At 47.2% G+C, this 72089-nt stretch overlaps 1 protein-coding gene across 1 annotated transcript; it reads right to left on the bottom strand.

Moving 5' to 3' along the window:
- Positions 1 to 34333: 34333 nt before the first annotated feature.
- Positions 34334 to 68487, bottom strand: LOC140724029 (zinc-binding protein A33-like). Its single transcript, XM_073038516.1, has 6 exons — positions 68227 to 68487; positions 46257 to 46352; positions 45606 to 45839; positions 45255 to 45277; positions 45049 to 45167; positions 34334 to 35709 (listed from the first exon to the last, which is right to left on the bottom strand). The coding sequence occupies exons 1-6, from the start codon at positions 68485 to 68487 to the stop codon at positions 35156 to 35158; spliced, it is 1287 nt and encodes a 428-aa protein (XP_072894617.1). The 3' UTR covers positions 34334 to 35155.
- Positions 68488 to 72089: the final 3602 nt, after the last annotated feature.

Genomic DNA, 72089 nt, shown 5'->3' with positions numbered 1-72089 from the left:
GCTCTGCATTCCTGTCTCTCCCTCGACCAGGGCTCTGCGTTCCTATCTCTCCCTCGATCCAGGCTCTGCGTTCCTGTCTCTCCCTCGAGCAAGGCTCTGCGTTCCTGTCTCTCCCTCGATCCAGGCTCTGCGTTCCTGTCTCTCCCTCGACAAGGCTCTGCGTCCCTGTCTCTCCCTCGACCAAGGCTCTGCGTTCCGGTTCTCCCTCGACCAAGGCTCTGCGTTCCTGTCTGTCCCACGATCCAGGCTCTGCATTCCTGTCTCTCCCTCGATCCAGGCTCTGCATTCCTGTCTCTCCCTCGACCAAGGCTCTGCGTTCCTGTCTGTCCCTCGATCCAGGCTCTGCGTTCCTGTCTCTCCCTCGACCAGGGCTCTGCGTTCCTATCTCTCCCTCGATCCAGGCTCTGCGTTCCTGTCTCTCCCTCGACCAAGGCTCTGCGTTCCTGTCTCTCACTCGATCCAGGCTCTGCGTTCCTGTCTCTCCCTCGAGCAAGGCTCTGCGTTCCTGTCTCTCCCTCGATCCAGGCTCTGCGTTCCTGTCTCTCCCTCGACAAGGCTCTGCGTCCCTGTCTCTCCCTCGACCAAGGCTCTGCGTTCCTGTCTCTCCCTCGACAACGCTCTGCGTCCCTGTCTCTCCCTCGACCAAGGCTCTGCGTTCCGGTTCTCCCTCGACCAAGGCTCTGCGTTCCTGTCTGTCCCACGATCCAGGCTCTGCATTCCTGTCTCTCCCTCGATCCAGGCTCTGCATTCCTGTCTCTCCCTCGACCAAGGCTCTGCGTTCCTGTCTGTCCCTCGATCCAGGCTCTGCGTTCCTGTCTCTCCCTCGACCAAGGCTCTGCGTTCCTATCTCTCCCTCGATCCAGGATCTGCGTTCCTGTCTCTCCCTCGAGCAAGGCTCTGCGTTCCTGTCTCTCCCTCGAGCAAGGCTCTGCGTTCCTATCTCTCCCTCGACCAAGGCTCTGCGTTCCTGTCTCTCACTCGATCCAGGCTCTGCATTCCTGTCTCTCCCTCGACCAGGGCTCTGCGTTCCTATCTCTCCCTCGATCCAGGCTCTGCGTTCCTGTCTCTCCCTCGAGCAAGGCTCTGCGTTCCTGTCTCTCCCTCGATCCAGGCTCTGCGTTCCTGTCTCTCCCTCGACAAGGCTCTGCGTCCCTGTCTCTCCCTCGACCAAGGCTCTGCGTTCCGGTTCTCCCTCGACCAAGGCTCTGCGTTCCTGTCTGTCCCACGATCCAGGCTCTGCATTCCTGTCTCTCCCTCGATCCAGGCTCTGCATTCCTGTCTCTCCCTCGACCAAGGCTCTGCGTTCCTGTCTGTCCCTCGATCCAGGCTCTGCGTTCCTGTCTCTCCCTCGACCAGGGCTCTGCGTTCCTATCTCTCCCTCGATCCAGGCTCTGCGTTCCTGTCTCTCCCTCGAGCAAGGCTCTGCGTTCCTGTGTCTCCCTCGATCCAGGCTCTGCGTTCCTGTCTCTCCCTCGACAAGGCTCTGCGTCCCTGTCTCTCCCTCGACCAAGTCTCTGCGTTCCTATCTCTCCCTCGACAAAGGCTCTGCGTTCCTGTCTGTCCCTCGATCCAGGCTCTGCATTCCTGTCTCTCCCTCGACCAGGGCTCTGCGTTCCTATCTCTCCCTCGATCCAGGCTCTGCGTTCCTGTCTCTCCCTCGAGCAAGGCTCTGCGTTCCTGTGTCTCCCTCGATCCAGGCTCTGCGTTCCTGTCTCTCCCTCGACAAGGCTCTGCGTCCCTGTCTCTCCCTCGACCAAGGCTCTGCGTTCCTATCTCTCCCTCGACCAAGGCTCTGCGTTCCGGTTCTCCCTCGACCAAGGCTCTGCGTTCCTGTCCCTCCCTCTACCAAGGCACTGCGTTCCTGTCTCTCCCTCGACCAGGGCTCTGCGTTCCTGTCTCTCTCTCGACCAAGGCTCTGCGTTCCTGTCTGTCCCTCGATCCAGGCTCTGCATTCCTGTCTCTCCCTCGACCAGGGCTCTGCGTTCCTATCTCTCCCTCGATCCAGGCTCTGCGTTCCTGTCTCTCCCTCGAGCAAGGCTCTGCGTTCCTGTCTCTCCCTCGATCCAGGCTCTGCGTTCCTGTCTCTCCCTCGACAAGGCTCTGCGTCCCTGTCTCTCCCTCGACCAAGGCTCTGCGTTCCTATCTCTCCCTCGACCAAGGCTCTGCGTTCCGGTTCTCCCTCGACCAAGGCTCTGCGTTCCTGTCTCTCCCTCGACCAAGGCTTTGCGTTCCTGTCCCTCCCTCTACCAAGGCACTGCGTTCCTGTCTGTCCCTCGATCCAGGCTCTGCATTCCTGTCTCTCCCTCGACCAAGGCTCTGCGTTCCTGTCTGTCCCTCGATCCAGGCTCTTCATTCCAGTCTCTGCCTCGACCAAGGTTCTGCGTTCCTGTCTCTCCCTCGACCAAGTCAAGGCTTCTGAGTCTCGTCCTGTACTAGTCACGTCCAAGGTCCTTGTCCTGTCTTAGCCACGGCTTTGTGTTCTCGTCTTGTCACGTGCCTCGCCCAGCCCAGGAGTACTTTGCCCAGCCCGGTGCTGGGATTACCTTGTCTTGTGCTGGTGTTCCCTTGTCCTGTCCATAAGTCTCACGACCAGTACTATTGCCTCTCCTCGTCCTGTAGCCACGTCTTGTCCTCGCCTAGGTCTGGAATCCGAGCCCGACTTATGACCTAGGTTCTGTGTCCTTTTCCAGTCTCTGGCTTGGAGTCCAAGCCCAGGCTCCTAGTTCCCAGTTCCATGTCCTGGTTCTGCTATCCTTGTCAGGTCCTAGCCCAGGACCGGAATCCTTGTCTCGTCCGGGGCCTCTGTCATGTCCAGCGTCCTTTCTTCCTCAGTTTCCTTGCTTCCTTTTCACGCCTCGTCCTGTTCCTTGTAGTTCAGTGTCTGTGTCTTGCATTTGTGTCCACTCCCAACGCTCCCTCTTATGACAGATTGCTGCAGATGAATCAAAAGATAACTTAACCGGGATGACGGTGTGGCTGTTTTTTGTGTCTGGATTACAGGTAACGATAAAGAAACAATTTACCAACCATTTATCAGTATATATAGTAGAATTTGTTTCCATCATTTTAGGTTTACAGTGGGTGTTGGAAATTTGTTCATGTAAAGTTGTCATTTGTTCAGATGCCTTTTCGGTTTTGATGAGTCTTAAAACAGCTATTTCTCACAGTAGGACAGATTTACTGTTGGAAACTCATCAAACATTATTTCATACGCAGAGTAGTGGTTTATATTTCCACTTCTTATGGGTCCCTACACACAGCGGATCAGTTACAAAAGCTGTTAAAATTCCAACTAGCACATCAGAAATTTAGGGGTTGGTGGGTTAATAATTATATCGAGACTGGTGGGATAAAGGGCATCAAAGGAGACACCTGTACAGAATACTTACCTGTTGGGTTTATGGGAGATTGGAGGTGAAACAAGAAGATAAAGAATTACATTGACACGATTTAGAATTTTGCACACTGTGCTTCATTATTCCTTCGTTCGTGTTGGAAAACATTGCTCTGGGTTGTGTAGTTTTCATATAAAAGCTTTCTTAAGTAATAGCAGTAACTTTAATTTAATTCACGGAATTGTATTTTGTTACGTATAATCTATAGGACTTTGGTGGGGGGGGGGGTTAATTTAGGTTTCATTTGAAAAAGGAAGCAGTGAGGGTTTTACGTCCCAAATCTCTACATCACACTCCACTACAGTTGGGGGCCGGAATGAAGCTTCAAGTTGGAGTGTGCACCGCCGTTTATACAAACCCCACCCTCGTGCTTCATGTTAGCCAATCATTCCAGTGGAAGGCGAAGACTGGTATGATTGACAGAGGATTAACCATACAGCATCCAGCTAGACCATCGCCATTTTGTGAGAATGTCGAGAAGTAAGCTCGATGCGGCCGCATCTGCCGTGTGCTCAGGACGCGGCTTTATTAATGAACTGAAGCCCCGAGGTGACCGGATATTTCACCGCGCTCATCACCTGATAACGTCTGACCGGCGCAATCCCCACGGTGACAGATTGTGATTACATTAATGAGTTAATATTTAGACCACAACACACACAAAATGCTGGTGGAACACAGCAGGCCAGGCAGCAGCTATAGGGAGAAGCACTGTCGACGTTTCAGGCTGAGACGCTTCGTCAGGACTAACCGAAAGGAAAGATAGTAAGAGATAGAAGGATAATACCTCCTTATAGATGTTGGCTGGCCTGCCGTGTTCCATCAGCATTTTGTGTGTGTTGTTGTTTGAATTTCCAGCATCTGCAGATTTCCTCGTGTTTGCTCTTATTATTTAGACCATATTTGGGAGTTAGTTTGTCTCAACAAAGGTGACTGATCAATTGATTATGATTCCACTGTAAATCTGCCTTGAGAATCGTCACAGCTCCAAATTAACAGACACTCCCACATGTACATTAGATCATCTCCAGAGCAAGAATCATTCATTTCAACCAGTTCTCAAAATATCTGCCTCCAACTCTTAAAAAAATAGCAAGAACAGAGGTCGAAGTTTAGGTTGCATTTAATATTATGGTTGCATTTATTATTAAGCTGTATAAACATATTTAATATAAACAAACTCGAGATTCAAAACACTTCATAATTCAACGGGATTCCCATATCTGCAAATCTGTGTGCACTCCCAAATCTGTGCAAGTCTGCAAACCCCAATTCAGTTTTATCCCCAAATAAGTGTGCATCACCAAATCCATGCGCACCCAAAACCTTCCGACACCCCGAAATCCACCGACATACCAAGATCTGTGCGCAACCCAAACCCGCTGACATCCCACATGCACATGAGATTATCACAGAGCAAGAAAAATTTCAAACACTTCACAGAATAGCCGCCTCCAACTCAAATCAAATAGCAAGAACAAAGTTCAAATTTCTAAGTGCATTTGTTCTTGAAGTATCTATAAATGAAACAGCCTTGAGATTCATTACACCCCTAAATCGAAGGACTCCCCAAATCCGTGTGTCACCCCAAATCCGCTGAGACACCCAAATCTGTGCGCAGCCCTAAATACTCCCAAATCCCTGTGTACCCTCAAATGCCCAAAGCAGTGTACACCCCCAAATTCACCGACTCTCCAAAATCCATATTCACCAACATACCCTGAAACCTTCGCACACCCGCAAATCAATGTGCAGACCCATTTCCATGTGAACCCCCAAACCCGCTGACATCCCCACAAGCACACAAGATTATCCCAGAGCAAGAATCATTTCCAACAGTTCACAAAATAGCTGCCTCCATCTTAAAACGTTCAAAATGCAAACTGCACTCATTTTAAAAGTATTTCTGTATGTCTGAATCTCTGTGAGTTCCTATGTGTCCTCGTATGTGTCTGTCCGTCTTTTCATGTGTCTGTGTCGGTCTGTGTCAGAGACCAGCTCGCAGACGGCGCTCGGTCTTTGTCGTGACGGCGTAGCTACTGAGAACACACGGCTATCCCGTCTACTCCACATCCCCTCCCCCGCCTATTCTGTAGCGCACAGAAAGGGAACAAACTGGCCTCTCCCGGAAACCACAAGCCTTTATCTTCTGAGAGAACATTGCTGCTTTCCAAACAATAAAGAATGACACAACATCTATAATTCACTGTGCAAGTCAACCGTCATCACAGTGCGGGGTGGGGGATGTGGGGACGGGAGGGTGGCCGGGGAAACGAGCTGCAGTAATGGAGGAATTGGGGAAAAGGCGAGAGGCAAGTGAAGCATTGGGTACAAAGGGAGAAAGAGACAATACGGGAAAGAAGGGGGAGGGGAGTGAGTGGATAGGGTAGGGTATAATGTGTGGAGGAAAGAGTGTGGCACTGGGGAACGGAACGGATGAAGAGAGGAGAGAGAGAAAGAGAGACTGTGGAAGAGAAAGGATGTGGGAGTGGAAGACAAGAGATGGAGAGAAAGGGACGGTGAGGGATCAGGGAAGAGGAGGTGGAGAGAGTGGGAAGGGGTGAATAGGGGCAGGAGAGTGGGGTTAGTTTGAGGCAAAGAGAAGAAAAGAGCAATATTTGGGAAGCGGGGTGAAGAGCAATGGGAATATGGAGGGAGTGTGTGTGTGTGTGTGTGTGTGTGTGTGTGTGTGTGTGTGTGTGTGTGTGTGTGTGTGTGTGTGTGTGTGTGTGTGTGTGTGTGTGTGTGTGTGTGTGTGTGTGTGTGTGTGATCTGATCGCCACACTTTGACCATGGATGTCTGGTATCAATTCACTTCTATCCCCAGCAGGAAATCCTTAAAGCACATCGCTTTCTTCCCAAGAACAGGCACAACCAATTTCCCTTCATCGACACTTTATTGGGGGTCAGAGGGCACTATAACCAACAAACAAACAAACCCTTTTGCCCATTTAGTCCGTACCGAATTGTTATTCTGCCGAGTCCCATAACCGCAGCTGGACCATGGCCCTCAATACCCCTCCCATCCATGTACTGATCCGAACTTCTCTGCAGTGAAATCCATAATTTCCACTGACAGCTCTTCCCACACCCTCACCACCCTCTGAGTGAAGGAATTCCCACTCAGGTTCCTCTTAAATATTCCACCTTTCACCCTTAAACTGCGACCTGCAGTTCCCATCTCACCCAACCTCAGAGGAAAAATCCTGCCTGCATTTACCCTGTCAACAGGAGCCTCGCCTCGCCCGGCCTCTGCCTGGAACCTCGCCTCGCCCGGCCTCTGCCTGGAGCCTCGCCTCGACTCACCTCTGCCTGGAGCCTGGCCTCGCCCGGCCTCTGCCTGGAGCCTGGCCTCGACTCACCTCTGCCTGGAGCCTGGCCTCGCCCGGCCTCTGCCTGGAGCCTCGTCTCGCCCGGCCTCTACCTGGAGCCTCATCTTGCCCGGCCTCTGCCTGGAGCCTCGCCTCGCCCGGCCTCTGCCTGGTGCCGAGCCTCGCCCGCCCTCTACCTGGAGCCTCGTCTCGCCCGGCCTCTGCCTGGTGCCGCGCCTCGCCCGGCTTCTACCTGGAGCCTCGTCTCGCCCGGCCTCTACCTGGAGCCTCACCTCGCCCGGCCTCTGCCTGGAGCCTCGCCTCGCCCGGCCTCTGCCTGGTGCCGCGCCTCGCCCGGCTTCTACCTGGAGCCTCGTCTTGCCCGGCCTCTGCCTGGTGCCGCGCCTCGCCCGGCTTCTACCTGGAGCCTCGTCTCGCCCGGCCTCTACCTGGAGCCTCACCTCGCCCGGCCTCTGCCTGGAGCCTCGCCTCGCCCGGCCTCTGCCTGGTGCCGCGCCTCGCCCGGCTTCTACCTGGAGCCTCGTCTCGCCCGGCCTCTACCTGGAGCCTCACCTCGCCCGGCCTCTGCCTGGAGCCTCTCCTCGCCCGGCCTCTACCTGGTGCCTCGCCTCGCCCGGCCTCTGCCTGGAGCCTCGCCTCGCCCGGCCTCTGCCTGGTGCCGCGCCTCGTCCGAACTCTGCCTGGAGCCTGGCCCCGCCCGGCCTCTGCCTTGAGTCTCGCCTCGCCCGGCCTCTGCCTGGTGCCGCGCCTCGTCCGAACTCTGCCTGGAGCCTGGCCTCGCCCGGCTTCTACCTGGAGCCTCGTCTCGCCCGGCCTCTGCCTGGAGCCTCTCCTCGCCCGGCCTCTGTCTGGTGCCGCGCCTCGTCCGGCCTCTGCCTGGAGCCTCTCCTCGCCCGGCCTCTGTCTGGAGCCTCGCCTCGCCCGGCCTCTGTCTGGAGCCTCTCCTCGCCCGGCTTCTACCTGGAGCCTCGCCTCGCCCGGCCTCTGCCTGGAGCCTCTCCTCTCCCGGCCTCTGCCTGGAGCCTCTCCTCGCTCGGCCTCTGCCTGGAGCCTCGCCTCCCCCAGCCTCTGCCTGGAGCCTCGACTCGCCGCGGGTTTGCCTCGTTCTGGATTCTCGCCCTGTTTAGAAGTGACTGTGTCTCCGCCTTCGCTAGGTAGGTCCAACCGTTTTGCCGCTACCTAGTGTTGTGAACGGTCTCGTCGTGTTCTGCGTTCTGTGTTCTGAATCCCAGCCCTACATTCTGTACCCAAAGAGGGGTCTGGCTCTGTGTTTCATGTTCCTGTCTCCACGTCGGCTCGGTGTTCTACGTTCCTGACCTCTCTCGACCAAGGCTCTGCATTCCTGTCTCTCCCTCGACCAAGGCGCTGCGTTCCAGTTTCTCCCTCGATCCAGGCTCTGCGTTCCTGTCTCTCCGTCGACCAAGGCTCTGCATTCCTGTATCTCCCTCGATCCAGGCTCTGCATTCCTGTCTCTCCCTCGATCCAGGCTCTGCGTTCCTGTCTCTCCCCCGACCAAGGCTCTGCGTTCCTGTCTCTCCCTCAACCAAGGCTCTGCGTTCCTGTCTCTCCCTCCACCAAGGCTCTGCGTTCCTGTCTCTCCCTCGATCCAGGCTCTGCATTCCTGTCTCTCCCTCGAACAAGGCTCTGCCTTCCTGTCTCTCCCTCGATCCAGGCTCGGCGTTCCTGTCTCTCCCTCGACCAAGGCTCTGCGTTCCTGTCTCTCCCACGATCCAGGCTCTGCATTCCTGTCTCTCCCTCGATCCAGGCTCTGCATTCCTGTCTCTCCCTCGACCAAGGCTCTGCGTTCCTGTCTCTCACTCGATTAAGGCTCTGCGTTCCTGTCTCTCCCTCGATCCAGGCTCTGCATTCCTGTCTCTCCCTCGACCAAGGCTCTGCCTTCCTGTCTCTCCCTCGATCCAGGCTCTGCACTCCTGTCTCTCCCTCGACCCAGGCTCTGCGTTCCTGTCTCTCCCTCGAACAAGGCTCTGCGTTCCTGTCTCTCCCTCGACCAAGGCTCTGCATTCCTGTCTCTCCCTCGACCAAGGCTCTGCGTTCCTGTCTCTCCCACGATCCAGGCTCTGCATTCCTGTCTCTCCCTCGATCCAGGCTCTGCATTCCTGTCTCTCCCTCGACCAAGGCTCTGCGTTCCTGTCTCTCACTCGATCAAGGCTCTGCCTTCCTGTCTCTCCCTCGATCCAGGCTCTGCACTCCTGTCTCTCCCTCGACCCAGGCTCTGCGTTCCTGTCTCTCCCTCGACCAAGGCTCTGCGTTCCTGTCTCTCCCTCGACCAAGGCTCTGCATTCCTGTCTCTCCCTCGACCAAGGCTCTGCGTTCCTGTCTCTCCCTCAATCCAGGCTGTACACTCCTGTCTCTCCCTCGATCCAGGCTCTGCATTCCTGTCTCTCCCTCGACCAAGGCTCTGCCTTCCTGTCTCTCCCTCGATCCAGGCTCTGCACTCCTGTCTCTCCCTCGACCCAGGCTCTGCGTTCCTGTCTCTCCCTCGACCCAGGCTCTGCGTTCCTGTCTCTCCCTCGAACAAGGTTCTGCGTTCCTGTCTCTCCCTCGACCAAGGCTCTGCATTCCTGTCTCTCCCTCGACCAAGGCTCTGCGTTCCTGTCTCTCCCTCGACCAAGCCAAGGCTTCTGGGTCTCGTCCTGTACTCGTCACGTCCAAGGTCCTTGTCCTGTCTTAGCCACAGCTTTGTGTTCTCGTCTTGTCACGTGCCTCGCCCAGCGCAGGAGTACTTTGCCCAGCCCGGTGCTGGGATTACCTTGTCTTGTGCTGGGGTTCCCTTGTCCTGTCCATAAGTCTCACGACCAGTCCTATTGTCTCTCCTCGTCCTGTAGCCACGTCCTATCCTCGCCTAGGTCTGGAATCCGAGCCCGAGTCAAGACCCAGGTTCTGGTTCCTTGTCCAGTCTCTGGCTCGGAGTCCAAGCCCAGGCTCCTAGTTCCCAGTTTCGTCCTGGTTCCGCTATCCTTGTCAGGTCCCAGCCCAGGCCCGGAATCCTTGCCTCGTCCTTGGCCTGTGTTGATTCCAGCGTCCTTTCTTCCTCACTTCCCCTGCTTCCTTCTCACGCCTCGACCTGTTCCTGGTAGTTCAGTGTCTGTGTCTTGCATTTGTGTCCCCTCCCAACGCTCCCTCTTATGACAGATTGCTTCAGAAGAATTAAAAGATAACTTAACCATGATGACGGTGTGGCTGTTTTTTGTGTATGAATTACAGGTAACGATAAAGAAACAATTTACCAACCATTTATCAGTACATATAGTAGAATTTGTTTCCATCATTTGAGGCTTACTGTGGGTGCTGGACATTTGTTCATGTAAAGTTATCATTTGTTCAGATGCCTGTTCGGTTTTGATGAGTCTTAAAACAGGTAATTCTCTCAGTAGGACAGATTTACTGTTGGAAACTCATCAAACAGTATTTCATACGGAGAGTAGTGGTTTATATTTCCAATTCTTATGGGTCCCTGCACACAGCGGTTCAGTTACAAAAGCTGTTAAAATTTCAACCAGCACATCAGAAGTTAAGGGTTTGGTGGGTTAATAATTATATCGAGACTGGTGGGATAAAGGAGACACCTGTACAGAATACGTACCTGTTGGGTTTATGGGAGATTGGGGGTGAAACAGGAAGATAAGGAATCACATTGACACGGTTTTGAATTTGGCACACTATGCTTAATTATTCCTTCGTTCGTGCTGGAAAACATTACGCTGGGTTGTGTAGTTTTCATTTAAAATCTTTCTTAAATAATAGCATTAACTATAATTTAATTCACGGAATTGTATTTTGTTACGTACAATCTATAGGACTTTGGGGGGGGGGGGGGTTAATTTAGGTTTCATTTGAAAAAGGAAGCAGTGAGGGTTTTATATCCCAATTCTCTACACCACACTCCACTACAGTTGATGGCCGGAATGAAGCTTCGAGTTTGGAGCGTGCACCGCCGTTTATACAAACCCCGCCCTCGTTCTTCACATTAGCCATTCATTCAAATAGAAGGCGGAGATTGGTGTGATTGACAGAGTATTAACCAACCAGCATCCAACTAAACCGTCGCCATTTTGTGAGAAGGTCGAGAGGTAAACTCGGTGGGCGGGAATATGAAAAGAATGGACATATCCACGGACCAATGGGCGGGGGCATCAGGCGTAGTACTTTGACTGACATCTGACGCGTCCAGTGAGGTATCGACTCTTCAGGACGGGGCATTTACACTCAGACCCCCACGCCCTCCTTTCTCACCCCCGCCCCCCCCCCCCCCCCCACACACTATCCCAATGTCCCGCCGCTGCTGGTCAAAGGGACAATCCGCCCGGGAATAACACCTGGGAGATGAGGCGGTGAATGTGAGGAGCTGGAGCCCGGACCGGAGACACTGCGGCCGCCTCTGCCGTGTGCTCAGGTCGCGGCTTTATTAATGAACTGAAGCCCCGAGGTGACCGGATATTTCACCGGCTCATCACCTGATAACGTCTGACCGGCGCAATCCCCACAGTGACAGATTGTGATTACATTAATGAGTTAATATTTAGACCACAACACACACAAAATGCTGGTGGAACACAGCAGGTCAGCCAGCATCTATACGGAGAAGCGCTGTCGACGTTTCGGGACGAGACCCTTCGTCAGGACTCCTACTATCTCTTACTATCTTTCCTTTCGGTTAATCCTGACGAAGAGTCTCAGCCCGAAACGTCGACAGCGCTTCTCCCTATAGATGCTGGCTGACCTGTTGTGTTCCACCAGCATTTTGTGTGTGTTGTTGTTTGAATTTCCACCATCTGCAGATTTCCTCGTGTTTCCTCTGAATATTTAGACTATATGTGGGAGCTGGTCTGTCCCAACAAAGGTGACTGATCAATTGAATATGCTGCCACTGTAAATCTGCCTTGAGACTCGTCACAGCTCCAAATCAACAGACTCTCCCACATGCACATTAGATTATCCCAGAGCAAGAATCATTAATCTCAACCAGTTCTCAAAATATCTGCCTCCAACTTTAAAAAAAAATAGCAAGAACAGAGGTCGAAGTTTAGGTTGCATTTAATGTTATGGTTGCATTTAACCTCAACATTAACCTTAATCTGCGTGCACTCCCAAATCTTCCAAATCTGTGCATGTCTGCAAACCCCAACTCAGTGGTCACCCCCAAATCAGTGTGCATCGCGAAATCAGTGTGCATCGACAAATCCATGCGCACCGCAAACCTACTGACACCCCCAAATTCACCCTCATACCCAGATCTGTGCGCACCCCACATTAGATTATCACACATTAGATTATCACAGAGCAAGAATGATTTCAAACACTTCATAGAATAGCTGCCTCCAACTCAGATCAAATAACAAGAACAAAGTTCAAATTTCAAAGTGCATTTGTTCTTGAAGTATCTATAAATGAAACAACCTTGAGATTCATTACAACCCTAAATCGAAGGATTCCCCAAATCCATGTGTAACCCCAAATCCGCTGAGACACCCAAATCTGTGCGCAGCCCTAAATACTCCCAAATCCCCGTGCACCCTCAAATGCCCAAAGCAGTGTGCACCCCCAAATTCACCGACACTCCAAAATCCATATTCACCAACATACCCTGAAACCTTCGCACATCCGCAAATCAATGTGCAGACCCATTTCCATGTGAACCCCCAAACCCGCTGACATCCCCACAAGCACACTAGATTATCCCAGAGAAAGAATCATTTCCAACAGTTCACAAAATAGCTGCCTCCATCTTAAAACGTTCAAAATGCAAACTGCACTCATTTTAAAAGTATTTCTGTATGTCTGAATCTCTGTGAGTTCCTATGTGTCCTCGTATGTGTCTGTCCGTCTTTTCATGTGTCTGTGTGTGTTTGTATCAGAGACCAGCTCGCAGACGGCGCTCGGTCTTTGTCGTGACGGCGTAGCTACTGAGAACACACGGCTGTCTCGTCTACTCCACATCCCCTCCCCCGCCTATTCTGTAGCGCACAGAAAGGGAACAAACTGGCCTCTCCCGGAAACCACAAGCCTTTATCTTCTGAGAGAACATTGCTGCTTTCCAAACAATAAAGAATGACACAACATCTATAATTCACTGTGCAAGTCAACCGTCATCACAGTGCGGGGTGGGGGATGTGGGGACGGGAGGGTGGCCGGGGAAACGAGCTGCAGTAATGGAGGAATTGGGGAAAAGGCGAGAGGCAAGTGAAGCATTGGGTACAAAGGGAGAAAGAGACAATACGGGAAAGAAGGGGGAGGGGAGTGAGTGGATAGGGTAGGGTATAATGTGTGGAGGAAAGAGTGTGGCACTGGGGAACGGAACGGATGAAGAGAGGAGAGAGAGAAAGAGAGACTGTGGAAGAGAAAGGATGTGGGAGTGGAAGACAAGAGATGGAGAGAAAGGGACGGTGAGGGATCAGGGAAGAGGAGGTGGAGAGAGTGGGAAGGGGTGAATAGGGGCAGGAGAGTGGGGTTAGTTTGAGGCAAAGAGAAGAAAAGAGCAATATTTGGGAAGCGGGGTGAAGAGCAATGGGAATATGGAGGGAGTGTGTGTGTGTGTGTGTGTGTGTGTGTGTGTGTGTGTGTGTGTGTGTGTGTGTGTGTGTGTGTGTGTGTGTGTGTGTGTGTGTGTGTGTGTGTGTGTGTGTGTGTGTGTGTGTGTGATCTGATCGCCACACTTTGACCATGGATGTCTGGTATCAATTCACTTCTATCCCCAGCAGGAAATCCTTAAAGCACATCGCTTTCTTCCCAAGAACAGGCACAACCAATTTCCCTTCATCGACACTTTATTGGGGGTCAGAGGGCACTATAACCAACAAACAAACAAACCCTTTTGCCCATTTAGTCCGTACCGAATTGTTATTCTGCCGAGTCCCATAACCGCAGCTGGACCATGGCCCTCAATACCCCTCCCATCCATGTACTGATCCGAACTTCTCTGCAGTGAAATCCATAATTTCCACTGACAGCTCTTCCCACACCCTCACCACCCTCTGAGTGAAGGAATTCCCACTCAGGTTCCTCTTAAATATTCCACCTTTCACCCTTAAACTGCGACCTGCAGTTCCCATCTCACCCAACCTCAGAGGAAAAATCCTGCCTGCATTTACCCTGTCAACAGGAGCCTCGCCTCGCCCGGCCTCTGCCTGGAACCTCGCCTCGCCCGGCCTCTGCCTGGAGCCTCGCCTCGACTCAACTCTGCCTGGAGCCTGGCCTCGCCCGGCCTCTGCCTGGAGCCTGGCCTCGACTCACCTCTGCCTGGAGCCTGGCCTCGCCCGGCCTCTGCCTGGAGCCTCGTCTCGCCCGGCCTCTACCTGGAGCCTCGTCTCGCCCGGCCTCTACCTGGAGCCTCATCTTGCCCGGCCTCTGCCTGGAGCCTCGCCTCGCCCGGCCTCTGCCTGGTGCCGAGCCTCGCCCGCCCTCTACCTGGAGCCTCGTCTCGCCCGGCCTCTGCCTGGTGCCGCGCCTCGCCCGGCTTCTACCTGGAGCCTCGTCTCGCCCGGCCTCTACCTGGAGCCTCACCTCGCCCGGCCTCTGCCTGGAGCCTCGCCTCGCCCGGCCTCTGCCTGGTGCCGCGCCTCGCCCGGCTTCTACCTGGAGCCTCGTCTCGCCCGGCCTCTACCTGGAGCCTCACCTCGCCCGGCCTCTGCCTGGAGCCTCTCCTCGCCCGGCCTCTACCTGGTGCCTCGCCTCGCCCGGCCTCTGCCTGGAGCCTTGCCTCGCCCGGCCTCTGCCTGGTGCCGCGCCTCGTCCGAACTCTGCCTGGAGCCTGGCCTCGCCCGGCCTCTGCCTTGAGTCTCGCCTCGCCCGGCCTCTGCCTGGTGCCGCGCCTCGTCCGAACTCTGCCTGGAGCCTGGCCTCGCCCGGCCTCTGCCTGGAGTCTCTCCTCGCCCGGCCTATGTCTGGAGCCTCGCCTCGCCCGGCCTCTGCCTGGAGCCTCTCCTCGCCCGGCTTCTACCTGGAGCCTCGTCTCGCCCGGCCTCTGCCTGGAGCCTCTCCTCGCCCGGCCTCTGTCTGGTGCCGCGCCTCGTCCGGCCTCTGCCTGGAGCCTCTCCTCGCCCGGCCTCTGTCTGGAGCCTCGCCTCGCCCGGCCTCTGTCTGGAGCCTCTCCTCGCCCGGCTTCTACCTGGAGCCTCGCCTCGCCCGGCCTCTGCCTGGAGCCTCTCCTCTCCCGGCCTCTGCCTGGAGCCTCTCCTCGCTCGGCCTCTGCCTGGAGCCTCGCCTCCCCCAGCCTCTGCCTGGAGCCTCGACTCGCCGCGGGTTTGCCTCGTTCTGGATTCTCGCCCTGTTTAGAAGTGACTGTGTCTCCGCCTTCGCTAGGTAGGTCCAACCGTTTTGCCGCTACCTAGTGTTGTGAACGGTCTCGTCGTGTTCTGCGTTCTGTGTTCTGAATCCCAGCCCTACATTCTGTACCCAAAGAGGGGTCTGGCTCTGTGTTTCATGTTCCTGTCTCCACGTCGGCTCGGTGTTCTACGTTCCTGACCTCTCTCGACCAAGGCTCTGCATTCCTGTCTCTCCCTCGACCAAGGCGCTGCGTTCCAGTTTCTCCCTCGATCCAGGCTCTGCGTTCCTGTCTCTCCGTCGACCAAGGCTCTGCATTCCTGTATCTCCCTCGATCCAGGCTCTGCATTCCTGTCTCTCCCTCGATCCAGGCTCTGCGTTCCTGTCTCTCCCCCGACCAAGGCTCTGCGTTCCTGTCTCTCCCTCAACCAAGGCTCTGCGTTCCTGTCTCTCCCTCCACCAAGGCTCTGCGTTCCTGTCTCTCCCTCGATCCAGGCTCTGCATTCCTGTCTCTCCCTCGAACAAGGCTCTGCCTTCCTGTCTCTCCCTCGATCCAGGCTCGGCGTTCCTGTCTCTCCCTCGACCAAGGCTCTGCGTTCCTGTCTCTCCCACGATCCAGGCTCTGCATTCCTGTCTCTCCCTCGATCCAGGCTCTGCATTCCTGTCTCTCCCTCGACCAAGGCTCTGCGTTCCTGTCTCTCACTCGATTAAGGCTCTGCGTTCCTGTCTCTCCCTCGATCCAGGCTCTGCATTCCTGTCTCTCCCTCGACCAAGGCTCTGCCTTCCTGTCTCTCCCTCGATCCAGGCTCTGCACTCCTGTCTCTCCCTCGACCCAGGCTCTGCGTTCCTGTCACTCCCTCGAACAAGGCTCTGCGTTCCTGTCTCTCCCTCGACCAAGGCTCTGCATTCCTGTCTCTCCCTCGACCAAGGCTCTGCGTTCCTGTCTCTCCCACGATCCAGGCTCTGCATTCCTGTCTCTCCCTCGATCCAGGCTCTGCATTCCTGTCTCTCCCTCGACCAAGGCTCTGCGTTCCTGTCTCTCACTCGATCAAGGCTCTGCCTTCCTGTCTCTCCCTCGATCCAGGCTCTGCACTCCTGTCTCTCCCTCGACCCAGGCTCTGCGTTCCTGTCTCTCCCTCGACCAAGGCTCTGCGTTCCTGTCTCTCCCTCGACCAAGGCTCTGCATTCCTGTCTCTCCCTCGACCAAGGCTCTGCGTTCCTGTCTCTCCCTCAATCCAGGCTGTACACTCCTGTCTCTCCCTCGATCCAGGCTCTGCATTCCTGTCTCTCCCTCGACCAAGGCTCTGCCTTCCTGTCTCTCCCTCAATCCAGGCTGTACACTCCTGTCTCTCCCTCGATCCAGGCTCTGCGTTCCTGTCTCACCCTCGACCAAGGCTCTGCGTTCCTGTCTCTCCCTCGACCAAGCCAAGGCTTCTGGGTCTCGTCCTGTACTCGTCACGTCCAAGGTCCTTGTCCTGTCTTAGCCACAGCTTTGTGTTCTCGTCTTGTCACGTGCCTCGCCCAGCGCAGGAGTACTTTGCCCAGCCCGGTGCTGGGATTACCTTGTCTTGTGCTGGGGTTCCCTTGTCCTGTCCATAAGTCTCACGACCAGTCCTATTGTCTCTCCTCGTCCTGTAGCCACGTCCTATCCTCGCCTAGGTCTGGAATCCGAGCCCGAGTCAAGACCCAGGTTCTGGTTCCTTGTCCAGTCTCTGGCTCGGAGTCCAAGCCCAGGCTCCTAGTTCCCAGTTTCGTCCTGGTTCCGCTATCCTTGTCAGGTCCCAGCCCAGGCCCGGAATCCTTGCCTCGTCCTTGGCCTGTGTTGATTCCAGCGTCCTTTCTTCCTCACTTCCCCTGCTTCCTTCTCACGCCTCGACCTGTTCCTGGTAGTTCAGTGTCTGTGTCTTGCATTTGTGTCCCCTCCCAACGCTCCCTCTTATGACAGATTGCTTCAGAAGAATTAAAAGATAACTTAACCATGATGACGGTGTGGCTGTTTTTTGTGTATGAATTACAGGTAACGATAAAGAAACAATTTACCAACCATTTATCAGTACATATAGTAGAATTTGTTTCCATCATTTGAGGCTTACTGTGGGTGCTGGACATTTGTTCATGTAAAGTTATCATTTGTTCAGATGCCTGTTCGGTTTTGATGAGTCTTAAAACAGGTAATTCTCTCAGTAGGACAGATTTACTGTTGGAAACTCATCAAACAGTATTTCATACGGAGAGTAGTGGTTTATATTTCCAATTCTTATGGGTCCCTGCACACAGCGGTTCAGTTACAAAAGCTGTTAAAATTTCAACCAGCACATCAGAAGGTAAGGGTTTGGTGGGTTAATAATTATATCGAGACTGGTGGGATAAAGGAGACACCTGTACAGAATACGTACCTGTTGGGTTTATGGGAGATTGGGGGTGAAACAGGAAGATAAGGAATCACATTGACACGGTTTTGAATTTGGCACACTATGCTTAATTATTCCTTCGTTCGTGCTGGAAAACATTACGCTGGGTTGTGTAGTTTTCATTTAAAATCTTTCTTAAATAATAGCATTAACTATAATTTAATTCACGGAATTGTATTTTGTTACGTACAATCTATAGGACTTTGGGGGGGGGGGTTAATTTAGGTTTCATTTGAAAAAGGAAGCAGTGAGGGTTTTATATCCCAATTCTCTACACCACACTCCACTACAGTTGATGGCCGGAATGAAGCTTCGAGTTTGGAGCGTGCACCGCCGTTTATACAAACCCCGCCCTCGTTCTTCACATTAGCCATTCATTCAAATAGAAGGCGGAGATTGGTGTGATTGACAGAGTATTAACCAACCAGCATCCAACTAAACCGTCGCCATTTTGTGAGAAGGTCGAGAGGTAAACTCGGTGGGCGGGAATATGAAAAGAATGGACATATCCACGGACCAATGGGCGGGGGCATCAGGCGTAGTACTTTGACTGACATCTGACGCGTCCAGTGAGGTATCGACTCTTCAGGACGGGGTATTTACACTCAGACCCCCACGCCCTCCTTTCCCACCCCCGCCCCCCCCCACACACACACTATCCCAATGTCCCGCCGCTGCTGGTCAAAGGGACAATCCGCCCGGGAATAACACCTGGGAGATGAGGCGGTGAATGTGAGGAGCTGGAGCCCGGACCGGAGACACTGCGGCCGCCTCTGCCGTGTGCTCAGGTCGCGGCTTTATTAATGAACTGAAGCCCCGAGGTGACCGGATATTTCACCGGCTCATCACCTGATAACGTCTGACCGGCGCAATCCCCACGGAGACAGATTGTGATTACATTAATGAGTTAATATTTAGACCACAACACACACAAAATGCTGGTGGAACACAGCAGGTCAGCCAGCATCTATACGGAGAAGCGCTGTCGACGTTTCGGGACGAGACCCTTCGTCAGGACTCCTACTATCTCTTACTATCTTTCCTTTCGGTTAATCCTGACGAAGAGTCTCAGCCCGAAACGTCGACAGCGCTTCTCCCTATAGATGCTGGCTGACCTGTTGTGTTCCACCAGCATTTTGTGTGTGTTGTTGTTTGAATTTCCACCATCTGCAGATTTCCTCGTGTTTCCTCTGAATATTTAGACTATATGTGGGAGCTGGTCTGTCCCAACAAAGGTGACTGATCAATTGAATATGCTGCCACTGTAAATCTGCCTTGAGACTCGTCACAGCTCCAAATCAACAGACTCTCCCACATGCACATTAGATTATCCCAGAGCAAGAATCATTAATCTCAACCAGTTCTCAAAATATCTGCCTCCAACTTTAAAAAAAAAATAGCAAGAACAGAGGTCGAAGTTTAGGTTGCATTTAATGTTATGGTTGCATTTAACCTCAACATTAACCTTAATCTGCGTGCACTCCCAAATCTTCCAAATCTGTGCATGTCTGCAAACCCCAACTCAGTGGTCACCCCCAAATCAGTGTGCATCGCGAAATCAGTGTGCATCGACAAATCCATGCGCACCGCAAACCTACTGACACCCCCAAATTCACCCTCATACCCAGATCTGTGCGCACCCCACATTAGATTATCACACATTAGATTATCACAGAGCAAGAATGATTTCAAACACTTCATAGAATAGCTGCCTCCAACTCAGATCAAATAACAAGAACAAAGTTCAAATTTCAAAGTGCATTTGTTCTTGAAGTATCTATAAATGAAACAACCTTGAGATTCATTACAACCCTAAATCGAAGGATTCCCCAAATCCATGTGTAACCCCAAATCCGCTGAGACACCCAAATCTGTGCGCAGCCCTAAATACCCCCAAATCCCTGTGTACCCTCAAATGCCCAAAGCAGTGTGCACCCCCAAATTCACCGACACTCCAAAATCCATATTCACCAACATACCCTGAAACCTTCGCACATCCGCAAATCAATGTGCAGACCCATTTCCATGTGAACCCCCAAACCCGCTGACATCCCCACAAGCACACTAGATTATCCCAGAGAAAGAATCATTTCCAACAGTTCACAAAATAGCTGCCTCCATCTTAAAACGTTCAAAATGCAAACTGCACTCATTTTAAAAGTATTTCTGTATGTCTGAATCTCTGTGAGTTCCTATGTGTCCTCGTATGTGTCTGTCCGTCTTTTCATGTGTCTGTGTGTGTTTGTATCAGAGACCAGCTCGCAGACGGCGCTCGGTCTTTGTCGTGACGGCGTAGCTACTGAGAACACACGGCTGTCTCGTCTACTCCACATCCCCTCCCCCGCCTATTCTGTAGCACACAGAAAGGGAACAAACTGGCCTCTCCCGGAAGCCACAAGCCTTCATCTTCCGAGAGAACATTGCTGCTTTCCAAACTATGAAGAATTACACAACATCTATAATTCACTGTGCGAGTCAACCGTCATCACAGTGCGGGGTGGGGGATGTGGGGACGGGAGGGTGGCGGGGAAACAGGCGACAGAAAAGTGGGAAGGTTAGGGAGGAATGTGTGGAGGAAAGAGTGGGGCAGTGTGGATGAGAACGGATGAAGAGAGGAGGACAGGGAGAAAGAGATTGAGGCTATATATATTTAGTCTATCTCTCTCTCTTTCTCTCCTCTCTCCTCCACACTCCCTTCCCCTGCCTATTCTGTAGCACATAAAAAGGGAACAAACAGGCCTCTCCCGGAAACCACAAGCCTTCATCTTCCGAGAAAACATTGTCACTGTCCAAACAATGAAGAATTACACAGCATCAGACAATTCACTGTGCGAGTCAACCGTCATCACAGTGCGGGGAGGGGGATGTGGGGACGGGAGGGTGGCGGGGGAAACGAGCTGCAGTAAAGGAGAAATTGGGGTGAAGGCGAGAGGCAGGGGAAGCGTTGGGTAGAAAGGGAGAAAGAGACAATAGGGAGGGTAGAAGGGGAGTGAGTGAGTGAGTGAGTGGGTAGGGTAGGGAGGAATGTGCGGAGAACAAGGGTGTGTCAGTGGGGAAGGGAACGGATGAAGAGAGGAGAGAGAGTGTGTGGAAGAAGTGAGGTGAGGTGAGAGGAGGAAGAGAAAGAATGAGGGAGTGGGAGACAAGAGATGGAGAGAAAGAGACGGTGAGGGAACGGGGAAGCAGAGGTGGCAAAAGTGGGAAGGGGTGAAAATGGGGGCAGGAGAGTGGGGAGAGTTTGAGCCAAAGAGGAGGAAAGTGATTTTTTACAACTTTACAATCCCTGGCTTTGATCGCCACACTTTGACCATGGATATCCAGTATCAATTCGCTTCTGTCCCCAGCAGGAAATCCTGAAAGCACATCGTTTGCTTCCTGACAACAGCCCCAACCAATTCCCCTTCATCGACACTTTAATTGGAGTCAGAAAGCACTATAACAAACAACAACACACACAATGCTGGTAGAACAGAGCAGGCCAGGCAGCATCTATGGGGAGAAGCGCTGTCGACGTTTCGGGCCGAGACGTCAGGATGAAGGGTCTCGGCCTGAAACGTCGACAGCGCTTCTCCTTATAGATGCTGCCTGGCCTGCTGTGTTCTACCAGCATTTTGTGTGTGTTGTTTGAATTTCCAGCATCTGCAGATTTCCTCGTGTTTGCACTACAACAAACAAACACTTTTGCCCATTTTAGTCCGTACCAAATTGTTATTCTGCCGAGTCCCATAACCGCAGCTGGACCATGGCCCTCAATACCTCTCCCGTCCATGTACCGATCCAAACTTCTCTGCAGTGAAATCCATAACTTCCACTGACAGCTCTTCCCACACCCTCACCACCCTCTGAGTGAAGGAATTCCCACTCAGGTTCCTCATAAATATTTCACCTTTCACCCTTAAACTGCGACCTCCAGTTCCCATCTCACCCAACCTCAGAGGAAAAATCCTGCCTGCATTTACCCTGTCAACAACACTCATAATTTTATATAAATCTGCGAAATCCCCCTTCATTTTCCAACACTAAAGGCAATAAAGTCCTTACCTTTTCCTAAAGCTCGAGTCCTCAAGTCCCAGCAAACGTATTGTAAATGTTCTCTGCACTCTTTCAATTTTGTTGATAATTTTCCATCAGGCCGGTAACAAAAACTACACACAATACTCCAGATTAGGCCTGACCAACGTCTTATACAACTTCAACGTAACATCCCATCTCCTGTACTCAATACCTTGATTTATGAAGTCCAATATGCCAAAAGCTCTCATTTCGACGCTGTCTACCTGTGACGCCACTTTCAAGAAATTATGAATCTGTTTTCCCAGATCCCTCTGGTCCACCAACTCCTCAGGACCCGACTGCTCACCGTGTCTTCATGCACCCCAAATCAGTGCCCACCCCGAATCCAATCCTTTGAATATGAAACAACGTTTGATGAGTTTCCAACAGTAATCTGACCTGCTGTGAGAATGACAGACTCTTCAAGACTCTTCAAACCGAAAGGGAATCTGAACAAATTACAACTTCACATGGACAAATTTCCACCACCCACTGTAAGCACGAAATGATGGAAAGTGATTCTGATGGAAATCCTGATAAATGATTGGTAGGTCGTTTTTTTATTGTTAACAATAATTCACGCATAACACAGCAACACCACCATTCCAAGTTAAATTATATTTTGATCCTTCTAGGAAAACGGTTAAACTATCTCAATAAATTTCCTTAATATATACTGAACCAACAAATTCTCAGGCAGAACAGAATCATTAGACTTCATTAAATCGTGTATCCTATCATCTAATAAAGGCATTGAAAGAAACAAAGTGGGGTTACCGAGAATGTGACTGTGGGACATTTTGCATAACCCAATTGTTACGTACCCATGGGTATTTTGTACTTGTCACGTGACAGTGATATTGAAGCCATACTGGACCTAAGGTAGTGGTCTTGTGATGGTGGAGTGTCGTCATTTTCCTGCCAGTAGAGGTCACGTGACAGTTTTTCAACAGGGTATAAAAGGAGGACCCCTCCCTGTGAGGAGGGGCAGTTCGTGGCTGGATTTTCCATTTCTGACTCCATGCTACTGCGTGGTCCAATATTATGACGCAGTTCCGTTGAAAGATGGAGTTTTATTTAATGTCTAAAGTTTAAAAGGTCATTGCCGGCAGTTTGTTTATAATACTGCCAGTTAAAAATCAGTGGAGAGTGAAGATCAGAGTTCGGGAGCTAAAAGATCAAGGAAAGTCGATTTCGACGGTGAAACAGGTTCGACCTTGTTTGATCCTCATTCGGAAGGAATTCGTTGGCTGTGCCCGTGTTAGCCCCTGCGATAAGAGCAGAAAGAGTTTGGTGTACAGTTTCGTCAAGGAAAGGTCTGTGCCTTTAAGCCGTTTCATTTTCATTTTCGTAAATTCTCCGGGAAAAGTATAGTTCGACTGGGAACCGCAACAACACGACGTGAAAGAGAATTTAAATTGTCTAAAAAAGTCTCTCCTTTAATGGACTGTAAGCATTTTGAACTTTCGCAGTACTACTTTGAAAAACTGTTTTTGCAACATCGCTTTAAGAACTGTTTTCGCTTTATCCCTTTAAGAACTGATCAAGCTGCTGTGCGAGCAGCTTATTTCCGGTTGGGTTAGTCGTTTGTTTACTTTTGGGATTTGTTTTTCAGTGTTTAATAAATGTTTTATTTGTTATAAAAAACACTGTCTCACTTATACATTTGTTGTTGCTGAACCCGTAACACCAACAAACACATATTTCAAGCGTGATAAGAACCCAGGTACCCAAAACTAAAAATACTCTTCTTGTGAAGTTCCCAACAGTCCTCCAACACACCTTTAACAGGATGATCATTTCTTCCCCCTTGAATTAATCCAGTATGTTAACATTAAATTCAAGCTGCATAATTTCAACCAGTAAAGCTGAAACAGGGGACGACCTGACTACACCACAACACAATCTCAAAGCCTGTGCTTGTATCACACCCAAACATAATAAAGTTGAGGATGAAGCTGATCGATAAACCACAACTATAATCAAGAACAATGAAATTAAACAAATGAAATTGGTTAACAAATATTTTCATGTAACACCCTAGAATACCCACAGGGATAACTGAGAATATTTAATGTTTCTTTATATTTATCAATTATTTTCAGATCCGGTGCTTCCATGTCAGCTTATTATCTGTCCACATGCCTGGAAATCTTACCACTGACACCTTTTAAGCAGTTTGACCATATCATTTCCAATCAAGTGCGGGTCCATTAATCCTGTTTGTAAAACACATAACTTGACCCATCTATTTGCTGAATGTTCGAACTTACTAATTGCTAATGCATCATATATACAGTAAAAATTAAATTTCTACCTCTCATCCATAAGTGTGATTTGGAGTGATTTACATACTCCAAAACCTATCTCAGAGAAAAATATTATGAATAATAATATGAAAAATACTGCATTCTGGCATCCCAATCACTATCTCATAACAACCTGAATTTAGCTTTCCCACCCATACCTGACACAAGACGTCCAATTACACATAAAAAGTTAGATAATCACCTCCTCCATCATCATTTCCACAATTTCATAAAAAGTCTTTCCTTCCATAAATACCATTTGCCTTTTAAATAGTAAAAACACTGCTGTTACAAGTTCTATATTTAACTGTGCTTTCCTAATATCATCTTCCAAACATTAAAAATGAATTCAATGTCATACTTGCCCACCCATACCTTTACAATAGGTCCAAATAAAAACAATCAGGAAAAATGTACAATAGCCCCCTTAGTTGCATTTCCAAAAAATAATCAAAAGTCCATCCTTCAATAAATATCATTTGCCTTTTCAATATCAAAAATATTGCTATTACAACATCTTTATTTAACTGTGTTTTCCTAATATGATCTTCCAAACCCAGAACTGAATCCAGTGTTATGTTATCCTTCTGAATTCCCCTCTGATAAAATATGAAATCACCTCTTTATTGAAAATATAATTCGAACGCTCGATTACCATACATTCCACAACTTTACATAAATGAGACGTTAATGATATTGGCCTATAACAAGGAGAATCAGACGGGGAGCTCCGGGTTTCAGAATGGGAACTACAACAACCATTTTCCATGCGGAAAGTGGATGGCCAAATCTCCAAATACGAATCAAAATGTTAATATTTTCACAAAAGCAAATTACATACATACCGTTGAATCAAGAATTTCTACTACAAGTTCATCATACATTTTATTCCCATTCACAACTCTATACCCTGCCCTATTCCTTATACAACTGGCAACACCACTCTTCAACCAACTAACCAGTCAAACCTAATGACAATATAATCCTACACTGGATTAAAAACTTGAAATGTGCACGTTTCCTGAACAGATATGACATCGGAAGAATCTGACAAATCAGAAATAATTTTCTTAAAGTCTTGACTATTATAAATCAAGAGTTCTCGCATTTCATTGCAATATTTTAATCCGATGATGTATGTTCCCATGTAGACTGGGATACAAATACCCCACCCAACAAAACTTCATTTAAAGCTTCCTACAAAACACCAGTTTCACCAAGATACCTTTCTGCAACTTTCACAGTAATTTTAATTTCCTCAGTAGGATGAGATGTCTGAGCAGTACAATTCACCACATCGGTTATAAACATCACAAACTTCATTTTATCCAGCAGTGAAGTATCTCTGGTGAGAGAACTGTGATGCCGGCATATATCCACTGACGTCACAGTCTGTTCTCTGAGTGGGATCACTTTATCCAGTTTACCTGCTCTGCTTGCTGTATTTGTCCTTGAACAGGCCCTTCTGCTCACTGTGTTCTTTTGAGCCAATTGAACTGGTCACCTCATGCCTTACTAAACCAATCCCTTCCGCCTACACAAGGAACACATCCCTCCATTCGCCTCACATTCACGTGGTATCTAATAGCCTCTATCACATCTGCCTCCCCCACCACCCCTGGCATTCACTCCAGACACCCACTACGATGGGAATGAAAAACAAAACCTGAAACGCAAAACTCCTTTAAACATTCTGAGTCAGGTTTTTAACATCATTGTCTTTTCTAATTGTTTTTGTTCAACAACAGCTATGCAGAGAAAATATACAAAATTACACTAAATTACAAAATACTTCAATATTGCAAAAAGGTCCAATGAAGATGTGTTCCCCCTTTCTCCTGAAGTGCAAGCCCTCTGGCATTGGACATTTCCTTCTTAGAGAAAAAATCCCGGCTGTCCACTCTGTCTGTGTCTCTCACATTCCTATAAACGTCTGTCAGACCTTCCTCAGCCTCTGCCACTCCAGAGAAAATTACCCGAGATTGTCCGGTCTCACTTTATCCAGGCAGCATCCTGTTAAGCCTCTTCCACTCACCATCCATAACCTCCACATTATTCCTGTATTCGAATGCAATTCTCCAGAGATTTACACAACTGCAACATAACTACCTGACAGTGGAACCACTATCTGAAAGTTATGAACTCGGATTCCAAGATCCCCCTGTAGATCAACACAGTCCAATCTCGCCCCATGAATATAACAGTAACGAGATAATGCTGAGGCTTTATAAGACACGAGTCAGGCCGCACTTGGTGTATTGTCAACAGTGTTGGGCCCCACATCTCAGACAGGATGTGTCGTCATTGGTGAGAGTCCAGAGGAGGTTCACTAGAATGATTTTGGGAATGAAGGGTTTAAAATATGAGGAGCACTTGGCAGCTTTGACCCTGTGCTCACTGGAACTCAGAAAAATGTGGGGGCATCTCATTGAAACCTACTGAATGTTGAAAGGGCTGGCGAAGGTGGAGGTGGAGAAGATATTTCCTGTGGTGGGGCACAGCCACAAAGTTGAGGGGCCACATTTTCAAACAGAGGTAAGCAGGTTATTTTTTTTATTAGCCAAGGTGTACTGGATCTGTGGAATGCTCTGCCACAGACTGCGGTGGAGGCCGAGTGTGTGGGTATATTCAAGGCGGAAGTTGATCGTTTCCTGATCGGTCAGGGTATCAAAGGATATGGCGGGAGGTCAGATATCTGGAATTGAGTGCGATCTGGGATCAGCCATGATGGAAAGGTGGCTGTCTCAATGGGCTGATTGGCCACATTCTGTTCCTATGCCTTATGAACACAAGCCCCCTCAATCATGATGAATCTCCTCTGCACTCTTCCAGCACAAAACATCCTTTGTACAGAATGCTAAGCGGAACTGAATGTAACTTTTGAAGAACGTTGTCAAGTTAGGCAGCATCTTTTGAGGGGAATAGTGTCGATGGTAGGGACAGAACCCCTCCCTTACAGCTCTAACACAGGCCTTTCGGCCCAACCTTTCTACGCTGTCCTCCTGTCCACTTAAACTAATCCCTCTGCCTGTCTTTGACACAGAACACAGAAATCTACAGCATATTACAGGCTCTTCAGCCCACAATGTTGTACCGACCATGTAACCTACTCTAGAGACTACCTAGGATTTCCTGATCGTATATCCCTCTATGTTTCTGAGCTCCATGAACCTATCTAAGAATCTCTTAAAATATCCTATTGTATCCACCTCCACCATCGCTGCCAGCAGTGCATTCCATGCCCCCACCACTCTCTGTGTAAGAAACTTCCCCCTGACATTCCCTCAGTACCGACTTCCAAGCAGCTTAAAACTACGTCCCCTCGTGTTAGTCACTTCAAGCCTGGGAAAATGCCTCTGGCTATCCACATGGTCAAAGCCTCTCATCATCTTATACACCTCTATCAGGTCACCTCTCATCCTCCGTCGCTCCAAGAAGGAAAGGCCAAGTTCACTCAATCTATTCTCATAAGGCATGCTCTCCAATCCAAGAGCAACATCCTTGTAAATCTACTCTACACTCTCTATAGTATCCACATCCTTCCTGTAGTGAGGCCACCAGAACTGAACACAGGACTCCCATGTGGGGTCCAACTAAGTCCACAGCCCTGCCGTGTTGGGGTACAATTACTTATGTACAGGTTAGGAGAAATATAGCTTCAATATTACCTCATAGCTCTTGAGCTCAATCCCACGGTTGATGAAGGCCATCACACCAGACGTCTTCCTAACAACACTGACAACCTCCACAGCAGCTTTGAGTGTCGTATGGACATGAACCCCAAGATCTCTCTGACCCTCCACACTGCCAAGAGTCTTACCATTAATATTATATTCTGTCTCATTGTCCACGGGAATGGTCCGGGAGGATTGGAGGGAGGCGAATGTTATCCCCTTGTTCAAAATGGGTAGTAGGGATAGTCCGGATAATTACAGACCATTGAGCCTTACATCTGTGGTGGGAAAGCTGTTGGAAAAGTTTCTCAGAGATAGGATCTATTGGCATTTAGAGAATCATGGGCTGATCAGTGACAGTCAGCATGTCTTTCTGAAGGGCGGATCATGTCTAACAAACCTGATGGAGTTCTGTTAGGAGGTGACCAGGCACATAGATGAGGGTAGTGCAGTGGATGTGATCTACATGGATTTTAGTAATGCATTTGATAGGGTTCCACACAGTAGGCTTATTCAGAAAGTCAGAAGGCATGGGATCCAGGGATGTTTGCCCAGGTGGATTCAGAATTGGCTTGTCTGCAGAAAACAGAGAGTTGTGCTGGAGGGTGTACATTTGGATTGGAGGGTTGTGACGAGTGGTGTCCCACAAGGATCAATTCTGGGATCCCTACTTTTCGTGATTTTTATTAACGACCTGGATGTGGGGGTAGAAGGACGGGTTGGCAAGTTTGCAGAAGACACAAAGGTTGGTGGTGTTGCGGATAGTGCAGAGGATTGTCAAAGATTGCAGAGAGACATTGATAGGATGCAGGATTGGGCTGAGAAGTGGCAGATAGAGTTCAAACTGGAGAAGTGTGAGGTGGTACGCTTTGGAAGGACAAACTCCAAGGCAGAGTACAAAGTAAATGGCAGGATACTTGGAAGTGTGGAGGAGCAGAGGGATCTGGGGCTACATGTCCACAGATCCCTGAAAGTTGCCTCACAGGTAAACAGATTAGTTAAGAAAGCTTATGGGGTGTTAGCTTTCATAATTCGAGGGATAGAGTTTAAGAGTCGCGATGTAATGATGCAGCTCTATATAACTCTGGTTGGGCCACACGTGGAGTACTATGTCCAGTTCTGGTCACCTCAGTATAAGAAGGATGTGGAAGCATTGGAAAGGGTACAGAGGAGATTTACCAGAATGCTGCCTGGTTTAGAGAGCATGGATTATGATCAGAGATTAAGGGAGCTAGGGCTTTACTCTCTGGAGAGAAGATGAGAGGAGAAATGATAGTATAGTTGATATTAAGGGGAATAGATAGAGTGGACAGCCAGCGCCTCTTCCCCAGGGCACCACTGCTCAATACAAGAGGACATGGCTTTAAGGTAGGGGGAGGGAAGTTCAACGGAGATATTAAAGGAAGATTTTATACTCAGAGAGGGGTTGGTGCGTGGAATGCACTGCCCGAGTCAGTAGTGGAGGCAGATACACTAGTGAAGTTTAAGAGACTACTAGACAAGTATATGGAGGAATTTAAGCTTAGGGAGGCAGAGTTTAAGGGTCGGCACAACATTGTGGGCCGAAGGGCCTGTACTGTGCTGTATTGTTCTAAGTTCTATCTATTTCTCGCAGGAATCTCTCTTTTAATTTAGTTTTTATTGAAGGCACGACACAGTACAGAAAACGTAATGCATTACATTTTCCTCCATTTTGCTTTTATACCTTACCCCAAAACAACACCACAATGTCATCAGTGGGGCCTTCTGGGAGTTGCAGTCATTGTCCTCGCTCGCTCCCTGTCAAAGCATGTTTCGTTAGCCACCACAGACGTCACCGAAACAGACCCACCGAGGCGCGAAGGGGAATCACACCCGTCCTTGTGGGCGCCGAGGCCGGCAACACCGACAGAAGCGACTTGCTCATCTCTGCCATGGCGATGGAGCGGAAGAGGAGGGGCTGATCATGGGCCGATTTCCTCCAGCCTATCGTAGCTCAGAAGTAACACTGTCCCCTGCTGTCATTGGCTGCAGTGCCTGTCGCTCAAATGGGAACTCAGAGGGTGATTAGTTTATGTGAACGTCAGTCAGCCTTCCTGTCTTTATGAGTTTGGATTTGGATTTATAACGGGACAGGAAGCAAATTGGGAGAAATGTGAGTTTTTATGTGATGGTGCATCAGTCTCCGAGTTACATTATTAACAATAAAAGGGCAAAGGCCGTGGTGAGGAAGGAGGTGATTTACTGGAGTTTACATGGAGATAATATTGGAAGGGATATCAAACTTGGAATTGTTTGGGATATGATTTAGAAAATGGGGGGTTTTGTGGGGATCATAATATTCCAGTGTTGATTAATGAGGGCAAAATGATTATTACTGAAACAGGGAAGGTTGTGTTACTGGCTGGGTCATTTGCTGAGATTCATAATCAGGATAATTTAAGTGAAGAAGTTAAACAATGTAGGGATATGTTTTTCAGTGAATACACTGATGTGCTGGAAGTCAGCTGTAGCAATGATAGTATCACTGATGGAGAGATTTCTTTGTATGAATTTAATAAGTCTATTAATAATGCAGGTCTGGCGTCCCCAGGAAAGAGTGATATTTGAAATTGTAATTGTTTATAATTCTCTTTTGTGGAAATATTAAATGTTTGAATTGTGCATTTACTTTCCTCATGGAAAATCGAAATAGTAGTGCCAATTCTGAAACCTGTAGGATCGCTATTTGGTCCTTCTAGTTATGGGCCTATATCGTGAATGTCTCATTTATGTAAACTTATGGAATGTAAGGTAATCAAGCGCCAGTATTATTTTGGAAAGAGTGATGATAAAGTGTTTTATTAGAGTGGACTTTGGAAGGGTGAAATGACATTAGATTCAGTTTGAGGTTTGGAAGATGATATTCGGAAAGCACAATCAAATAAAGATGTTGTAATAGCAGTATTTCTTGATACTGAAAAGGGAAATGATATGGAAGGAAGGACTTTTGATTAAATTATGGAAATTAGGAGTGAGGGGAGGATGTATAATTTTTCTGAGTTTTTTATTTGGACGGACGCTGCAAGGGCTGGTCGGCATGTTATGTTTGTGTTTCTATGAGATAGAGAATGGGATCGCACAAGGCAGTATTTGTAGCCCTTCATTATTTAATATTATGCTTAATGATATTTTCTCTGAGATGGGAAAATGGGATACCCTGGGTAAATCGCAATATACAGATGACGTAGCTTTATAGATTAGAGGTATTAATTGCAATTTACAATTAATAGGTCAAACAGTGGTCAGATTGATGAGGATTTTAAGCTTTCAGTCGTTAAAACACATTACGTGGTTTACAAACAGCATTAATAGACTTGCACTTGATTTTAAATTATGTCATTAATATCTTGAGGAAGTGTCAGTGGCAAGATTTCTCAGTATGTGGATGGATAATAAGCTGACATGAAAGCACCTATCAGTAAAATAATTGATAAATGTAAAGGAGCTTTAAACCTCCTCAGACATCTGTGTGGGTATTCTTGGGTGCAACTTGAAAATCTTTGCTGACCAATTATATTTGTTTAATTTCATCTGTTCTTGATTATGTCTGTGTGGCTAATGGATCAGCTTCATCTTCAAATTAAAAATGTTTGTATGTGATACAATTACAGACTTTAAGATTGTGTTCTGGTGCAGTAATATTGTCTTCTGTTTTAGATTTACTGATTGCAATGGGACAATTGCCCTCAAAGTAACAGAGGTTCAAGTTGATGTCAACATACTGGATTAATTTGCGGGGGCAAAGAAATGATCATCCTGTTAAAGGTGTGCTGGAGGACGGTTGGGGACATCACAAGAAGAGTGTTTTTTGTTTTGGGTGGCTGGGTTATTCCCACGCTGGGAATATGGGTGTATTTGATGATACAATATGTCCCACTGTAGCTTTCTCTGTAACCCCACCTTGTTTTTTCCGATGACTTTAGTTGACTTTAGTTTACACGATCGGATTCGGTTCTGCCTGAGAGTCTGTTGGTTCATCAGTATATTAATGAAAGTTATTATCATACAGTAACCATTTTTACAGATGAATCAAAAGATAAGTTAACTGGGGATGTTGGTGTGGCTGTTTTTGTGTGCCTGAATTGCAGGTAATGATAAAGAAATGACTTATAGTCATTTATCAGCATAGGAAGCAGAATTATTTGCCAACAGTTTAGGCTTACAGTGGGTGGTGGAAATTGGTCCTTATAATTTGCTCAGAATACATTTCGGTTTTGATGAGTCTTAAGCAGGTCATTCTGGCAGTGGGTCAGATTGACTGTTGGAAACTTGTCAAACGGTATTTCGTATATAAAGTTTGATATATAACTCTGCACATTATGGGCCCTGCATATCACAATGTTGAGGGAAATGATGGGGTTGACTGTTTAGCACCAAAAGCTGTTAAATGCTAAGCTGTGGATATAGACCTTCCACTTAGCAAATGAGAAGCTAAAGCGTTGGCAGTGTTGGTACTGTTAAGAATTAGGGGCTTATGGCAAGACGTAGGATAATGGACATAAGGACAGTCACCTTTACAGAATACATAAACCTGTTGGGTTTATAGAAGAAGGGCTTAAAACAAGGGAAGTCATGGTATTGACATGACATAGAAATGCCCACACTATGCTTAATTATGCCTTGTTTCAATGTGAAGCGTATAAGGCTTGAATAATCTAATGCAGTCTTCAGTACAATCTTTGCGAGGGTAGACAGTTTTCAGATAAAAACTTTATTAAATTATGGGACTGACTTTAAATTAATTCACAGTTTGAGCTGGAAAAGGCATGTAATAATTGTTAAACCGAAGGAAATGGCATATAAAGTAGCAAAGGTGAGTGGGATGTTGGATTATTGGGATGCTCTTAAAATCCAACAAAAGGCAACGAAAAAAGCCGTAAGAATGGTAAAGACGAAATATGAGGGCAAACTGGCCAAATAATATAAATCAGGATACTAAAAGTTTAGTTTACAGTTACATCAAATCTCCCCTCATTCTTCTATGCTTCAAGGAATAACGTCCTAACCTGTTCAATCTTACCCTGTAACTCAACTCCTGAAGACCTAGCAACATCCTAGTAAATCTCTGCACTCTTTCAATCTCTCCAACCTCTCCATGGATACCTCATGTCTGAACTTTCTGAACTAACCTCCCATGTGGGTCCTTGTCAAAGGCCTTACTAAAGTTCATGTAGACAACATCCACAGCTTTTTCTTCACCTACTTTGTTGGTAACCTCTTCGACAAACTCTTCAAAATTCATTAAACACAATGTACTATGCACAAAGCCATACTGACTATCCTTAATCAGCCCTCGGCTGTCCAAATACTTGTATATCCGATCTCTCAGAACACCTTCCAATAATTTACCTATTACTGATATCAGGCTCACTGGCCTGTAATTACCTGGTTTACTATTGGAGCCTTTTTTAAACAACGGAATAACAAGAGCTACCCTCCAATCCTCCGGCACTGCACCTGTGGCTGAGGACATTTTAAATATTTCTGCCAGGGCCCCTGCAATTTCTAAACTCGTCTCTCTTAAGGTCCGAGAAAATATCAAGTCAGGCCCAGGGGATTTATCTACCTTTATTCGATGTAAGGCAGCAAACACCTCATCCTCTTTCATCTACAAATGTTCCATGACACTACTGCTTATTTCCCTTCCTTCCATATACACTATGCCAGTTTCCTGAGTAAATACCGATGCAAAAAAACTGTTTAAGATCTCCCCCATCTCATAAGGCTCCACACATAGACGACTACTCTGATCTTCTAGGGGACCAATTTTGTCCCTTACTATCCTTTTACTCTTAATATACTTATAGAAATCCTTCGGGTTTACCATCACATTATCTGCCAAAGCCACCTCATGTCTTTTTTTCCTTCCTCATTTCCTTCTTTGGTATTTTCTTACGTTTTCTATACTCTTTCTGTAACTCATTTGCTCTTTGTTGCCTCTACCTGCTATACACCTCTCTCTTTTTCTTAACCAGATCGCCAATATCCCTTAAAAACCAAGGTTCCCTATGCCTGTTAACTTTGCCTTTAATCCTGGCTGGAAACTGCAAACTCTGCACCCTTAAAATTTCACATTTGGAGGCCTTCCACTTACTGAACACATCCTTGTCAGGAAAAAAAAAACTTATTCCAATTCACTCTTCCTAGATCCTTTTTCATTTCCACAAAATTGGCCCTTCTCCAATTTAGAACCTCAACTCGAGGACCAGACCTATCCTTATCCATAATTAACTTGAAACTATTGACATTATGGTCACTGGACCCAAAATGTTCGCCTACACATACTTCTGTCACCTGACTGTCTGGTTTCCTAATAGGTGCCTCTATATATTGATTTAGAAAGCTTTTCTGAAAACATTTCACAAACTCCAAGCCATCTAGCCCTTTTACAGTTTGGGAGTACCAGTCAATATGAGGAAAGTTAAAATCCCCTACTATTACAACTTTCTGTTTCTTACATCGGTCTACTATCTTTATACAGGTTTGCTCCTCCAATTCTCTCTGACTATTGGGCGGTCTATAATACACCCCTGTTAGTGTGGTCACACCTTTCCCGTTCCTCAGCTCCACCCATATGGCCTCTGTAGACAAGCCCTCCGGTCTGTCCTGTCTACGCACAGCTGTGATATTTTCCCTGACTAGTAATGCCACTCCACCCCTTTTCATCCCTCCCCCTCTATCACGTCTGAAACAATGAATATTTCTATCATGTATAAACCTTAGGTGGGAGGTTATCTTTTTGTATTAATGTATTAAAAATAAATTATAAATTCTACCAATGAGAATTACAAATTCTCTTACTCAAGGATTCATATTCAAAATAGTATCCAACAAATCAGATTCTTGCATATACGGGAACTTCGATAATTATTTTTGTAAAAAATGTCTAACCTGAAGATATTGCCGAAAGTGTGCATGAGAGAGAGAATATTTGCTAATTAACTCTTCAAAAGTCATCAATCGACCATCACAAAATAAATGAAAATAAAAATAAATAAATGCAAAAATACAGATCCCCTTAATCACTAAAAATTAAACAACATTGGGAGAGAGAACTTAATATGACCTTTGTTAATGAAGATTGTCAATTCTTCTTTAATATGTGCCAATCAGTGTTTAATTCAATTTAAAATTGTTCACTGTTACTATTTACCAAAGGAGAGACTATCCAAAATATTTACTAACATAGACAATTATTGCGATAGGTATAAAACTGAAGTAGCCACTTTTTCACATATGTTCTGGTCATGTTCTTCATCAAAATGTTTTTGGAAATCTTTATTTACTACAATTTCTAAAGCTCTGAAAATTAATTTACAACCTAATGTACAAAACCTTTGATTTCTGTCTATACATGCAATCCTTGCATGACCTTTATCCTCCTCCACCTCACTATCTGCTCTACCACTCTGGTAACCCTCCCTCTGCAAATCTTTTTAACCCCGCCCCCCTCAGCAGCACTGGCAAATCTACCCGCAAGGATGTTAGTCTCCCTCCAGTTCAGGGGCAAACCGTCCCGTCGGAACAGGCCCCACTTTCCCGGGAACAAAGTCCAATTGTCCAGAAACATGAAGCCCTCCCTCCTGCACCATCTCCTTAGCCATGTATTTAGCTAGACTCTCCGCACAGTTATATTAACAGGGACTTTCCTCCTGACGCCGGTCCCGGGACCCGACCCGTTTACAGACCCGGAGCGGAACCGGAGCAGATTCTCAGCCACTGGTTTTCATCCCAGGTCGCGAAGAAAGGATAAAGTTTCCCCGTGAATTTATGCCCAGTGAAGGTATGGAGATGGGACTTGGTCTCCGCGTTGTAAAATGAAACTGTCCCGGACTCGTAACTGAGATAAACTCCCACCCTCCCGGGGATGGGACCGGCAGCGAGACGGGACTCGGGGGAGGTGAGACCACGGTCCACGTCATAATCCCGATGTAACACGTCAGCAACCCGCCCGATGACCCAGAATCCGGTCTCCGGTTTCGGACTGACGCCTCCCTCCCTCTCCACAGACTCTGCGGCGACTCCCAGCCACCAGAAACGATTCCCCGTCACCTCCACTTCCCAGTAATGTCTCCCCGATGTGAATCCCTCCGATCCCAGCACACATTCCCAGAATGTGAATCTCTTCCCGGTGTCAGGGAGATCCCTCCAGGTCCCGGTCCGTCTCACACTCTTCCGATCCTCAGACACCTCTAGACACGGATACGCCGTTTCCACATCCAGGATGACAGAGACTAGGGGGAGAAGTAGAGAATTAGAGAGACATCGGGTATCGGGGGGAGACTCGGACAGCGCGGCCCCGGGGGATCGGGGGGAGACTCGGACAGCGCGGCCCCGGGGATCGGGGGGAGACTCGGACAGCGCGGCCCCGGTGATCGGGTGGAGACTCGGACAGCGCGGCCCAGGGGATCGGGTGGAGACTCGGACAGCGCGGCCCCGGTGTTCGGGTGGAGACTCGGACAGCGCTGCCCCGGGGATCGGGTTGAGACTCGGACAGCGCGGCCCCGGGGATCGGGGGGAAACTCGGACAATGCGGCCCTGGGGTGGCCGACACGATCCTTTGACTCCTCATTTAGAGCAGTACAGCACAGGAACAGGCCCGTCATACAATGTTCACATTCATTTGTGAGTGTGAAGTGATGGTTTGAGACAGTAAAGGAGGTGATAATGGGAACCAGTAGGGGAGAGATGAATGGCAGATTCAACCAGAAGGGGGAGGAGTGGAAAGCCTGTGGGTGAACTGTGTGTGTAGACGTAATGAGAAGCTGGAGGGGGCAAAGATGGCAGATGAGGATGACTTTGTCCCCTTTCCCACAACCCCATCCCCCGCAGCCCCTCGTTAGGACAGGGAATGAATTTGCAGGAACCCTTAAGCATCACAGGACCTGATGAAGTGTTTCAGTCTGAACCGTGGACTGTTTACTCTTTTCCATAGAAAGTTCCCGACCTGCTGTTCCCCCAACAATTTGTGTGTGTTACTCTGCTTTAAATATACTCAATTATTTGGCCTCCACAGCTGCCTGTGGCAGATTCACTATCCTGTGGATAAAGGAATTCCTCCTCATCTCTGTCCTAAATGGACATCCCTATAGTCGGAGGCTGTGCTTACCATTCTCTACCCACCCACATCCTCCCAATATCAACTCTCTCCAGACAGGTGTCAGAGAGATCTGGCGAGACCCTTCATCAGGACATGTGTAGCTTGGATTCCCAGCATCTGCAGATTTTCTCCTGTTTGATTTTTAAAGCAGAAGTTAATAAGTAAAGTTCTTGATTAGTCAGAGTCTCAAAAGTTATGGGGAGGAGGCGGGAGAATAGGGTTGAGAGGGATAATAAATCAGCCATTCTTCTAAACTCCCATGAGTACAGGCCCAGAACCATCAAACACTCCTCATCTGTTAACTCTTTCATTCCCGGAATCATTCTTGTGAATCTTCTAGAACCCCTCCAATGCCAGTACATGTTTTCTAACAGAAGGGACCAAAACTGCTCACAATACTCCAAGTGTGGTCTGACCAATGCCTTATAAAACCTCAGCATTACATCCTTGCTCTGTATTCTAATCCTCTCGAAATGAAAGCAAACATTGAGTTTGCCAATCTTACCACTGACACAAACTGCAAGTTAACCTTCAGGGAATCCTGCACAAGGACACCCATGTCCATTTGCACCTCTGATTTTTGAATTTTCGCCCTGTTTACAGAATTGTCTCTGCCTTTATTCCTTCGACCAATGTCGTACCTCCCTAAGTTTGTACCTGCCAAACTCAAATAAGACCACATGGTCCTCACATGTTAACCCTCTCATTCCCGGAATCATTCTAGTGAATCTTCTCTGAAACCTCTCCAATGTCAGAATAAGGAGGTTAAATAAGGAGCCGAATACTGCACACAGCATTCCAAGTGAGGTCTTACCAGTTCCTTATAGAGCCTCAACATCACATCCCTGCTCTGATATTCGATTCCTCTAGAAATGAATGCCAACATTGCATTTGCCTTCTTCATCACATACTCAACCTGTAGGTTAACCTTAAGGGTATCCTGCACGAGGACTCTCAAGTCCCGTTGCATTTCAGAACTTTGAATTCTCTCTCCATTTAAATAATAGTCTGCCCGTTTATTTCTTCAACCAACGTGCATGACCATACACTTTTCAACATTGTAATTCATTTGCAACTTCTTTGCCCATTCTCCCAATCTATCCACGTCTCTCTGCAGACTCTCTGTTTCCTCAGCACTACCGTTCCCTCCACTTACCTTTGTATCATCAGCAAACTTAGCCACAAAGCCATCTATTCCATCATCCAAATCGTTGATATACAACGTAAAAGAAGCAGCTCCAACACGGACCCCTGTGGAACACCACTGGTAACTGGCAGACAACCAGAATGGGATCACTTTATTCCCACTCTCTGTTTCCTGCCAATTAACCACTGCTCTATCCACATATGTAACTTACCCGTAATTCCATGGGCTCTTATCTTGATAAGCAGCCTCATGTGTGGCACCTTGTCAAAGGCCTTCTGAAAATCCAAACACACAACATCCACTGCATCTCCCTTATCTAGTCTACTTGTAAATTCCTCAAAAGATTGCACTAGGTTTGTCAGGCATGATTTTCCTTTAAAGAAACCATGCTGAGTTTGGCCTATCTTGTCATATGCCTCCAGATACTCCGTAACCTCATCCTTGAGAATCGACTCCAACAACTTCCCAAACACTGATGTCAACCTAACAAGTCTATGATTTTCTTTTTGCTTCCTTGCCCCTTTCTTAAATACCAGAGTGGCATTTGCAATCTTCCACTCCTCCGGAACCATGCCAGAATCTATCGACTTTTGAAAGTTCATTGCCAATGCCTCCGCGATCTCCACAGCTACTTCCTTCAAAACACAAAGGTGCATTCCATCTGGTCCTGGAGATTGATCTACCCTTAGACTATTCAGCTTCCTGAGTGCTTTCTCTGTCGTAATTGTGACTGCACACACTTCTCTTCCCTGACACCCTTGAGTGTCCGGTGTACTGCTGATATCTTCCTCAGTGAGACTGATGCAAATACTCGTTCAGTTCCTCAGCCATCTCCTTATCTCGCATTACAATTTCTCCAGCATCATTTTCTATCTGTCCTATATACACTCTCACCCGTTTTTTATTCTTTATATACTTGAAAAACCTTTTAGTATCTTCTTTGATATTATTTGCTGGCTTCTTTTTATAGTTCATGTTTTCCCTCTTAATGGCCTTCTTAGTTTCCTTTTGTAAGCTTTTAAAAACTTCCCAATCCTCTGTCTTCCCACTAATTTTTGTTTCCTTGAATGCCCTCTCCTTTGCTTTTACTTTGGCTTTGACTTCTCTTGTCAGCCACGGTTGCATCCTTTTTCCATTCGAAAATTTCTTCTTTTTTGGAATATATCTGTCTTGCACCTTACTCACTTCTCGCATAAACTCCAGCCACTGCTGCTCTGCCGTCCTCCCGCTAGTGTCCCTTTCCAGTCAAATCTGGCCAGTTCCTCTGTCATGCCTCTGTAATTTCCTTTACTCCACTGAAATACCGACACATCGGATTTCGGCTTCTCTTTCTCAAATTTCACAGTGAACTCAATCATGTTACGATCACTGCCTCCTAAGGGTTCCTTCACCTCAACCTCTCTAATCACCTCTGGGTCATTACACAATATCCAATCCAGTAGCTCTGATCCCCTGGTGGGCTCAACAACAAGCTGTTCTGAAAAGCCATCTCGTAGACATTCTACAAATTCTCTGTCTTGAGATCCTGTGTCGACCTGATTTTCCCAATCCCCTCGCATGTTAAAATCCCCCACAATTATCATAACACTGCCCTTGTGGCAAGCCTTTTCTATTTCCTGTTGTAATTTGTAGTCCACCTCACTGCAGTTGTTAGTAGGCCTGTATATAACTGCCAACAGGGTCCTTTTACCCCTGCGATTTCGTAGCTCAACCCATAAAGATTCTTCCGATCCTATGTCACCTCTTTCTAATGATTTAATATAATTTCTTACCCATAAAGCCACGCCACCCCCTCTGCCTACCTGCCTATCCTTCCGATACACCGTGTATCCTTGGACGTTCAGCTCTCAGAGACATGCATCCTTTAGCCACGTCTCAGTGATGGCCACAAAATTATACCTGCCAATCTGTAGCTGTACGACAAGATCATCCACCTTATTCCTTATGCTGTGTGTATTTAAGTATAACACCTTAAGTCCAGTATTTGATACTTTTTGTTTTGATTGCACTGCAACTCATTCCAGTGGCTGCAAATTTGCCCCATCACCTGCCTGTCCTTCCTGACATCTTTACTGCTCACTATCTTAGATTTATTTCTGTTTTCCCCCTCCTCCACTCTATCATTCCTGTTTCCCATCCCCCTGCCAAATTAGTTTAAACTCTCCCTAACAGCTGTATTAAATATTCCCGCGATGATATTGATCCCCTTCGGGTTCAGGTTTAACCCGTACCCTGGCACCTGGGAGGCAGCACACCATGCGGGTATCTCTATCAGGCTCACAGAATCTCCTGTCTGTTCCCCTGACTATGGAATCCCCTATCACTACCGCATTCCTCTTCTCCCTCCTTCCCTCCTGCACAACAGCGCCAGGCTCAGTGCCAGAGACCCGGTCACCGTGGCCGTCCCCTGTCAGGTCATCCCCCTCAACAGCATCCGAAACGATATACTTGTTGCTGAGGGGGGCAGCCACAGGGGTGCTCTCCACTATCCGGGCATTTCCCTTCCCTCTCCTGACAGTCAACCAGTTTTCTGACCCCTGTAGCCTAGGGATGACTACCTCCCTGTTGCTCCTGTCTATCAGCTCTTCATTTTCTCTAATAAGCAGTAGGTCATCAAGCTGCAGCTCCAGATCCCTAACACGGTCTCCGAGGAGCTGAATCTCGGTGTATCTGACGCAGATGTGGCTATCAGGGAGGCTGGAGGTCTCTCAGGATTCCCACATCTGACACCCTGAACAAAGCACTAACCCTGCAGACATGCTACCTAATTCTACAGGAATGAAACAAAGAGAGATAGGTCTACTCACCCACTTGCTTCACCAAGCACACGAACTTTTTAAATCGTTAGCTAATGTGCCCTGCTGTTCCCCCGTCCGTCCGGGCCGATTTGCCAAGGGGAGAAAAAGAGTCGGTGCCTCGCTCTCGCCTCTTCCCATTACCGCCTAAGCCCGTTGAGCCAAATCCCTACACTCTGCTGCCACCCACACCGCTGCCCGCTGTATAGGGTGGTCATCTTTTCAAACTCTCCGCGCTGTCCTGCGCAGTCTCGCCGTTTTTGTACGCGAAGTTTTTTAAAAAACTGTCTTCCTACAGAATTTAGCTCCCACGCCGCCCTTCTTGTCCCAATCTAAAAAAACACCTTCAGTCGTGTATTTATCAGCCTATTCCACACTGTCTACATGAAATTCAGCAAGGCCTTCGATGTCGATGATAGCCCCCACTTGGAGCATTGTCTGCATTTCCGGTTCCCGAATATGGGGAGGGTGTCATTACACTGGACAGGAGGCTTCAGGAGGATGTTACCAGGACTGGGGGCTTGGGTTAAAAGCAGAGAGTGGATAAGCTTGGGCTATTCAGCTGTAGTGTAGGATGTTCAGGTATGACCCCTTATCAAGGTAAATAATTCATAAGGAGCTTAAATAACGTTTCTTTTTCCAACAAATGGGAGTACAGAACCAGAGGCCTCAGATTGAAAGTGAGACGGGAAATTTTTCTGAGTGGTCTATCAGCTAACATTCTCATAGAGAGGGAGGATGGTAAATGGAATTTGCCCTCAGACGCTGTAGAAACAGGTAAAAATAAAATATTTTAAAATAAATTTGGGCAGGTACACAGATGGGAACTGGTTAGAGGGATGGGGAGGGGGGCAAACACACACAAATGGGCCATGCTCAAGAAGACATCTTAGTCTTGCAGATTGATGAAGTGGGCCGTGAGTTCAACATCCGTCAAACCCTCCCAGATCATCCTCCTGAGGAATCTCACCCCGGAGTCAGTTTGTGAAGTGTTGATGTGACGTCACGTCAGAGGACAGCTCAGTGCCACAGAACAGACAGACTGCGTAAGGACGGCAGATTTCAGTCCTAAATGGGAATTTGTGCCTATTTCTGTGGCCGTGTGTCACTCTCTGATAGTATATCCGTGAGTGTGTGTGTGTGTGTGTGTGTGTGTGTGTGTGTGTGTGTGTGTGTGTGTGTGTGTGTGTGTGTGTGTGTGTGTGTGTGTGTGTGTTGATTGTGGTAAATATCCGTTTGCTGTGTATACACATTGAAGGAGAGTGTGCACATTGAAGAATTTGTATGTTACAGTGTGTCATCACATGTCTGGTGTGTGTTGACAATGTGTCACACTCGATTGAGCTGTTTAAATGAATAAATGACTGTCTCGGAAGAGATTGGTTTCCAGGTTACTGAGAGAAATTACAACGTACGTTGCTGAGGCTCTGACGACAATCTGCCAGTCCTTCCTGTGTATGTGTGTGAGGGAGCTTTGCCAGGCTGGTTATGCTGTTTGTGCTTCTCCCGAGATGAAATCTTGACCCATGTCAATGCTTGTTGGTGTGTCCGAGCTCATTCTCACAATGCTTCAATGTAGTAGTCTGATCACCATAAGACTTTGGAGCAGAATTAGGCCATTTGCCTATCGAGTCTGCTCCGCCATTCAATCATGGCTGATCCTTTTTTCCCTCCTCAGCCCCACTCCCTGGTCTTCTCCCCGTAACCTTTGATGCTGTGTCCAATCTAGAACCTATCAAGCTCTGCCTTAAATACACACAAGTTCCACAAATTCACCAGCCGCTGGCTCAAATTTCTTCGCATCTGTTTTAAATAGACCCCCCTCTATCTAAACTCCACCACCATGGGAAACATTCTACTCTGTCTGGGCCTTTCAAAATTCGAAAGGTTTCAATGAGATCCCTCCCCATCTTTCTAAATTTCAGCGAGTACAGACACAGAACTATCAAGCGTTCCTCGTATGATAACCCTTTCATTCCTGGAACCATCCTCATGAAATTAACCTTCTGCAATGCCAGCACATCTTTTCTTAGATGAGGAGCCCAAAATTGTTCACAATACTCAAGGTGAGGCCTCACCAGTGCCTTATAAAGCCTCAGCATCACATCCCTGCTCTTGAATTGAATGCTATTCTGAACCACAGATTAACAGCCAGGAGCAACAGACTCCGGGACAGCTTCTTCAACCAGGCCATCAGACTGATTAACTCGTGTTGACACAACTGAATTTCTATGTTATATTGACCAGCCTGTTGTACATATTATTCATCATAAATTACAATAAATTGCACATTGCACATTTAGACGGAGATGTAACGTAAAGATTTTTAATCCTCATGTATATGAAGGATATAGGTAATAGAGTCAATTCAATTCAAATCAATTTCTTGTTTATTTTTTTCATCCCAATCATACTTTCAGTTCCTCTCTGTAGATATTTAAAAACTTCCCAATCTTCCGTCTTCCTGCTAATTTTTGTTTAGTTGTATCCCCTCTCTTTTGCCTTTACATTACCTTGTCTTCCCTTGTCAGCCACGGTTTTACTATTTTGCCATTTGAGTATTTATTTATTTATTTTTAGAATACATCTATCCTTCACCTGCCTCATTTTCCCGGAAACGGACACCATTTCTGCTCTGCTCTCATCCCTGCCAGCATCTCCTTCCAATTTGCTTTGGCCAACTCCTCTCTCAGACCACTGTAATTTCTTTCATTTCTCTGAAATACTACAACGTCAGACTTTACATTCTCCTTATCAAATTTCAAGTTGAACTCAGTCATGTTGTGAGCACTGCTTCCTAAGGTTTCTTTTAACTACTGACCTCTGGTTCAATACATAACACCCAATCCAGTAGAGCTGTTCCCCGAGTAGGCTCGACGACAAACTGCTCTAGAAAGCCATCACATTGCATTCAACAAACTCACTCTCTTGAGATCCTTTACCAACCTGATTTTCCCAATTGCCCTGCATGTTGAAATCTCCCATGATTATCATAACATTGTCCTTTTCATCAACCTTTTCTATTTCAGGTTGTAATCTGTGGGCCTCAACCCACTGACTGTTGGGAAGCCTGTATATGACTGCTGTCAGTGGCATTTTTACATTTGCAGTTCCTTACCTCAACCCATAAGGATTCAACATCTTCCAATCCTATGTCACATCTAGCTGCTGATTTACCAGCAGAGCCACACCATCCCATCAGCCTTCCTTCCTTCCTCCGATACATTGTGTAATCTTGAACATTCAGCTCCGAACTACCTGCATCCTTCAGCCACGATTCCGTGATGGCCACAACGTCATACCTGACAATCGGTAATAGTGCAACAAGATCATCCACCTTATTTCTCGTACTCCATGCATTGAGATATAACACTTTGTGTACTGTATCTGCTCCCCTTTTTAATTCTGCATCCCTAATGCACTGATACTCACCCTGCTGGCTGCAATTTTCTCGTCTCATCTGTCCACCCTATCTGTCAGTCTGACTGCACGCTATCCTTTCATTTTTACCATCAGTCCTTTCCCTTCACTTCAGTCCTAAACCCCACCAAATTAGTTTAAACCCTCCCTGACAGCTCTATCAAACCTCTGTGTGAGAATAATATTCTCCCTCGGGTCGAGGTGCGACCCATCCCTTTTGAGCAGGTCATTCCTCCACCAGAACAGATCCCAATGATCCAAGAACCTGAATCCCTGTCCCCAGCACCGTCTTCTCAGCCATGGTTTATCTGCCAATTATCCTGTTTCTACCCTCACCAGCACGTGGCACAGGCAGCAATCCAGAAATTACAACCCTGGAGGTACTGCTTCTGAGCTTTCTACCAAGCTAGCCAGATTCTTTTCAGGACCTCTTTGTTTTTACTTCCTATGTAATTGGTCCCAAAATGCAACAAGATAGCTGACTCTTCACCCTCCCTCTCCAAAATGCTACAGACACGATCTGAGACGTCCCTGACCCGGCACCTAGGAGGCAAGATACCATTCGGGTGCCCCATTCACGTCCATACATTCTCCTGTCTGTCTCCTGACGATTGAGTCCCCTGTCACTACTGCCCCCCTCTTCTCCCTCTAACAACAGTGAGAGTTGTGGACCCAGAAGGGTGAAGACCTGTGTCAGTCAGAATCTGCACTGCAAGTGCACGAAGACTTGTGTATTTTCCTGACAATCCCGGTCACCACACTGATACCTGCTTTTATTCCCTACAGTATCATCAAGTCAGTATTAAATTCCCAGCTCCTGTGGTAGGATTCAAATTCATGTCTTGGCGTGTTAGTGCAGTGTGCCTGGGATCAGGACACAGTGGTGCATCTGCCAGTCCCGTGTATTGGTTGTATTGTGACCCTGTGCTGGTGTGTCCAGGGGTCTGACATCTCCAGCTGACCATGTGACAGTGATGCCTCCCAGTCGGTGGGGTTGATGTGGAATAAACTTCAGTTCCCCTTCAGTCCATTATCGCAGCCAATCTTTGCTTCAACTTATGAATTAATTGTGTTTCATGAACAAGGAAAAATGAATCTTTGTAAGTTTTACCTCGGTTAATGGCATCAAGTGTTTCTGTCAGCACTGTGTTCAACAAATAGAAGCGATCGAATTTTTCAACCGGTAGGGCTTCATCTGTCACTGACAATTCCTGGACATCATCACTGATTCTGTAAATATTAAACTGCTGGTGATAAACTGCAATTTTGAACTATTTTACAAATCCATACAGGGTTTCAGTAAAGAGCATGTCCTACCTCCTGTTTCGATGAGCTTCCTCCTGAAATAAATAAAAGCACAAATCTGATTAGACTTCGCCATATCTTTGACTGATACGTTGCAGAATAATTTACGATTAATTATGCAGAAAATTTCATCACTTAAATATTGTATGTTGCTGATAAAGGATCGAATATCTGTCTCCAACATTTTAGAATGTCATTAGCGGAGTGATTGGAGGTTCGTCATGCAAGGAGAACACTCTGTGTGAGGACACCAGCAGCGGCAATTGATTTCTTAGAATTGGCCGCTGTGCTGTGTTTATTTCAAATATACCACTGTTCATTTCGTTCAATTTGACAGAAATAAATTGAAATATATTCCCTCACCTTGAGAAATATCACACCGTCTTTCTGATCCATCTGTTCCTTTAACTTAGTGATTTCCTCCTGAATAAACCTTATATTCTCTTGAATCTTAAGAAGATTTTTCTCCATTGAATTTAGAATCCTCGCCTCTTCTGTCCTGAGATCCCTGAGTAAGCTTTGCTCTTTCTCAGTGATAATCTGGCGCAGTTCAGCAAACTGCGATGTGATGTGGGACTGAACGCTGTGTGACTGTTCCTGTCGAATAAAAGGTGAAGATTAGTTTACTGCATTGCTGTGTTGTATTTCCTGATGACATGAAGGTGACCATTCGGTCCATTGGGGTCCATAATACCTCTGAGACATTCCCATCAACCCCATTCCCTCACATTTTCCTGAAACTTATTCTCCCTCATTGACGCATTAACTCCCAGCTGATTCACATACACCCTTCCCCACCTTCACAGGGTTAATTGTAATTAACTGTTCATCCAGCATGTCCTAGGAATGTGTCTGAAACTGTCATGGCCACAGGGAGAGCATGCAAACTCCACACAGACAGCACGAGAGGTTAGGATCGAACCCAGGTCACTGGAGCTGCGAGACTCGGCTATTCCACATTAAAGGGAGCAAAACTCGACAGTAATATCAGAAATTCCACTCAGGAAGCCTCACCCGAACTCCGGAAATCTTCTCTTTCTGTTGCTGCTCCCTTTCCTGGAAGTCTGATTTCTTTTTTGTAAGAGAGTCTAAGGAAGATTTTAGTTGATCCTGGAAGTCAGAGAGTGAAGGAAATAGAATCAAAGATGCAACAAAAGAAACAGGTGATCAAACCCGATTATCACACAAAATGCCGGAGGAACTCAGTGAGTCAGGCAGCATCTATTCAGGGGTAATAAACAGCCGGTGTTTCGGGATGAGACCCTTCATTAGGACTGGGAACGAATGGGACAGAAGCCAGAATAAAAAGGTTGGGGACGAGATCCAGCTGACAGGTGACGGGCGAGACGACGTGAGGGGGAACGTGGGGGAAGGTGATGAAGTGAGAAGCTGAGAGGGGACAGGTGGAAGAGGTAAAGAGCTGGAGAAAATGGAATCTAATACGAGAGGACAATCGACCATGGAGGAAACGGAGTGATTTGGGGCTGTGTGGGGCCATGAATCGTGACGAGGGCGGGGTCGGTAGGAGTCTGGTGTAGCACTTGTCCCGTTTGCAGGTATCGGTGTCAGGAGGGAGATCAGTGGGGAGGAGCGAGTGGATAAAAGGGAGTTAAGTAGAGAGCGATCCCGATAGAGAGCGGAGAGTTGTAGTGGTGGAGGCTGGGAGTGGGCTTTTGAAGGGAAAGATGTGCTTCGTGGTAGAATCCCATTGGAGACGGCGAACGGTGGGGGATGATGTGTTTGTTTATGGAGGCTCGTGTCATGGACAATAGACGATGGGGATAGTATCAAATTCGGATTACTTTTACCTTGTAGATTTTAACAGCTTCTTTAATCGGCCCGAAGCGGTGCTCTCTGTGTTCCTGCGCAACTGCACAGATCACACAGATCAGTGTCTTGTCCGTTTCACAAAACAGCTTCAGTTCTTCCTCATGTTCCTCGCAGTGAAGTTTACTTTCCTTCCCTTTCGGATTCAGGTTAAGATTTCGAGCTTTTTCAGCCAGATTTGCTAAGGCCCGATTCACCCTGAGGGTGCGGTCAGCAAACACCGCTCTACATTCCGGGCAGGAGTTTCTCTCCTCCCTTTCCCAACACCGTGTGATACAAGAGCGACAGAAGTTGTGTCCACACTCCAGTATAACCGGATCGATGAAGAAATCCAGGCAGACGAGACAAATTACCTCCTCGGTCCAACTCTCGGCCTTTCTTTTCGAAGCCATGTTAACTCCCGGCACTTCCTGATTCAGAATGCTTTCACTTTCGGGGAGCTGCTGATCCCCTGCAGTACCGCGATTGTCCACTACACGCGCTGCAGTCTCAGGGAATGAACATAGTTTTGCTGGATGTGTTCAGGGGAAATTCTGGCTATTTCTATGTTTAGTTTGGGATCAAAAGACACATTAAACGGGCAACAGATAAGAAAACGCGGCGATGGACTGTCTAAGCCCGGCTACGAGCGGAAGAGGGTTGGCCGTATGGCTACCAACCCATCTCGTAAAAACCAAGTGCGACAAAAACGTCAGCTGAATCTCCAAAGGCCTCATCCGTGCGGTCGGAAGGACCTTCCCCTGGAAGACGATTGAAGTCCTGCGCTGAAAGGAGAAGCCATGTACCCCCCGGGGTGGTTTACTACTATAGTAACTGTGAGGCTTCCTCAGCCAACGCTGCCACTCCCTGTCCAGTGTAGAAGATCCCTGTAGTTCCAGTCGGCAGCATTCTTGTACGACAGGGGTTCCCAAACATTTTTTTAATGCCAAAGACCAATACCAGTAACCGTGGACCCCAGGTTGGGAACTCCTGCTCTCCAGACATCTCGGTGTGATGGCAGGCCAACAAGTTTCGGGCGTCTTTCCCCGAGCTGCTGATCTTCCAGCAGCACTCGCTGTCCGTTTTCCTGCGCGTCCTAGGAACAGCCCGAGGATCAGTCAGCCTTCTGTCACGTAGCTGCTGTGGCACAGACCCTTGCATCTTTCTCCACAGATCTTCGCCAGCCCACAGTCCGCAAAGAGGTTAGTGACCGTCTCGTCTCCACTGCAGTAATCTCAGGGCAGCGCGCTGTGGGAGTGATGTCCGGGCATGCAGCAAGGATCAGACTGGGAGGGGCCCTCTCGTCTCCACTGCAGTAATCTCGGGGCAGCGCGCTGTTGGAGTGATGTCCGGGCATGCAGCAAGGATCAGACTGGGAGGGGCCCTCTCGTCTCCACTGCAGTAATCTCGGGGCAGCGCGCTGTGGGAGTGATCTCCGGGCATACAGCAAGGATCAGACTGGGAGGGGCCCTCTCGCCGCCAGACAGGTGAGGTCCTGGTGCCTGTTGGTGAGATCTGGTGATGAGGCATTCTGCCAGATCGTCTGGACTGTCTGCTCAGGGAACCACTCCACTAAAAAACTACTCTAGTAAATCTTTTTATTGATTTTAAACAAACATAAATGAAACATGAATACAAAGAGCTTGAGAGTACATAATTAATAGGTTAAGGTATAAATACAAATAGATGATAATAACCTCCCAAACTCATAGTGGTTACAAAAAATGGAGAAAATAAGAATACCTCCCCCCCAAAAAAAAGAAAAAATCCTAACCGACATGGGCCATTGCATTATATCAATTATACACAGTAGCGTCAATAACTCCGCACCTCCATCCAAATAATTAAGGACAATAAAAGTAAGGTTTAGGAAAAGTCAGTTTAGCTTATATAAAAATGTTGAATAAATGGTCTCCTAGTTTCTTGAAATTTAACTGAATGGTCAAAGACAACTCTTCTAATTTTTTCTAAACTCAAACAAGAAATAGTTTGAGAAAACCACTGAAATATAGTTAGAGGATTAAGTTCTTTCCAATTCGATAGGATAGATCTTCTAGCCATTAATGTAACCAATGCAATCATCCGCCGGGCTGAGGGGGGATAAACGACTATTATCCACCATTGGTAAACCAAAAATTGCAGTAATAGGATGCGGTTGCAATTTGATATCCTTGGACATGTGAGCCCTATGAACAACCTTAAATTGTATTAGGCATGTTTAGCACAAATAGAAGAAGAATTGACTAATTGTAAAATTTTCTCCCACTGCTCTGTGGGTATAAGACAGTGAAGTTCTTTTTCCCATTCCTTCTTAATTATTTCTGATACTCCTGGCTGTATTTTCATGATCATATGATAACTGATGGCTACTTAACCCTTCTGGCAAGGATTCAGAGCTAGAATGTTTTCTGTAATGTCCATTGGACATAATTTCAGAAAATACTAACATGCAAGAAATTTCTAACTTGCAAGTATCTAAAAAAAATGAGTTTTAGGCTGGATAGCTGTTCAAAGGACATAAAACTGTTATCTAAAAATAGATCACGAAAACATGTTATACCTTTTGTTTTCCATAACACAAAGGCTTGGTCCATAAAAGAGGGCTGGAAAAAGAAGTTAGATATAATAGGGCTTGATTATTCAAGCCAAAGAATTTACGAAATTGAAACCATATTCTTAATGTATGTTTAACTATAGCATTAGTTATTTGTTTATTCGGTTTAAATAAAGCAAAAGGAAGCGAAGATCCTAAAATAGAAAACAATGAGAAGTCTTGTGCAGATTTACACTCTAAATTTACCCATTATGGGCAAGGTACTATGACCGATTCTTGTGTCCAAAATATTAAGTATTGAATATTAACTGCCCAATAGTAAAATCTCAGGTTTGGCAAAGCAAAATCATCTTCCTTCTTAGGCTTCTGTAAATATTTTTTACTCAATCTAGGATTTTTATTCTGCCGCACATACGAGGATATTTTGGAGTCAATAATATCAAAAAAAGATTTAGGAATAAAAATTGGTAATGCTTGGAATAAATATAAAAATTTGGGTAATACTATCATCTTGATAGTATTAATTCAACCAACCAATGACAGAGATAATGGGGACCACCTGGTAACAAGTTGCTTGATTTGTTCAATTAAAGGTAAAAAAATAACTTTAAATAAACCCTTATGTTTCTTGGTAATTTTAATACCCAAATAAGTAAAATGATCTGTCACAACTTTAAATGGTAAGTGTTTATAAATTGGAACTTGCATATTTACTGGAAATAATTCACTCTTATTAAAATTCAGTTTGTAGCCAGAAAAGCTACTAAACGGAGCAAGCAAGGATGAAATAGCAGGAATAGATCTCTCAGGGTCAGATATGTATGGTAACAAATCATCAGCATATAATGATAACTTATAAGTCCCTTACCCACGGGCAACACCAAAAATATTAGGTGAGTCACGAATGGCAACGGCTAAAGGTTCCAAAGCAATGTCAAATAATTAAGGACTTAAAGGGCAGCCTTGCCTCGTACCACGGGACAACTGAAAAAAAGGAGATCTTTGATTATTGGTAAGAACCGAAGCCAAAGGTTTATAATACATTAATTTAATCCATGATATAAATTTCAAGCTAAAATTAAAATTCTGCAATTTATTAAATAAATATAGCCATTCAACTCTATCGAACGCTTTTTCAGCATCTAAGGAAATGACATTCTGGTATTTTAGATGAAGAAGTATAAATTATATTAATAAATTTTCTAATGTTAAAAGATGAATAACAGCTTTTAATATATCCGGTCTGATCTTCAGAGATAATTTGAGTTAATACATTTTATAATCTAGTGGCCCAAATTTTGGTAAAAATCTTAGAATCCGTATTCAGCAAGGATATTGGCCGATAGGATGCACATTCAGTGGGGTCTTTATCTTTTTTAAGAATTGCAGAAATGGAGGCATCATAAAAAGATTGTGGTTATTTACCTACAGTTAACGCATCTTTAAAAATTTTACAAAGCCAAGGAGCGAGTATAGAAGAAAAGGATTTTAAAAAATCTGTCCGTACCAGGGGCTTTACCAGAATTCATTGAAAAAGGGAGTGGGTTCCCCTTTCCAGACCCTGCCCGGGGACCTGTGCCACTCCTCAGGGTTATATATGGAACATCTGTGACAGGAACAGAGAGTGGGTTCCCCTTTCCTGACCCTGCCCGGGGACTTGTGCCACTCCTCAGGGTTATATATGGAACATCTGTGACAGGAACAGAGAGTGGGTTCCCCTTTCCTGACCCTGCCCGGGGACTTGCCTGCACTCCTCATGGTTATATATGGAACCTCTCGGACAGGGACAGGGAGTGGGTTCCCATTTCCAGACCCTGCCCGGGGACTTGTGCCACTCCTCAGGGTTATATATGGAACCTCTGTGACAGGGACAGGGAGTGGGTTCCCCTTTCCTGACCCTGCCCGGGGACTTGTGCCACTGCTCAGGGTTATATATGGAACCTCTGTGACAGGGACAGAGAGTGGGTTCCCCTTTCCAGACCCTGCCCGGGGACTTGTGCCACTCCTCAGGGTTATATATGGAACATCTCGGGCAGGGACAGGGAGTGGGTTCCGCTTTCCCAGGCAGACGCCCGAAGGTGAGCGGGAGCCACCAGAGGGGCTGATGTAATACAAGCCATGGCACGGTGGGTCGCTGTGTTAAGGGAACCCATTTGAATGACAGCCCGACTGCATGCGGATTTTGGTGAATTTACCCGATAACTACAGAAAAAAGGAGTATCCCTTGCGTACTTTATAGCTCGTTTTAAGGATACGTGAGAGTCCAATGCCGGCAAATCCCTGGACAGATCAGTGTGTCCAGCTGGCAGTGCAGACTTTTCTAAACTGTCTCAGACCCAAGCCTGCCCACTCCTTTAAGTTAACTAATCTCAATTCGCTGTGTCAGACCTGGCCCCAGGTGACATAAAGTCTGATGAATAGGGAGCGCAATTGACTCTTTAAAGGGACTGGGGAAAAGCGAGAGTGTGCACAGAGAACCGGTAGTGAGGAGATGGAGTTCGGGTCCCGACGAAGAACCCAGAACGGGTGGCAGGATCGTGCGGACGGTGCAGATGAAGAGGACACTTGGCTAAGGACAGAAACGGGGTTTGTAGAAAGAGGGGACATTGAGCCAGAGATTGTCGCACTGCAATCACAGACAATAATAATAAGAGGCAGGAAGAGAGCCCGGATCACAGTAATACTCGACAGTTTACCACATTTACTCTCCACAATCCCTTTGGTCCCGGATAGGGCAGGCCAGAGGGGACGGATCACAGTGATACTCGACAGAGTACCACATTTACTCTCCACAATCCCTTTGGTTCCGGATAGGGCAGGCCAGAGGGGACGGTCACAGTGATACTCGACAGAGTACCACATTTACTCTCCACAATCCCTTTGGTTCCGGATACGGCAGGCCAGAGGGGACGGATCACAGTGATACTCGACAGAGTACCACATATACTCTCCACAATCCCTTTGGTCCCGGATAGGGCAGGCCAGAGGGGACGGATCACAGTGATACTCGACAGAGTATGCTTTACTTTCATATTAGTATCCGTTTTGGTCCCGGATAGGGCAGGCCAGAGGGGACGGATCACAGTGATACTCGACAGAGTATGCTTTACTTTCATATTAGTATCCGTTTTGGTCCCGGATAGGGCAGGCCAGAGGGGACGGATCACAGTGATACTCGACAGAGTACCACATTTACTCTCCACAATCCCCTTGGTCCCGAATAGGGCAGGCTAGAGGGGACCGTGATACAGGCGGCTGTGATCAGGCTCACCACACAAGCAGGCTCTTTTCTCACTGCTGTAATCAGGTAGAAGCTACGAGAGCCTCTGTACTCGCCCCTCCAGGGAGAGGAACAATTACTACCCCTCAACCATCAGGCTGTGGAACAATACAGGATACTTGCTGTCCATAGCGATGGTCCCACAACAAATCATCGTACTGGGACTGTCTCAAAATGAGTGAAATAAGAGGTAGTTTGACTGAGACAGATCACATTCCAGTCTAAGAATTAGAGAAATACAATATCACAGGATATTTACAGCGGAAGTGCTGGAATGATGTTTCCCATAAGGTGTGGAACCAGCGCTCACAGACTCAAAATCCGAGGAGAACTCAGCAGGACTGAGATGAGGAGAAATTTCCTCACACAGAGTGCAGTGAATCATTGCAATTATCCCCACAATGTTTCTAAATTAAATAGACTTATCCTGGGGCTCAGCGGTGATGGGAAGTTGCAGGAAACTGGTGCTGAGGTCAAAAGTCAAGCATGTTCTGAGTGAAGGGCAGAAGAGGCGCAAGGGGCCGAATGGCCACGCCTTCTCTATTTCTTATTTTCTGAAACACGAGTTTACCTTTGCGCCTCACTGTTTCTTGTCCTGTCAGATTGAACAGGGAGCGCTGAGAGCACCGGACATCTATCGGCAGCCGCTGCAGTTATTTCATATTCTCGTTGTTTATTTGCATTGGCGAAGTTTGTTGTCTTCTGCACTCTGGTTGATCTTTCAGTGATCCAGATATAGTTACCGTTCTGTAGCTTTGCTCTGTATGTTTGTAGGAGTTGTATGTGGCGACTTGTATGTACTCTGATAATAAAATTTACTTTGAACTTTGAGGCTCGGGGAACTTGCTTTGATTCTGAGAACAAACAGTGACTGACATCTCCAGCAACAGCCAGCAGCCCGTCCTCAGATACACACATAGCCAGTCAGCGATCTCCGCTGGGAGAATCTTGCCTCCATTGACTGAGGAGTGTCAGTGGGCGGGACGCTGGGCGGACCGAAGTTTGGAATCGGGAACGAGTGGACCCGGTGAGAGACCCGAGATTGGGAGCAGCTCCCCGGGTAAAGGCTGCAACAGCGGCCGGAGTTTTGATCCTTCCGATGGCGGAGGTGAAAATTCGGGCGGAGATTCCGTGAGATGTTTCAGCCACACAGAGGGTGCCCGGTCTGTCCCCGCCGTGGATCGGGGCCTATTGTCCGGAGTTTCCTCCCAGACCTGTCTCCTGCTGCTGGGATGCGGGAGCTGGCCCGCAGCGGCTGACGATGGAACTCCGGTGCTGTGAGCGCTCCCCTGTGCAAAAGGACAGGCTGAAGGTCAAGGGAGAACCAGGCGCAAAGGTAAACTCGGACTTTAGAAAATAAGAAACTGGAGCAGGCATTCGGCCCTTTGCGTCTGTGCTGCCTTTCACTCAGAACATGCCCGATCTTTGAGCTCAGCGCCACTTTCGCGCAACGTCCCAGCATCGCAGAGGCCCAAAATTTGTCCTTCAAATTTAGAAACCTTGTGGAGAAAATTCAAAAGATTCGCTGCCCTCTGGGTGAGGAAATTTCTTCTCATCTCAGTCCTGCTGAGGTGAACTCGGATTCTGTGACCCCCATTCCTCACCACAGCCAAAGGAAACATCATTCCTGCCTCTACCCTGTCAATACCCGGTGAGACTGTGTCTGTCTCAGTCAGACAGCCTTTTATTTCTCTAATTTTGAGACAGGCCCGGTCAGTATAATCTCTCTGAGTACACAACCTCACCTTCTAAATCAATCTGTGAAATCTCTTCATTCCCTTCATCCCACAGGCTGACTCCGGGAGGGAGACCAGACCTGTACACAGTGTTCCATGTACGCTCTCACCAGGACCCCATATACCTTCAGAGGAGATCTTTATTCTTCTATTCAAACCTTCCTTCCCATTCAATGCTCTTCATTTAATATCGAACTCAAACAGTGAACAGACACAACACAGCCTCAGCCATGAATTTAAAGGGCAGGTGTTGCAACAGTTTGAGCTTCATACCGGGGGCCACGGAGCAAGCAGGGTGTCACAAAGGGAGGAATGTGGGAGTGTTGTATGTCTGAGCCCAGCTGTGTGTGTTTGTGTATCAGAATCAGGTTTAATATCACCGGCACATGTGGTGAAATTTGTTCCTTTGTGTCTGCAGTACATTGCAATATTTAGTAATAAAAACTGCAGATTACAATTAGAATGTGCAAAATTATATTTAAAATGTAGTGCAAAATGAGAGGGAAAATACTGAGGGGGTGTTCATGGGTTCTTTGTCCATTCAGAAATCTAACTGTGGGGAAGAAGCTGTTCCTGAACCGGTGAGTGTGTCTCCAGGCCCCTGTATATCCTCCTTGATGGTAGCAATGAGAAGAGGTCATGTCCTGGGTGATGGGGGTCCTTAATGATGGATGCCACCTTTTTGTGGCATCATCTTTTGAATGTGTCCTGGATGCTGTGGAGTCCAGTGCCCATGAAGGAGCAGGCTGTGTTTACAACTTTCTGCAGCATTTTCGGATCCTGTGCAGTAGCCTCTCCACACCAGGCAGTGATGCAACCAGTTAGAATGCTCTCCACAGTACATCTGTAGAAATTTGCAAGTGTCTTTAGTGACAGACCGATTCACCTCAATCTCTGAATAAAATACAGCCGATGTTGTGCCTTCATTGTAACTGCATCAATATGTTGGGCCCAGGATAGTTCCTCAGAGATGTTGACAGGCAGGAAATGGAAACTGCTCACCCTTTTCACTTCTGATCCCACGATGAGGACTGGTGTGTGTTCCCTCGACTTCCCCTTCCTGAATCCACAATCAATTCCTTTGTCTTCATGATGTTGAGTGCAAGGTTGTTGTTGTGACACCACTCAACTTGCTGATCTATCTCACTCCTGTACTCCTCCTCGTCACCATCTGAAATTCCAGCAACAATAGTTGTGTCGTCAGCAAGTTTATTGATGAGCCTAGACACACAGACGTGGTGTAGAGAGAGTAGAGCAGTGGGCTGAGCACGCATCGTTGAGGTGTGCCGGTGCTGATTGTCAGCAAGGAGGAGATGTTATTTCTGATCCACACAGACTGTGGTCTCCTGGTGAGGATCCAGTTGCAGAAGGAGGTACAGAGACCCAGGTATTGGAGCTTGTTGATTACAATTGAGGATCTGATTGTGTTGGACGCTGAGCTGTAATCAGCAGCCTGACTTGTGTATTGCTATTGTGCAGCTAATCTAAGGCCGAGTGGAGAGCCAGTGAGATTGCATCTGCTGTAGACATATTGTGGCAATCGGCAAATTGCAGTGGGTCCAGGTCCATGCACAGGCAGTTGATTCTATACATGACCAAACCTTCAAAGCACTTCATCAATGCTGTGTGTCTGTGTGTGAGCGTGCACGGTTGAAACAGTGATCCCAGTTTGATTCAGGAATCTTTCCTGTAGCTGGGGTACCTCAGAAGAGGGGTCATAGTGATGGGACGATCATTCCGATCAGAGCCAAATAGCTTAGCCAGTAAATGCTGAATCTTTAGAAATTACAAATCACATGTGTGTTTGAGAGAGTATTTACAGATTTAATTGTAGAATTCAAAATTTACCAAGTAAATTTATTCTCTAAGTACACACATGTCACCATGTTCAATCCTGAGATTGTTTTTTTCGGACAAACTCAGTAAATCCAAGAATCATGATTGAATCAATTAAAGCCCGAACCCAACATCGTGGATAAAATACAATGTGCCAAAGACAACATTCTGTGCAAATATTAAAGAGAAAATAATAAGTAAGAAATAATTATCATGAACAGGAGATGAAGAATCTGTGAATGTGTCCATTGGTTATAGGAACAGCTCAGTGATGGGGCAATTGAATTTGAGTAAGATTATCCCCTCTGTTTGAAGAACTTGATGTTTGAAGGGCGATAACAGTTCCTGAACCTGGTGGTGTGGGTCCTGAGCCTCCTGCACTTTCTTCCTGATGGCATCAGTGAGAAGAGATCATGTGCCACTTGGTGGGTTCCTTGATGATAGATGTAGCTTTCCTATGACAGCGCACCAGAGAAATGTGCGCAGTGGTGGGGAGGGTTTTACCCGTGATGTACTGGGCCGTATCCACTACTTTCTGTAGGATTTTCCTTTCAAGGGCTTTGGTGTTTCCATACCAGGCCATGATGTAACCACTGAACATATTCTCCACACACATCTGTAGAAGTTTCTCAAGGTTGTAGATGTCATGCTGAATCTTTGCAAGCTTCTAAGGAAATGGAGATGTTGCTGTGCTTTCTTCGTAATTGCACTTCCATGCTGGGCTCAAGACAGATCCTGGAAAGTGATGACATTGAGGAATTTAAGGTTGCTGACCCTCTCCGCCTTTGATCTCTGATGAGGACTGGCTCACGGATCTCCTGTTTCCGCCTCCTGAAGTCAATAATCAGCTCCTGGCTCTTGCTGACGTTAAATGAGAGGTTGCTTTAAGACCATACGATATAGGAGCAGAATTAGGCCATCTGGCCCATCGAGTCTGTTCCGCCATTTCATTTTAGCTGATCCAATTTCCCTCTTGGCCCCAATCTCCTGCCTTCTCCTGGTAGCCCATCATGCCCTGATCAATCAAGAAACTATCAACCTCTGCCTTAAATGTACATGAAGATTTGGCCTCCACAGCTGCCAATGATTCACGATCCAGAGAGTCCATAGATTCATTACTCTCTGGCTAAAGGAATTCCTCCTCATCTCCATTCTAAAGACACCTCTCTATTCTGAGGCTGTGTCCTTTGGTCTTAGACTCTCCCAAAATAGGAAACATCCTCTCCATATCCACTCTATTAATCCTTTCACTATTTGATATATTTCAATTAGGTCTCCTCTCATTCTTTTGAATTCCAATCAACACAGGCCCAGAGCCATCAAATACTCTTCATATGACAACACGTTTAATTTGGGAATCATTTACGTGAATCTCCTTTGGACACTCTCCAGTTTCAGCACATCTTTTCTAAGATAAGGTGTCCAAAACTGCTCACAGTACTCCCAGTGAAGCCTCACCAGTGCTTACAAATTTTTCAGCATTACATCCCTGCGTTTATATTCCATTCCTCTTGAAATGAATGCTGACATTACATTTGCCTTCTTCACCACAGACTCAATCTGCAAATTCACCTTTAGGGACTATTTGGAAAATAGTCAGCCCTTTCATTTCTGCTACCAAAGTGCATGTTGATACCCTTTGCTGACACTGTATTCCATCTGACACTTCTTTGCCCATTCTCCTCATCTGTTGAAGACCTTCCATAGCCTCTCTATTTCCTTAAAATGACCTGACCCTCAACCATCTTCATATCGTCTGAAAACTTTGCAGCAAGGTCATCAGTTTCATCATGCACATCACTGACACTTAACATAAAGAGTATCAGTCCCAACACAGACCACTGTGGAACCCACTCGTCAAGAGGCTCCCTTTATACCCACTCTTTGCTTCCTCTCAATCAGCCACGGCTCTGTCCATGCTGGAATCTTTCCTGCAATACCATGGGCTCGTGGGTTGTTAAAGCAGCTTCATGTGAGGCATCATGTCAAAAGCCGTATGAAAATCCAGGTGAACAACATCAATCGATTCTACTTTGTCTATCCTGCTTGTTATTTCTTAAAATAATTTCAACAGGTTTGTCAGGCAAGATTTTCCCTTCAGGAAACCATGCTGACTATGGCCTATTTTATCTTGTGACACGGTACTCTCAGACCTCATCATTAAAAATCGACTCCAGCATTTTCCCAATCACTGAGGAGAGACTAACTGGCCTATAGTTTCCTTTCTTCTGCCTCTCTCCCTTCTTGAACAGTGGAGTGACATTTACAATTTTCCATTCTTGCCAAACTATTCCAGAACCTTGTGATTCTTGAATGTTCATTACTAATGGGTCCACAATCTTTTTAGCCACCTCTTTCAGAACCCTGGGGTGTACACCATCTGGGTCACGTGACTTATCTAACTTGGCCTTTCAGTTTCTCAAGAACCTTCACTCTGGTTCTGGTAACTTTGCAAACTTCTGACTCCTGACACCTGGAAGTTCCACCATTATTCTGGTGTCTTCCTTAGTGAAGACAGACACAACATACTTATTCAGTTTGTCTGCCATTTCCTTGTCTCCCGTCACTGCCTCTCCAGCATCGTTTTCCAGCCACCCGAGACATTATATTAGATAAAAAGTGGGGTGCATGTGCTTTAATTGGACATTGCATCAATACACCAGACAAATCTGAAAATGTAACTCATCTGATGGATTATATTTGAGAGGCAGCAGATAGAATGAGATAAGTGGGAGAGCAGTTCCACAATGATAACCCCTCAGGAAGCCGGTGGCCATTTGGGACTCTGGGAGGATGGTGGGATACTGGTTTACATTGTACATTTCCACAATGATAACCCCTCAGGAAGCCGGTGGCCATTTGGGGCTCTGGTAGGATGGTGGGATATTGGTTTACATTGTACAGTTCCACAATGATAACCCCTCAGGAAGCCGGTGGCCATTTGGGACTCTGGGAGGATGGTGGGATACTGGTTTACATTGTACATTTCCACAATGATAACTCGTCAGGAAGCCGCTGGCCATTTGGGACTCTGGGAGGATGGTGGGATACTGGTTTACATTGTACAGTTCCACAGTGATAAACCCTCAGGAAGCCGGTGACCATTTGGGACTCTGGGAGGATGGTGGGATACTGGTTTACATTGTACAGTTCCACAATGATAACCCCTCACGAAGCCGGTGGCCATTTGGGACTCTGGGAGGATGGTGGGATACTGTTTTACATTGTACAGTTCCACAATGATAACCCCTCAGGAAGCCGGTGGCCATTTGGGGCTCTGGGAGGATGGTGGGATATTGGTTTACATTGTACAGTTCCACAATGATAACCCCTCAGGAAGCCGGTGGCCATTTGGTACTCTGGGAGCATGGTGGGATACTGGTTTACATTGTACGGTTCCACCACTACAACCCCTCAGGAAGCTATTTTGGGAATCTGGATGAGAGAATACCGTTTTACATTATGGAATAACCATCAGAGTAATAATAATCAGATTATGATTCTTTTACTCTTCCATGTGACCGAAATGAGGGGACATCAGGGTTCCGGGTACTCATAGGTAATGGGTGGGATATAAGGGAAAGGAAAGCCTTGAGATCTGAAGTATTTCCGCCTTAAAGACATCATTCACTTCGTAAGTCCTGATAATATTGGATGTCTGTTGTCATGGGACAACAAAGAGGAGGGAATGGGGAAATATGTACTGAACTTTGCATTTTAATGTAAGAATCTGATGAGACAAAATGGAGCTGTACAAACCCCGGAGGGCTGAGCTAGTAAATGCGATATATGTAGGTGACTAAAGTAGCCGGAGGAAACGACAAGAAATGTGCTTACTAAAGGAACTCGTGACTGCAAACACTGAACGCTGTGCAGAAATGAGGAAGTAGCGGAGACGACTCAACCGGAGATGGCAGCAACAACAAATGTATCGGGAACACGGAGCTCGCTGGGAACAGTAACCTCGTCTCGTTCTTATGTACAGAAGGAATATTTTGTAAACGATGTGTTTGAAGTCCCCTCCCATCCCTGGTGAGAATGGAGGTGAACTTACCCCCTGCAGGTAATAAAGAATAAAGCTGCTTGATGAAGATACACTCAGTGTTGGGATTGTGTTCTGTGAGTCTCAGTAGAGAGATACTTGACAAGGGGTTAAGGGTGAAAGGTGGGGAGTTTATGGGGCACATGAGGGGATTCCTCTTCACTCAGAGGGTCACTGGAGTGTGAAATGAGCTTCACCCACCCACAAAACGTCTGCCCCCGAATGAGGTGGAGCCCAAATGGCGGGTCCCTCAAATGAGCTGCTGCCAACTGGAGACCGGGGTCTTCGGGCTGGTTTGATGCCACCAGAGAACATGATGTGTGCCCCTGGTGATGGATACACTGACGGTCGGTGTCGGCGCTTGGGGGGGGGGGGGGCGGCGTCCAGTTTTGTACTTGTACGGGTGGGTAGAGATATCTCAGAGCCAGCAGATGCCAGACAAGGGCTCGTCCTTTATTCTGGGAAGTGCTGGTACCAGTTGTAACGGGGTTTACCCGACGGTGCAGTCTGGGAGGTCAGGGACTGGGCCGTCTCCAGTGCCAGTACAGTCACTCTCAGCTGAGCCTGGAGTGGGAGCAGGGACGGTTCCTGTTCAGATACGGACATGAAGGTCCAAACCCGGGGAGACGCCATTGTCAAATTTCACCAAGAAACAATCAGGCCAAACAACTTCAGGCAGAACTGGTCAGGATGACAAACAGATATCAGTACACAGGAATGACAACTTTGAAAATCAGAAATAAACCAATGTAAAAACAAATTTAAAACCAGCTTCTTTGCCTCTGGATGGGTGGAATGGAAATGGTCCCGAGGCAAATGAGGTGGTTTCACACCGACTGCACGACTCAGTCGCCCCATTGAAGGAGTGGCAGTGGCGATTGAGTTCGCACTGAGAGGGGGATTGGACACGGAGGGACAGGCCTGAAGAGGGTCGGTTTGATTGCCGAGGGGATCTGCTGTCTTGTCTTGTGGACTGGCCACTCACGGCTTCCTCACCGGCTCAGACACTGAAAGCCCGTGTTTACCTGCCCCCCCCCCCCCCCCGCGGTTCCAGGCAGTCTCGTCCCCGGGGAGATGAAAGAAAAAGTAAATTCACCCGCTTACAACTGGGCAACGATGTGTGTTAATTATTTGGAGAATGCAGATCAAACAATTAGTGAGGTTGTGGATGTCACCAAAACCGGTGTGTGGAGAAAGTGAGGGTTGTCTAAGGTTACAGTGGGATCGAGACCAGTTGGGAAAGTGGGCCAAGGAATTGCAGGTGGATCTTAGCTGTCACTCAGAAACAGTTCTTCAGGGGGGTCAAAGACGACGGAGACACGAAAGAGAGCTTTTCTTGGGCTCTGGATTCAAACAGACAAGACTGGTGCGCTCGTTCATCTCGTTTGAAGGTACCACGGCAGAATATAAGTTGTTTCTCCGCCACCCTGAGGGTGCAGTCATCAATTAGGAGCAACTTCGCACCATCCTCCACAAGTGTGACTTACCATTCAGCAAGCATTTTAATTCTTCATTCCCAGTCCTGTTCCGCCGTGTCGATTCATGCACTCCTCTTGTGCCAAGATGAGCTCCCCTCCCCCCGCCCTCCCCCCCCCCCCAGGGTGGAGGAGCAACACATTATATACCCTCCAATCTGATGGCATGAACATCGATTTCCACTCAGGAGAACAAATTACCGTCACCCTCCTCTATGCCCCACTCTGACCTTGTACTTCTTCTCACCTGCCTACACTCCTCCCGGGACCCTCCTCCTGCCCTCTCTCTGGTCCACTCTCCTGTCCTATCAGATTCTTTATTCTCCAGCCCACCCCTTCTTCACCTTTCCCACCCACCCGGCATCAGCTTCCAGCTCGCCTCTTCCCCTCCCCCACCACATTTTTATTCTGGCATCTTCCCCCGTGCTTCTCTGCCTTGCAGAAGGCTTTCGGCCAAAAAACGCCGACTGTTTATAATTTTCTATAGATGCTGCCTGAGCTGCTGAGTTCCTGCAGCGTTTTGTGTGAGTCGCTTTGGATTTCCAGCATTTGCAGACTTTCTCCTGTCAGTTCCAGAAATCGCCGTCCGTGACCAGCCGATCACATGCGCATGCGTAAGGGGAGCGGGTAGTTTCGCGCGTGCGTACGGTGGACAAAAGGCTCGGAGACTCGGCTGCAGGTAGGAGAGAGAATCCGGGCGGATTATTATCGGTACCGGCGTCCGAACCGCGACTGAAATCCAATTACTGTGAACTCCGGACACACCTTTCCTCCGTACCCCGGCACAGTCCAAGTCCTTTCCCTCTCTCTCTACGCGGGCTCCGGGGAACTTTCTGCTGAGCAGCGAAGGCGCTGGAGCCGTGGCGGATAGATGGGTCTCTTCTTCGTGGGGCTTTCTGGGTAAAGAGCAGCCATAGGTGACAGGGGCAGCGTTTCACCGTTAGCCCGTAGGCCGTATTTGGAATCGCAAGGGGAGGGAAGGGGAGTAGATGGATCACTCGGGCACCACTGAACACTGAGGAACTGACCTTACAGTCAATGAAAATGTCAATGTTTACTGTATGAAAAGAAGGAAACAAAATCCTTACATCAGTTTTAGTCCTTGTGGAAATCACCTTTGTTCCATCTAAATCTGGACCTTTCTAGCTGTGAGAACATGTTTAATACCATTCGCTTTGAGTACATAATGATACCAATTACCTTTGGCCTGGGTACCAAGAGACCTGTAGCGTTCTCATCACAAATATGCCACACTCCAATGTGAACGAGGACTGCCCTCCCCATCATGTTCATTGGCATTGCCTCTGATGGGCTCTCCACCGTCAATCACCTGTGCGGAGGGGCAGAGTAATTTGAAACTCTCCAGGGTTTGCCATGTAACATCACATGCTCTTTGTAGTGCTGTCATACATGACCAGAACTTGAAATAATACCAATGTTTTCTCTAATTTAATTTGCTCACAACGTATGGAAGTTTGTCTGAAAGGTAAATGTTTACACAGCCTGAAAACAGCACGGTATCAACAAAATACCAGCTGTGCAGCAACAAAGGCTCTCTGTGTGGGAACATTTCAGTTACTGCGCAGCTCAGAATAATATGGGACAGAGAATAATACTAATGGAAGGAATCAGACTGGGCCAAGTCACAGATTGAATGTCCCATTCTCACACAGACAGGAAGACTGTTGGGGAATTAGATGGACAGACCTGTTGCTGGCACCGTGAACAGTTAGAAGGTGAGTTCTTCCCCCAACTTGGGTTGATCCTCGCTGTAACAGTGTGATGTCAGAGCTCAGAAAGGAGACTAAAATTATCTCATAATATATCGGCTGTGAAAATTAATCAGATACAGGAGCAGAATGAGGTCATTTGGCCCATCGAGTCTGCTCCACCATTTCATTACAACTGATCCATTTCCCTCTCAGCCCCACTCTCCTGCCTTCTCCCCATATCCCTTCCTGCCTTGACTAATCAGGAATTCATCACCCTCTTCCCTAAAATATACCCAATTACTTGGCCTCCAGAGCAACTCATAACAACAAATTCCACAGATTCGCCACACTCCAGTTAAAGAAATTCCTCCTCATCTCCATTCTGAAAGAACGAAGCTCGATTTTGAGGCTGTGTCCTCTGGTCTCAGACTCCCCCACTCTGGTAAACATACTCTCCACATCCACTCTATCGAGACTTTTCAATGTTTGATAGGTTTCAATGTGGGCCCCTTCATTATTCTGAACTCCAGTGTTTAGAGGCCCTGAGCCATCAAATGTTCTTCATCTGACAAACCTTATAATTACAGAAATATTTTTGTAAACTTCCTTTGAACGCTCTGCAATGTAAGTACATGAGTTCTACTTAAGGGGCCTGAATCTGCTCTCAACAGTCCAAGTGAGGCCACACTTTATAAATACTCAACAACACATCCTTGCTTTTATATTCTCGTACTCTTCAACATTATTTCCTCTCCATTGAGAAAATAGTCTGCACTCTCATTGCTTCTAACAAAGTGGATGACCAAAACTTCTCTGAATGATGACTTTCATTCATTGATGTCTTTTGTAAATCTTTTTTACAGGTTATAAATGGCAAAAATTGTGTACGGGAATTTTGAACAGAACAACATGTCAGTTTGCTGTCTCTGCCCAGATATTTGAGGAGTTACTAGATATTTAACCATGTATCACTGTTGATCCTTGGAGATGAAGAATTATTTCATCACAGCTGGATAAGTGCTTTGTGTCTGAAATGAAGTTTTCTGTTGTAACTCACTGAAATCCACTGGAACCGGGGAACTGAGAACACACCAGCATTTGTTCCCTGGAGATCAGTTCTTCAACTGCATTGATTGTGCAAGGGGTTTACTACATCTGACATTTGACTTATGAATTGACAAAGAAGTGTGGGAAATGTGTGAATCTTCACTCACTCATCTGACCTGCATGCACACCAGCGAGTTCACACTGATAAGATGTCGTTCACCTGCGCTGATTGTGGGAAGGGATTCACTCGGTCATCCAGCCTACTGACACACCAGCGAGTTCATACTGGTGAGAAGCCGTTCACCTGCTCAGACTGTGGGAAGGGATTCACTTGGTCATCTGAACTGAAGATACATCAGCGAACTCACACTGGGGAGAGACCGTTCACCTGTTCAGACTGTGGGAAAGGGTTTATTCGGTCATCTCAGCTGAAAGTACATCAGCGAATTCACACTGGGGAGAGGCCGTTCACCTGATCAGTCTGTGGGAAAGGATTCACTCAGTCATCTGTACTGAAGGAGCATCAGAGAATTCACACAGGGGAGAGACCGTTCACCTGCTCAGACTGTGGGAATGAATTCACTGACTCATCCAGGCTACAGGCCCACCGGCGAGTTCATACTGGAGAGAGGCCGTTCACCTGCTCAGACTGTGGGAAGGCATTTACTCCGTCATCTCAAGTAATGGTACATCAGCGAATTCACACTGGAGAGAGGCCGTTCACCTGCTCAGTCTGTGGGAAAGGGTTAATTCGGTCATATCAACTGAAGGTGCATCAACGAGTTCACACTGGGGAGAGACCGTTCCCCTGCTCAGACTGTGGAAGGGGATACTCTCGAGGACATTGGTAACAGTAGGTGATTCAATACAATTTTACAAGCTACAATGACACAATTTACTTCAATATTCTGTGTCTCTCAATTGGCTCCATTGAAGTACATATTTACAGTGAAAGCACATTAAATTGATAAGATACCACGGAAGGTTCAGTTACCTTTGTTGGGACAATCTAATTCACACAAACAGTCCAAACATTGCACTAGTTAATTATTTAACCGCAATCTGTCACCACGGGGATTGCACCTGCCTGACATAATTGTTTTGTAAATAATTTCAATACAGTTATTTTTAAATTTGTTGAAATGTGTCCGTGTGGAGTCGCTAAATGGTATTTAAACCGCAGGCATGTGCTGCCTTAACATTTCATTCCGAGAGATCGCCTGTAGCACAGTGGGTACAGGTCACTGGACAGAGAAAATGCCTGAATTGTTCGATAGGTACAGAAGTGTTGAAAAAGTATTGTACGTGTTCATTGCCGTCATTGGAGTTGCTGGTGAGTGAGCAGAGCAATTCATGTTTGACATTTCTGTGTGTTAACCACGTGAATCTGTTTATGATCATTTGACAAGCTTCTAACTTAATGATCGTTGTACAAATATCGGTCAGAGATATCGATCCTGTCAGTTCAACACTCTGATTTTTCATGTTTAATGACAAGCGGAACTAAACTCCTGTCTCTCATCTAACTCACGGGATCGACTCGAACGTTGTTCTTGCCTTCAATGACACCTTGTCCGGAGTTGTCCCAGTGTGGGGACAGGCAGCTCTCCCGCAAGCTGTGACTGGGATGGGTTTACATTGTAAAGTTCACTGTTTTTGAGTTATTGACCAGAGAAAAACCCTGGTCCAGTGTTTCATGTCTCCCTGTGGAGTTTGTCACAGTCGGATCTCACTGCCTGTCGGTCAATAACTGGGTCTGTAAACACAAAGTACACAGCTGGGGTCAAAGCAACACGTACAGCAAGCTGGATGAACTCAGCAGGTCAGACAGCATCCGTGGAAACGCGTCTCGGCCCGAAACGTTGACTGCTCGTTTCCACGGATGCTGTCCGACCTGCTGAGTTCATCCAGCTTGCTGTACGTGTTAATAATTGGGTCTGATCACCTGAATCAGTGTCCGCGGATCTGCTGACGAGAGTTATCGAATTGAGCTGCGCTGTAGAATTAAACCATTAACGGAGCCGATCAGCCTCAGGTTACTGAGTTGTTCCTGCTTTCCCTCTGAGACGCGTCGTAAATTGGGGCACCGCTTCGTCCTGTGGAAAAGTCTCGGCCCAAAACCGAAGTTTGTTCAATTCCACGGATGCTGCCTGAGCTGCTGAGTCCCTCCAGTACTTTTTGTGTGTTGCTTCCCTCCGTATCATTTCTCGGCCCCATCAGATGCTGAGTTTCCAGGGGCCTGGTCAGTCACGGTTAAATCAGTGAAACCGGTCACGTTAGTGACTGGAATCGGGATCAGCACCGACCGTTGTTGTTCATGCAAAACGCTTTTATCGCCGACGGTTGTCCACACATTGTCCAATCTCCACACTGAAGAAGGCAGGTTGGAGACAGTGACCCATTAAATTAGCAGCCGTTTATAGACTCTAGTGCTCCAGACATTTAGCTGAAACCCGATCCCTTGAGGAATTGTTTCAGTAATGCCCTCTGTCTGTTATCTCTCTCTCTCCCTCACTCTCTCCCCCCGTCCCCCTCCCCATCCCCCTCTGCCTTCCCCGATCCCCGCCTCCCCCCCCCCCTCCCCCTCCTCTTCTCCCCCCTCCCCCACACGCAGTGAATTTAGTGGCGATCGTGATCCTGTCCCGGGGAAAGTGCGGCCTCTCTACCTGCACCACTCGCTATCTGGTGGCCATGGCAGCGGCGGATCTACTGACCATTGTAACCAGCGTCATTTTGATTAGTATCAATGGGCATTACTTCCCGTGGAGTTTCTGAGCATCATCCGTGCGTGCAGTGTTTTGGAAGTACTGAGGGGCACAGCCAGAGAGTGTTCTGTCTGGTTCACCGTCACTTTCACCCTTGATCGGTTTGTCGCCATTTGCTGCCAGAAACTGAAAACAAAATATTGCACCGGGAAAACTGCGGCTCTGGTTCTAACAACAACCGGCGCACTGTTCTGTATGCAAAATGTTCCCCGATACTTCACACGGCAACCCAGGGTGATCATCGACAATATACCGTGGTTCTGTGAACTGATGGACAGTTATTTCACTGATCCCGGGTGGGTAGGATATGACTGGCTCGATACGGTTTTAACGCCGTTCCTCCCTTTCGCTGGGATCCTGCTGCTCAACGCTCTGACAGTCAGACACATTTTAGTGGCCAGTCGGGTCCGGAAGGGGCTGAAGGGTCAGAGCAAGGGGGAGAACCGCAGTGACCCGGAGATGGAGAGCAGGAGGAGGTCTGTGGTTTTACTCTTCACCCTCTCCGGCAGCTTCATCCTCCTGTGGATGACACTGGCTGTAAATTTCATATATTATCAGGTCTCAGGGAAAGGAATCGATTTCAATGATTCTGAATGGAGTTTACGTCCGTCGCGGTTTTGCTGAGTGATCTCAGCTGCTGCACGAACACATTTATTTATGCGGTGACTCAGTCAAAATTCAGGGAACAGATAATTAGGGCGGTGAAATATTCTGTCCCTTCGGTGTTTCACTTTATTAATAAAACCGCGTCCTGAGCAGAAGCGCTTTAAATCTTCGGAAGTTAGGTCGATGCGAGATAATTGTTCGGCTTGGTCATCCACTCTGGCGTTAATCTGATCCAATTTTGACTCCAGCTGACTAATAGAAGCCCTAAATTCAGTCTTGATATCAATTATAATATCCTGTCGATTCTGTTCCGGGATAGAGAGAATCTCGGCAGACAGAGACGTTGAAGCTTCTTTTTTCCCAGTTTTAGGAATCTTTGTATCCATTGTGAGATAGATGTATTCACAGGCAGATAAGAAAGACAAATAAATTAGTAAGTTGTACTTACTTCAACATAAGTACAGTTGAATCTTTAACAGAATCTGTAACTAAACAGTCAACCCGCTCATTTACACGCAATACTGAACGCACGCCCATTCCAAGTGAACCACAATATTCGACAACACACCCCTATATCTGATCCGCGCACATCCAGAAATCGGTGTGTACCCCGTATGTGGCCTACATACCACTAACTCTGTGTACATCTGCAAATTACTGTGCATCCCATATTGGCCGACGAATTCCGAAATCGGTGTACACCCCAAATCCATGTTCACCCCCAAATCTGTGCGCCCCTCCAAATCCGCAAGCTACCCGCAAATCAGTGTGTGCACCCAAATCCACAGACGTCCCCACCCCTAGTGCTCCCCCAAATTCTCATGCAACGTCAAATCCGTCCGTCCCAAACACTCTGACACCTCGACATGTACATTAGATTATTCCTGAGCAAGAATCTTTTCAGTGCATTGATAAGGAAAGAATCTATAAATGAAACGAACTTGAGATACGTCACATCTCCAAATCCGCAGACACCACAACCCAGAAATCCGAAAAAATCCTTATGTTGACCTATTGAACGAGCACCCCCAAATCAGTGGGCATCCCCCTATTTGCCAAGGCTGCCCTAAATATACACAATCAACGAATCAGTGCGCATTCCCGCATGCATAATGGGTTACCGAACAGTTGAAATCCGTTCAAATAGTTCAGAGAATGGCTGTCTTTACGCAACCGAAACTCAGTTTGCAACTCCAGACCGGCTGACGTACCCGAATCTGGCTGTAACACTAATTCCGTGAACACCCCCATATCTGCACGCATCCCTAAACAGGAGCGCACTCCATAATCATTTTGCAGACCAACCCGCTGAAAACTCCACATGCACATTAGCTAATCCGAAAGAATCATTTTCAAACAGTGCACAAAACGGCTGACTCGATATTAAACACTCGCACGCAACCCGGAATTCTTGTGTAAATCTAAATCGGCCGGCATACGCTGATTCGAGTGCAATCCCATATTCGACAACACACATCCCCGAATAAGAGCGCACCACAAAATCTATGTGCGCCAATTGAAAGGGCAAAGTACAGAGGTTATAAACGTATTGGAAATTAAAACACGTCACAACTCCAAATCCGCAGTCTCCAAAAAATCTGTGATTTCAGCTGCTGCACAAACACATTTACTTACGCGGTGACTCAGTCAAAATTCAGGGAGCAGATAATGAGGGCGGTGAAATATTCTGTCCCCTCAGTGTTTCATTTTATTAATAAAGCTGCGTCCTGAACACAAGTCGGCCAAAGACAGAGACACACACCGGTATCAGGCAAAATAAACGCCCAACCAGCCTTTTGTCCTGCACCGGATGGTCACATTCGTCAGCTCCCGTTATCTCCAACAATACCCCAAACACTGTTGGCAGTGAAACTTCTGCCAGAACGTTATACTTTCCCACACCAGAAATCGTCGTGTCCTCATGACTTTGAAATGATGTATCATCCCCTCATTAATAACACAGAGCTCAAAGGAATTTCGTGACGTCAGAACCTCCAATCCATTTGTAAATGGTCGTGACTTATTTCACCAGGGGAATAGGCGCAACTCTCTGTTTCCTTGGTGCGACATTGGCCAGCAAAGTCATGAGGACACGACAATTTCTGGTGTGGGAAAGTATAACGTTCTGGCAAAAGTTTCACTGCCAGCAGTGTTTGGGGTATTGTTGGAGATAATGAAGAGAGTAGACGCTGCAGACAATCGGAGACAAAGTTCTGTCGTCTACCAGGCATCGGGGAATATGACTTTTGGAAGATTTGACTGTTTAATTATAATGGGCTCCTTTTTATTTTATATTTTATTTTCTCGACTAATTCCATAGTTAAGCTGCAATTTATAAATATTATTATTTCCTGCGACGAGCTGAAACAGGGGCAGCAAATCAGACGTCATTCACACAAACCGGGGTTTGGCTGGGCGAACAACCGAATATCACGGATTTGGCGGGACCGGGGTGTGCAAACCCTGGTCTTACGAGACTGGAGAAAGGCGGGTTACTCGGCGCTGAGTTGGGAGACTGCCAGTGAGGGATAATGAGCCCTGAGACGCCCGAGAAGTTTCAGAATCAGTCTTGTGATTCGTCACTAACCCAGATCCATCGACACCGAAAAAACAGTGTGCAAACCCATATTTGTGATCATCCCCATATTCGATGGCACAACAGTAAATCTGCACACATCCACAAATCTGTTTACACCCGCAATCGCGCTGCCACCCCTACATACACATTTCGTTATCCCAGAAAAAAAATCATTTCAGATAATTCACAAAATTGCTGCCTCCACCTTAAGGAAATAGCAAGAGCAAAGTTCAGTTGAAGGTGCACTCATAGATTTATATTTTTCATGGAGGGGACAGCGATTTTATACTGATTCCTGCTCTGGGAGAGTCACCTGAGTGGGCTTATGCACAGATTCGCGGTGCGCACATATGTGCGGTGCATACCGATTTGGGATATGTGTCTATATCGGGTTTTTTCGGTGATACTGGGGTGCACACGGATTTGGGGTGCCCACGGATTTGGGTTGCACACGGATTTGGGGTGCACACGGATTTGGGTTGCACACGGATTTGGGGTGCACACGGATTTGGTTTGCACACGGATTTGGTGGTGCACATGGATGTGAACAGATTTAGGGGTTTGTCAGCTACAGTGTGAATGCACGTGGAATTTGGAATGTCGGTTGTTTTGCCGGTGCACACTGATTCGGCGGTGTCGGTGTGTCGACTCTCAAGGCTGTTTCATTTAAACTTTAATAATAAATGCATATTGATGTTTGACCTCTGTTCCTGGTTTTGTGTTGGTATCAACTGTTTTTGATCTACCTGAAATTAATCTTGCTCTGGGAATATCTAATGTGGACGTAGGGGCGTCGACAGTTTCGGTAATGAGCATGGTTTTGGGGTTACACAGAGATTTGAGGACGTGCGCTGATTTTGGAGTGGTTTGTGGAATATGAGGGTGCACGGGGATTTGGGGATGTGCGTAGAAATTGCAGTTCTTTCAGCAAACATTGGGGTGTACGGGGATTCCCGGGCATATGCTGACTCGGGGGTGCACACGGACTTGGGGGTGTGCGCAGATCAAGGGAAGAGTTAATTCCTGGGATGTCAGGACTGTCTTACGCAGAGAGGTTAGAGACACTGGACGTGTACACGCTGGAATTAAGAAGATTGAGAGGGGATCTAATTGCAACATATAAGATTATTAAGGGATTGGACAAGATAGAGGAACGAAGTATGTTCCAGATGCTGGGAGAGTCCAGTACCAGAGGGCATGGTTTGAGAATAAGGGGCAGGTCATTTAGGACAGAGTTAAGGAAAATCTTCTTCTCCCAGAGAGTTGTGGGGGTTTGAAATGCACTGCCTCGGAAGGCATTGGAGGCCAATTCTCTGGATTCTTTCAAGAAGGAGCTAGATAGGCATCTTATGGATAGGGGAATCAAGGGATATGGGGACAAGGCAGGAACCGGGTATTGATAGTAGATGA

Source organism: Hemitrygon akajei, unplaced genomic scaffold (genome assembly GCF_048418815.1).
Source record: "Hemitrygon akajei unplaced genomic scaffold, sHemAka1.3 Scf000153, whole genome shotgun sequence".
Taxonomy (NCBI): domain Eukaryota; kingdom Metazoa; phylum Chordata; class Chondrichthyes; order Myliobatiformes; family Dasyatidae; genus Hemitrygon; species Hemitrygon akajei.
This window is presented reverse-complemented; position numbering and strand designations above follow the sequence as displayed.

Bases quoted from the DNA above. Each gene is read 5' to 3' on its own strand.
- LOC140724029 (XM_073038516.1), bottom strand. From the start codon at position 68,487: ATGGATACAAAGATTCCTAAAACTGGGAAAAAAGAAGCTTCAACGTCT. The intron at 46,353-68,226 runs GTGAAACACCGA...TCTGACTTCCAG, and splicing joins GACGCGGTTTTATTAATAAA to GATCAACTAAAATCTTCCTT. The intron at 45,278-45,605 runs GTGAGGGAATAT...TATTTATTTCAG, and splicing joins ACGGTGTGATATTTCTCAAG to GAGGAAGCTCATCGAAACAG.